Source organism: Mustela putorius, unplaced genomic scaffold (genome assembly GCF_011764305.1).
Source record: "Mustela putorius furo isolate JIRA1106 unplaced genomic scaffold, ASM1176430v1.1 tig00003903_pilon_pilon_pilon, whole genome shotgun sequence".
NCBI lineage: Eukaryota > Metazoa > Chordata > Mammalia > Carnivora > Mustelidae > Mustela > Mustela putorius.
The window spans coordinates 2,256,547-2,324,918 of NW_025422051.1; the positions used below are offsets into that span (position 1 = coordinate 2,256,547).

The window sequence follows — 68,372 nt, forward strand, 5'->3', positions numbered from 1 at the left end:
ATGACAAGTAGGCAGAGAGGCAGACAGAGAGAGAGAGGAGGAAGCAGGATCCCTGCTGAGCAGAGAGCCTGATGTGGGGCTCGATCCCAGGACCCTGGGATCATGACCTGAGCAGAAAGCAGAGGCTTTAACCCACTGAGCCACCCAGGCGCCCCTCCCCAGCATTTCTTGAATGAAGGAATTCTCACCATTCAAGGAACAGTCTCCCCAGTTTCACTCGCACCCACGTAACACTTGGCACAGAGGCAGCTTTGAAACCTGAGAACACCATTTATTTAATTTGGCTCACAATCTCCGCTCACCAGTAACCAATATGATGCTGCACATTACCAAATGCCCATCACCAAATGAAAACCTCCCGAACAGAGGGACTCATCTATCCACAGTACACCAACAGTGTCCCACACAGCTAGGTGCTGGGGGTGGGGGAAGCGGGGTGCGGGCCACTCTTCCTGACAGAGATCTTCAGGCCACAGAACAGCCGCAGCGGCACATGGCCTTCTGGTGCCGGGCCTTATCCCCACTGGCCCCTGCCATGGCCTCCTTTGCCATGGCCTCCCGGACCTTTTGGATCTCCTGGATGAGCAGGGTAAAGGCCTCCTCTACGCCTTGCCGTGTCTTGGCTGAGGTCTCCACGAAGGGGGCCCCCCAGCTCTTCGCAAGGGCTGCCGCAGCAGCCCGAGCATCTCCAGGGCTGCTCACAAGGTCACATTTGTTGCCCACAAGGACGAGGGGCTGGGTGCGATGAGGGCCCCAGGTGGCTCGCATCTGCTGCAGCTGGGCTAGAGACGAGGGGTCATCCAGGGCGAAGACCCCCAGCACGCCATCCCCAATGGCCACGCACTGGTCACGCAGGGCCCTGTGAGTGGCCTGCCCCGCTGTGTCCAGCACGTTCAGAATGCAGCCCCCGTGGCCCAGGGCCACCTCCTTCCAGTAGGAATCCTGGATCGTGGGGTCGTGGTCTTCCACAAAGCACTGGTGGTTCAACTGGATGGTGAGCGCGCTCTTGCCCACACCGCTGGCGCCCACCACAACCGCCTTGTACTCGGGCAGCTGCTTGCCGACACTTTTGGAGGGTGCCTGAGCCTTCTGGCTCTCCTCCTGAGAGCTGAGGTTCCACGTACCCAGGCCCAGATCAAACATGTTAGGGTTTCTCGGCAGCGCCATTCCTCCGGTGGGCAGCTCAGGGAAGATACGGACAGCAGGCCCTGTGAGGGAAAGAGAAAAGACAAGGGGGAGAGGCGGGGGGGGGGGAGCGGGGGTTAGGCAAGACCATTGGGGGCAAGGGGTCAGCTGGTGTCATGGAATCAACATTTAATAAGTGGCTAGGTGTGTGCAAAGCACCTTCTAGTAGGCTGTATACCTTATTTATGTTGCTTAATCTCTGTCCGTCTCATTCCCTCTATGTGAAGGCACGGGTTTTAAGAGCCCCTTTATTGAGTTGTAATTTCTATACCACAGTTAATCTAGTTAAAGTTCACGATTCAATTTTTTTTTAGCATATTCACACTGTTGTGCAACCATCACTGTAATCTAAGAAAATTTTCTTCACCCGGAAAAGAAAGCTCCTGCCCATTAGCAGCCCCTCCCCCTTGGGCCTGGGCTGGTGGGGATTTGGGCCAGTTTTGATTTTGGTTTCCGATCTTATCACTGTTGATCCCCAAGCCCGGCACCGTGTGGGTCACATATTATCTGCCGAGCGACATTCCTGTCCCCAGGGAGTTTGTATTCCAAAAGGTGGAGACAATAAATGAAATAAATGGGCAAATTATGAGGTCGGTTGGTCATTAGCATTAGAATTTAGTCTTTCTTACATATTCAGCATGTGGCTATTGAGAACCCACTGTGTGGTGAGGACAAACAACTGGGGAAAATAGTTAAAATAGTCAGCAAACCCCTGCCCCCAGGAACGTGACGTGATCAGGAGGACAGACAACAACAAAGATAAATAAGTAAAATGTCCTGTAATAATAGGTGATAAACAGGCTGGAGGTGCTCGGTTCAAGTTAGGCCTCTTTATTATTATCTAATTTTCATGCATTATTTCCAGCGTCTTCCTGCACACCGGGCATTGTGATGGGTGTGGGGAAGGAAGGTGGGAGGTGTGGGGGTGGGGAAGAGGCAGCGAACAAAATAGACTGAAATCCCTGCCCTTGGGAGGATTAGATTCTGGAAGTGAGAAGGAGACAATCAACAAAATAAGCAAGTAAATTATCATGCAGGTAGGAGAGGATGGGCACACAGCAGGTGCTCAATTAGTGCTAGCTATTAATAGCAAATTACCATTAAACTTATTCAATACACATCCTGGTCTCCTTCTGTGTGGCCTCACGAAATGCATCATAATGGCTGCGAGCCCGAGGCTTTCTGTAAACCCCGGAGGAGAATAGCGGTTTTGGGGGGCAGATGGTGGGTTCAAGGAATCCGTGGGGGGGTTCTGTTGAATTTGGGAGCTGGAGGTCAGGGTTGGGGGGTGGGGAACGTCCCAGATGGGGGTGCAACTGTAAGGTCCTCAGCCCAAAGAGACTCCTGGCAATAGTTATTAGATGCTCTGGCTTAGAAAGAAGGGCCATGGTGAAAAGAGGTAAACTGAGGACAGAGCTGGGGGGGGGAATCCTCGAATGCTTCGGGAACAGAAAGGGAGTAGATGTAGCAGCGGCGAGGAGGCTGCTGCTGTGGTCCAAGGCCCTCGATGGAGAGGTCAGAGTCTAAGGTGGAACTAACCGCCAGGATTTGCTCGGAGAGTCAAAGGCAGCGCGAGGGGTGGGGAGGGGTGAAGGCTAACTCTCGAGTTTGGGGTCCGCGCCACTGGGAATTCTTGGGTGCTCGCGCCTGAGGCCGGGGACACTTGAGACGGACTCTGCCCCCTTAGCAAAGGGCTTCGGGAACGGTAAGGCGCCACAGGAATGATTTCCCAGGACCTGGGCCTGCAGCAGGGGAGCCGCCTGACGGCCCCGCGACACTTCCCACCACCCAGGAGAGGCTGAGCCATCCCCCACCCAGGCCACGGTGTTGGCACGGAACAGCGAGGCCTTAGCAAGCGAGGTAGCGGTGGCCGTTTACCCGCCGGAGGTCAAACGGCCCGCCGGGGAACGCACCGACGGCAGTGGGGGTCTCGCCCTTCCCTAGTGACACCGAGCCACTTATTGTGGCCCGGGAGCTATGAGAGTCCCCGTAGGGCCCTTGAGACCCTGTGATCCCTTCCTGGAGCCACCCGGCCCCGGATTCGCCCAGGATCCAGGGGTGCACGTTGAGGGGAGGCAGGCGCCAGAACGTGAGACCCTACGAACGGACACCCGCGCGGGGCCACACTTCCCTTAACCGGGGGAGGTGCGGCTGGGGGACCCACAGGTTTTCCCCTAAACCTGTCCCCTGTGGTCCCGCCGGCCCAGCTCACCCGGTTTTTTCTAGGGTGCCGGGGCGCCCCAATCCCGAGGCTCGGGCCTGCTGCCCCTGATTCCCGTGCCCAGGTCTGTCTCCACCGAGGCTCCCGAGCTAGGGGCTGGGGGTGGGTGTTGGCCCCTGAGAATGGGAGGAGGTAGGGGAAGGGCCCCCTTCAAAGCCCACCTCCGTAGCTCTCCCACAGCCCACTGCGGAAAGGCCTCCCCGCTCGGGACCGGGGGCTGGAGGCCCGGTGGCCTGGCTCACCTCGGTCCTGGGAAAGGCGGGAGCGCTCGACCTGAACCCACCGCAGCTGTGACAGGACTGACAGAGGAGGAGATGCTCCCACCCCGCCCCAAACCGCTGGGGGGAGGTGAGAGGCAGGGGGCGGGAGGGGAGAGGGAGAACGCATGCGCAAAGGCCTCTCAGACCCCTCAGCAGGCACGCCCCCCCCTTCCCCAGGGGTGGGTGCGGGGTCCTGTCCCCGCCAGTAACCAGCAACAGGGCACAAAGGAGGTAGTCTTAGGGTACACGGAGCCAGTGGTGGGACCTCCCTGTGTACCCCCTGCTGCACCTCTCCCTTACCTTGCCCCCATCCGGGAGGTGATTACGTGTTTTTGGCGCGCAGAGGGTGTAGCAGTTTTGACCTGAGTGGCCAGACTTTGGCATAGGTCTCATGGGGGCCTCAAGTGGAGCCTGGGCTGCCTTAAGTAGGCTTTTTGGAAAGTAGCTTGGAGGAGAGGGTTGTGCCTGTTTCTGGAGGGAAGGAGTTGAATGGGCGGTTTATGGTGTCAGGGCCGAAGGAACCTGATTTGAGGTGGATGGGTGTCAAGTGCAAACATTTCCCAGACTCCCTTGCAGCTATGGCAGCTATCTGATACAGATCTGACCAATGAGATGGAAGGCTACGTTTGGGGTGGGGGGGTGGCATCCAGAATGCTCCTTAAAATAGTCATGACTGAGGTAGCCACAGCCCCTTCCCCTTCTTCTTAACTGGGGCAGTGCTCTGGTGGGTATCTTGGGTTCATAAGGTGACCATGAAAAAAAGTCTAAGAGACCTCAGCCTGAACTGTTCTGAGTTGCCAAAGAAATTCTCATTATATGAGAGAAATAAAATGCCCAAACTCTCCTCCAGTTCCTCACCCCTGGTCAATGATAGGAGGTTCCCCATGACCAACCAAATCTAAGCATGTGGAACCTAGACCATGCACACCCGAATCAGGACAAAAAGACAGATAAGGAGACTGAGGCCTGGGGGGGGGGCTACTTCCTGATGGCTGTCTTGCCTTCTCAGCCCAGGGTGTAGCCGGGACTGGCTGTGAGGCTATTTCTAAGGCAGGCACTCATTTGTTCCAGAATTCCACCTTTTAATCTACAGTCGAGCTGGTCGAGCTGCCTGCCCGACTGCCATTCAGTTTCCTGGACACTGGATGGGCAGGGGTTGACCTGATAAAGACCCATGCCCTCATTCCTTCATTATTCATCAGACCAGGGGTTGGCCAGGGGTGTGGGTTTCTTCACCCACTTAAGATCAAAAGGCTCTCGGGGCACCTGGGTGGCTCAGTGGGTTAAAGCCTCTGCTTTTGGCTTGGGTCATGATCCCAGGGTCCTGGGATTGAGCCCCGCATCCGGCTCTCTGCTCAGCGGGGAGCCTGCTTCCTCCTCTCTCTCTCTGCCTGCCTCTCTGCCTACTTGGGATCTCTGTCTGTCAAGTAAGTAAATAAAATCTTTAAAAATAAAGATCAAAAGGCTCTCTCCAGGTTTTGTAACAGTTTGTTCCTTTATTACAAATGGAACTCTGCCATATATTGTCAGTCGATAACCCTCCCTCCAAAGTATCAGCTTTGTGATATCAGCCCCCTCTTGGGACCACTGAACTGCCCCCCCTTTCCTTCCAGGGCAGAGTAGATGGAGTCCCTCAAACAGGCAGTGGGCAGAGGGAGATTTACAACTGATCATCACAGTCCTCTTACAAGTATTTATGCTGAAATTGGCACCCTTGGGGAGGTGAAAAGTGTCTTCAGGATGGGATGGAGTGACGCTGCCCCTCATCCAGGTCCTCAGAAGATGGAGAAGGGGAGCACATTCTGACATTTAGAGTGAGTGAGGTATGCACTCCCCAAACTTGTTCTGGTGAGCAGCATTCTTCACATCCAGGAGAGCCTGAGGAGGCAAGAGGGGGTGACTTAGAGAGAGTGAGGACCCCTGTATCTCAGCCAGGGGGCTCTCCGACACCAGGCCTTGAAAACCCTTTTCCTGGAATCTCCGATCGCCCCTTACCCCGGCCCGAAGGTGCGTGTGTGAGGGCGTGTGTGTGCGTGCATTCTTGGGGCCGCCCAGGACCCACCTGGTGGTGGACATAGGCCTCACAGTTGTAACACCAGGTAGACAGGTCGATGTAGCTGAGGACCAGCGGGTGTCCTGAGACTTCATGGTGTTGGAGCATATGGGCACCGACATAACGGCCACAGTAGACCTGAGGTTGGGGATGGAGTGTTGGGGGGGTCAGTAGCTGCCAGCAGTCAGCTACTGGGATGACCTCCGCCCCACCCCCTTCTGCTGCTGCCTACCTGATAGCAAGACAGACACACCCAGTTCTCCTGAAGGGTTCCACAGTCCTGACAAGGCTGGGTCACGTCCAGGCCCGATTCAGGGACAGGACGTACTGCCTCCAAATGGGGACACCAGGGTAGCGGTGTCACGGCATAAAGCACGACCTGAAGTGGGTGACACTGAGTCAGCTAGGAACTCCATCTCCCTGTTATGTTTCTCTACACCACATGCTCCTACCTGGAGGCACGTACGGGCAAGAGGAGGACGCCATGGTCTTCTCCCTGAGCCCTGAGCTCACCTGGTCAGCGTCAGCATGCTCCCCAAAGCTCTGAGTCAGCCTGGAAGCATCCCTGTCCTGACCTCCTGCTGCCTCTCCTAGCAACCTCTCGTCTTCTGGGATCTGAGAGTCTGCTGCCTCCTGGATGCACAGGGGTAAGAGACGCATCTGAGAGGCCAGGTTCTTGCCCCTTCTTCCCCCCCTACCTGGGTGTGGTGGGTCTTACCTGAGCCTCGCTGTTTAGGTCCAAGGTCCTGAGATTCTCTGTCAGCTTACTGGGGGATATTTGGGTTGTCGCTCCTTGCGCAGGGGAGGCTGGAGGAGTCTGGTTGTCAGTACATAAGGCTGGAGGGGTTTGGATCATCTCAGCTCCCCCCACAGCTTCCTCTGAGGGGGTCTGGTCAGGTGTGGCTCCTTCCATGGCTGCCTCTGAAGGAGTCTGGTCCACCGCAGCCTCTCCTGTGGCTGCCTCTGAAGGGGTCTGATCCGCGGTGTCTTCCCCGGTGGGAGCCTCTGAGGTTTGGTCCTGGCTGAACTCCACTACAGTGGTCTCTGACTTAGCTTGGTCTGGAGTGCATGCTGCCACGGGTGATGCTGAGGTAGGCTTCCCTGCGTCTGTATCTGGAATGTTCCTGTCTGGTGCAGTCATCCCCACACCTGACCCACGGTTGGCTGGCTGGGTCACCTTCTTGGTGATCAACTTAGAACTGGAGGGTCCCTCCTTGTCTTCAACCTCTGGAACCATGGGAGGGAGATCCTTGAGTGCGGGTGTTCTCCCCCATCCTGCCTCTGATCCCTGCCCTCTCCCAAGCTCCCCAGTGACTCCCCCCCCATTGCCCACGTGTGCTCACTCATGACCCGCAAGCTGCGCCAGTATCTGCGATGGATATGGGTGGTCTCAGTGATGGAGGCCAGGGCCCCTGAGAGTGGGGGCCGCGACAGGGTTAACAGTGGTGGCGGGTCCCCAAGGAGGGAACGGGTGCAGGCAGCCATGGACTCCGAGATGGATGTCAGGTTATAGCCACCCTTTGTTAAGAAAAAGGGGAGGAAAAGGTATGTTGGGGGGGGGTTCCTCATGGAATTTGGGAGGCAAGATGTTTTGCCTCCCAATCCCCCTTCATGGCCCTGCAAGTCTGGCAGATGAGGACAAGTGAGGAGAAGTGCCACCTGTCAGATGGGCAGCACCCACCATGTGGAGTGGCTGTTGAGGGAGAGAAATTAGGAGGTCAAGTACAAGGGAATAACTACCACAAATACAGTTAACACCGAGGGTGACGTGAGTAACAGCGGACATGCGTGGAGCCCTTGCTGTGCGCCAGACCCTGTTGTGAGCGTTTCACGTGTGTCGACTCTCTTCATCTTCACAACCACATGTGCTCTATCCGCACGAAGACCTCCTTGTCTCACACTTTTTAGAAACCCCAGTCTCTGCTCTTTCTACAGATAAAAAAACTGAGGCTCTGAATGGTTAGATCATGCGTCTGAGGCCCTAACGGCTGATGGGAGGCAGTGCTGGGCTTGGGAGCCAGGCTGTGGGATGGAAGAGTTCATGCTCTCCACCACCGCCCTGGCACCGGGACCACCGTGGGATCTGGAAGCAGCCAATTAATCTCTGCTGGCAACTGGCCTTATCTGCTCAGGGGTGAAAACAGCAGCACATAAGGTGGCCGAGAGGGTTCGAGCCATGTGCGATGCCTCACAACAATAAGAAACTACTGAGGTAGGGCCTACCACATGCCAGGCACTGCTCCATGTGTAGCCAGTTCCCTCTTACAGATGAGGAAACTGAGGCATGGGGGGGGAAGGGACACTGAGCGACTTCCAAGAGGTCCATGAGTTTGCTTTGTCTAGGGAGCTTGCTAGAGGTGGCTCAGGTAGTGGAAAAAACTTAGATGCCAGAGTTGGGCTGCTTGGGCTCAAGCCCCGGCTCCACCATTACTGAGTGTGTGACCTTGGGCAAGTCACTACAGCTCGCTGTGCTCTACAGTTCCCCTGCTCTTGAGAGAGGAGAATGCCAAGGCCAGCAGACTCTACCTTAGCAGGCTGCTTTGTCAAGTAAGTGAATTTGTAACACAATGTGCTGGGAAGAGCGAATGGCATGTACTCAGCACTCAGGGAAAGCTGTTAAGCCGGTGTTAGGATAAATGCCCAGTACGTGCCAACAGTCCCAGGCGGGCACTCTCAAAGCTGAGTTTAGGAAATTGCCCCGAGTGTCTCCTCCAGCCAGCTGAGAGGGCAGGACTTCAAGCTTTCCAAACCACCACCCCCCCACCGTAGGAAGAGGAACTGAGCAGGTTACCTCAAGGATTAAGATGATGCGGCCATTGGCAAGGCCCATCAGCAGGTGGGTGAGGTGGGCATAGCCCTCGGGTGACACCTGGCAGCCCCCCAGCGGGTCACCCCGTGCAGCGTCAAAGCCAGCTGAGACCAGCACCAATTCCGGGTTAAACTGAGGCAGGGAGAGAAGAGACACATGGGTGTGAGTGTGGAGGCCTGGGTAGCCAACATGTGAAGGCACCCCAGATGCACACAGATGCAAATCAGAGAGCTGGACACCTGCAGGCCAGGGGACACAAGACTAGAGCCACGAAGACAGCAATGGGAGGACATGGAGACAGGATAGACTCAGGGTCGCAGAGACACAGAGACACCAAGACAGATCAACAGAGACACGAACACACTGAACAGAGACTTAGAGATGTGACACAGAGACATGGAGACATTTCTAGAAATGGACAGATGGAGACATGAGGCAGAGACGGGCAATGTAGAGACTTAGATGTCAGGAGCCGGTAACATGGGACATATGTGCATTTATATAAACAGTGCCAAAGGGAGGTGCGTGCACACACTTCCATCGCAGAAGGTGACAATGCAAGTGCCACACAGAAAATGATCACATATCCATATATGATCAGACAGCAGCATACAGACTGAACCAACCTCATGTTAATCACACGCACACAAAATAGAATCTCACAGAGGGGACAGTAAGCCACAGCGACCCCTGCAAAGACACAATCCTACACGTGCCATTACCCAAGTCACAACAGTCCCTCTGTAAGTCTCTCTCTCTCTCTCTCACACACACACACACACACACACACACACACACAAACACACAGTGCACACAGTGCAGTCACCTACAGGCCCCCACGCAGCCAGGCAAGGACAGACAGGTCACTACCCGACACAGACACACACACAGCCACAGCAGACGGCCAGAGGGAGGCCTGTCACGCACACCCTCCCACACGCACAAAGCCATACACCAGCTGTTGCTGAGAGAGCAATGTGTAGTGACAGACGGTGTCCCAGCCGTCAGAGAGAGAAATGGCAGCGGCCAAGAGGCATGTGTGTGGCCTCACACACGTACTCCAACTCCTCCCCGCCTGGCATGTGCCATTCCACAGAGCCTGTAGGCACGCGGGGCCGCCTCCCCCGTGCCCGGAAGTCCCTGACGGTCGCACACAGAGAGGGCAGCCATGGAGAGCCACTCTGCAGAGGTGGGAATGGGCCAAGGCCATAGCTGAATCACAACCCCCCCCCACAGCCATCACCACAGCCACCCATGGGACACGTGCGGGCCCGCAGTCACCCACGTAGTCACTGCCATGTACAGCCTATACTTTACCTCGTAGGCAACAGGGAGCACCAGACGATGCCAAGCAGCCAGGTAGTCGGCGTCGCCCACACGGGGCCCATTCCATGCCACATTGACAGTGAAGCCAGTGCCCGCAGCCCGGCCCGTTTGGCAGCTGGCACCCTCATCCCCCATGGGGAAGAAGGTGCCGTGATCATAGCGGTGCAGGGAGATGTACAGCACGCTGCCGGGAAGGGGGACCGTGGCCAGTTAGTGGCCCCCCAGCACCCCTGAGGCTGGCTGCCCCCCTTTCCCGGACCACTCCCTGCCCCCCACCCTAGCTCACCTCGGGTCTTCCTCAAATATGTGCTGAGTGCCATTACCGTGATGGACGTCCCAGTCCACTATGAGGATCCTGGGAGAGGGAATGGCTCCTCAGTGACCTGGGACACTGGCCCACCTGGGGGGAGGGCAGGGCCTGGAGCCCTGGGGACTGTCTATGGGGGCATTTACTGCTGGTGGCAGGGACTCTGGGTCCCTGGGGAAAGCAGAGGGTGACAGGTTGGTGGGGCCTATCAGAGGAAGGGTGAAAGCCAGAGCCGGGGTCCTGAGGTCTTCACTGTGGGCCCAAGCAAGTGCTCGGACCCAGACCCCCTGTCCCCCCATGGGTAAATGTGGGGAGCCAGATACTGGGTATTCTGAAGGAAGCACTGAGGCCCTGGACCCTGAATTCTGTCACAACAGCCGTCGGAGGCCAGAAATGAAGGAGCAGGGGGACCCCGGATGTTGATTTATAACTGCCTGGTGCCACAATCTGGGGGTGCTATCTGGGTGAGCACTGCAGGGCTAGATCCTGGTTCCTCTTCTGGGGAAGTGCTGGGCAACTGTACTCTTCGGTGTTTCTGGGTAAGTCCTGGGGGAGCTGCCCCAAGGGGCCTGCTGAGTAAGCACTGGGCTGGTAGTGGTGGAGGGGGTGGCCCAGGGAGCTCTCACCGCAGCGCATGCCCACTGATGGCTTGGGCATGGCGAGCAGCCACAGCCACAGAGTTGAAAAAGCAAAAACCACATGCTGCATCCCGCTCAGCGTGGTGTCCCGGGGGCCGCACCACAGCAGCGCCATTCAAAACCTGGGGGAGGAGCAGGAAGCAAAGACTAGACCACCTGCCCTCAACGCTTTCTCTCCCCTTTCTTCTCTCCTTCCGTCCTTGCCACTGCCCACCCCTCCCCACCCCCCCACCGCTGCTAGGGGCTCCCAGCCCCCATTCCCCCACTGCACTGGCCAGTAAGCAAGGCCTCCCGGGAGCAGGGGTCCTCCTCCCCAGGCCCCTCTGGCCCAGCCCTACCCTCCCAGAGACCCCCACTCCGCCCCCCAACTTCCCCAGAGCGTCACCCCACCCCCACGGGGGAGGTACCTCTCCGGCCAGCACGGCCTCCACCAGGCGGCAGGCGGCGCCAGTGGCCAGCTGCGCACAGGCAAAGGTGCCCGGGCAGATGTAAATGGAGTCGAAGTTGGAGCCCTCGCGGTGCAGCTCCCGGGTTTTCATCTTCGCTGTGGCCCGCAGTCGACCTACGTACTCAGCACTGGAGGCACAGGTGGGGCACAGGGGTCAGGTGCTTCCAGCCCCTTCCCCCGGGGGGTGGTGGCAGGTGTGCCCTGAGGCCCCATCCCACCCCAAGCACAAGAGTTGGGGGGGGGGCGGCTTGACCTGTGGCAGGTGAGCAGTTCTGCGTCTGTGGCGGGACGAGTGGGCAATGTAAGGCAGCGCCCCGCAAGGCCCAGTTCTTCCAAACGGCGCATGATCCGAAAGACTCGCTGAGGCATCTCTGGGTGGTGGCTGGGGAAGGAGGGGGCAGGAACCAGAGGCAGGGCTTAGTGCTTGAGGAAGGGAGAGGGATCTCCCTGTCCACTTAGCCGATGGCCCTCTGACTGCATACTTGTCCCACAAGTTGTAGTGACCCATCATCCGCTGGTCATAGACCAGCCCCGTGCGAGCCTGTAGCACGGGCCACGTCGGGACTGCGAGCGCTGGAGGCTGCCACGGTCCATCTTCTTCCTTCTCCGCATTCTCTTCCTCCAGAAAGTCCTCCTCCAAGGTCTCAGCTGTAAGGGGAGGCCACATTCACCCTGTTCCCCAACCCTGGATCCCTGGAATACTCTGGAACTCCGTTTACCCCAATGTGAAAGGGGTGGGAGGCGTGAAACCAGGGTCTAGTGTGAGAGAGAGGGCCTGACCTTCCCCACCAAGGGGGCCCCAGGAAAGTGTGAGGAGGGTCTGGAAGAGTCTCTCTCCCAAGGGCTCATTCCATGCTTGACTCCCCACCTGGCCCCCTCCCTGCCTCCTACCTGATCTTACGAGGACCTCCCAGAAGGGCTCCAGGGCTTCCAGAGCACAGGACAGGGACGTCTGGGCACTAGAGGGCAGGGGAGGGGAAATGTGACCAAACTGCGCTGAGCAGCGGGGGTCCCACTTCTCTCCTCCTCCACCAGGGCTCACCTTGGGCAGGGGGCACCAGGAGACTCCAGTATGGGGCAAGGGTCTCCCAGAAGGGTGTGGAGGGAGGCGCTGACACCCTCAGCCAGGGAACGGAGGTTGTAGCCACCCTGGGAAAGGAGTGTGGGGGGGGGGTGGTCAGGGGAGAACCAGGTATTACCAGGGAAGAACAGTAATACTACTATTAATGGTGCTGACTACATATCAAGCAACGAGGAATTTGAAGGGGGACTTCCGTTTCGGTCACTGAGCAGTGCTATAAGGCCATCGCCTTGATTGCGGCAACAAGGGAAGCAGGGGCACGAGGAAGTTCAGTGACTTGGAGGAGGTTGTCCAGCTAGTGAGTAGAAATGCTGGGACAGGAACTCCTGCCTGACCTGAGAGCTTTGTTCTAACGTCCTCCTGGATCCACGGGCTGACACACAACGTGAGTCACTCACCTCCAGAGACAGGATCAGCTTGCCTCCTGCCAGACCCATGAGCAGGTGGGTTAGCTGAGCAAACCCTGCCGGAGTGGCGGCCATCTCACCCTGGGAGGGGCGGACGTGGAGGATCAGCCTGGCACCGTACAAACCCCCTTCTGTCCATCTACCACCCCCGTGAGCCTGCCTTACCTTGGGGTCCCCTTGGAGGGCATCAAATCCAGCGGCCACCAGGACCAGCTGGGGCTGGAACTGAGGGGGAAAGGGACTACATGAGGCCACTTGCCCTCACGGCCCAACCCTCAACATCGCTCCTGTCCCAACACACCCCAGACCCCCAGGACCTCAAGGGCGACTGGCAGAAGGAGGTGCAGGAAAGCAGCAATGTAGTCGGCATCTCGCATCCCCACCTGTGGACAGAGAGGCACGATGGGGATGTTCTGCCCTCTGGCTGAAGGGGAGGGGTGGGCCTCACTTCCAGGGCAAAGGAGAGGCCGACACTGACCTGGTTCCAAGGCACATTGATGGTATATCCCTGGCCTCGGCCAAAACCTACGGTGGACCAGTTAGAGGCCTTCAGGTGGGGCCAGAACCGACCCTGCTCGTAGCGGTGGATGGAAAAATAGAGGACGCTAGAGGGAGAAAGGAGAAAAAAAGAGGTGGGGGCATTGAAGAGTCAATGATCCCAGACGCCCCAAGCCACAGCTCCCAATTTACTCAACCACTCGTTCATTCTCTCATTAATCTCCCCATTAAGCCTTTATCTCCTGCATCCATTCATTCTTCTGTTTAGTCACCAACGTCTGCACCTGCCCATTCACAAATTCTCCCACTTATCCATTACTTTCCTCACTTGTTCACCTGCTCTCTCACTGGCATGCCTCCCTTGGAGAACACTCCTGCCCTCCTCCATGCCAGCTCTGAGACCCTGACAGCTATGGGGTCTGTCTATCCCAGGCCTCGAAGGTTCCTGGCCCTGTGGGGGACTCAAAATCGTATCAGCCTGCCCCCGTGCCTCCATGACCAAGGTGATGGTAGCAGGATGAATCCTGTGATGTTGGAGGCCCACCAGGGAGCACACAGCTCTTACCTGGCAGGATCTGGCTAAGGTGGCAAAGAGCAGCAGACCAGGCTGGAGAACTTAGTGCTTCCCCTGAAGGATGTGGGAAGACTCAAAGGTGGGGGGTAAGGGGGCCTGGAACATGGTTCTGTGTGTGTAGCTGAGCTGAAGTGGGGGCCAGTTCCTTCTCTCCAATACCTTACAAGGCACCTATACTACTTGTATTTTGTAGGTGAGAAACTGAGTACTCAGAGCAGTGAGGACAGATAGATGGAACAGACGCTGAAAAGACATGAAGGTCCATGTTCTGAAAGAAGGCCCAGCAGGGGGATTCCTGAGTGGCTCAGTCGGTTAAGCATCTGCCTAGGGTTCAGGTTATGATCCCGTCAGGTTACGATCCCATTGGGTTATGACTCCATCCCTGGGATGGAGTCCCACATTGGGCTCCTTGCTCAGGAGGGGAGCCCGCTTCTCCCTCTGCCTGCTGCTCCCCCTGCTTGTGAATCTGCACGCATGCACTCTCTCTCAGTCTCTCTCACAAATAAACAAATATATTTGATGGGGGCAATCAAAATGAATAATCTCTCAACCATCCATTCATCCATCTGTTCATCCACTCCCCATCTCGTTCCAGAAAGAATTATAAGGCAACAGTTTTATCTTTTTTTTTTTTTTTAGGAAAATGCAAGAAATAGTGGTAAGCAATAAATCCAGACCAACTTAGTGACATTTGAATAAATGCTGAAAATGTGGTTGTGAAATCTGATGCAAGTGATTTGGAAGATTCTTAAAATCAAAGAAAAGCATCTTGGAACCCATGTGAAAGCTCTGGTCTTGAGTAGGTGGGAGATGATGGGTTTACTTTTGACTCTGATAAATATCAGTTCTAAAATTTTTTTTTTCTTTAGTAAGTTAACTTACCAGTAGAGGAAGAGAAACGCACAGTGGAACAGAAAGATGACCATCAGGGGAAGAAAGGAATGAAGAAAATATTTGAAGAAGGCCTACCCCATGAGAGACACCAGAGCCAGTGGAAGAACAAACACTGAAGGAAACTAAGTTTATAAAGCAAAGGTAGGAGGTATTTTTGTTTGTTTGAAAGATTTTTTAATTTTTATTTTAAAGAGAGAGGGAAAGAGAAGGGCAGAGGAAGAGGGAGTGAGAGAGTCCCAAGCAGGCTCCAAGCCCAGCCCAGAGCCTGAGGAGCCTGACACAGGGCTCGATCTCATGACTCTGAGGTCATGACCTGAGCTGAAATCAAGAGTCTGATACTTAATTAACTGAGCTGCCCAGGTGCCCCAGCACAAAGTTTTAAAATAAGTTCCACTGATTTCCAGGGGAAGAATGGTGCACTGATAGTACAGGTTCACCTCCTTGCTCTCCCACAATCCCAGTCAAAAGACAGTAAGAGGAAGTTTAAACATGTATCATCCCAGAAAGATGGAGAAGGAAAGAAAGGATGTCAGGCAATTAGAAACTTCAACAAATCTCTGGGAAATAGTCTTTGAGGCTCCAGGGGTCCCATGGGACCCTGTCTCATGCTTAGCAGGTGAGGGAGGGTCCCCAAGATGAGCTGAGGTTTCCCTTCTGAGAAATCAAGGGCAGATCCAGGTCAATGCACACAAAATCAGTTCTGAATGGCCAATTCACTGAATGACCCATTCACTAGATTTCCTTGTTTCTTTTTACCACTTAGCCTTGGTTTACCTGTTTCTATCATCTTTGTAGTAGTATTTTAAGGCCTGATCAATGTCTCCACCCAGGACCCTGCTGATGGAGTTAAGAGCCCCAGGGATGGAGAGCTAGGAGATTGAAGGGCATGGATAAATGTTTTTTTTTTCCCCAATTATATATTCTTATTCTTAAGAAAGAATATATATATTCATAATTCTTCATATCCGTGCATATCGTCAATTAACATATCCACCAAAGAACACAGAGTGATAGCTTCCAATGCATTTATTAAAAGAAAAAGAATGATTCATGACATTAGGGAATTCTTGTTAATTTGCTTAGAGACGATACTATGGTTAAGCTTTTTTAATTATTATTTTTAAATTTTTATCTTTTTAAAGATTTTATTTATTTACTTGACAGACAGAGATCACAAGTAGGCAGAGAGGCAGGCAGAGAGAGAAGGAAACAGGTTCCCCGCAGAACAGAGAGCCCGATGTGGGGCTTGATCCCAGGACCCTGGGATCATGACCTGAGCCGAAGGCAGAGGCTTTAACCCATTGAGCCACCCAGGCGCCCCTGGTTATGCTTTTTTTAAAATTTAAAATGTTTCCTCTATGTTTTAGAGAGATGTTCAAGAATATTTACAGAAAAAATGATACAGTAATCTGGGATTAATTTCAAAATATAGGAGGATGGCAGTGATGGGAGGTCCAAATGAAACTAGACTGGCCACTTGAGTTGATAAATGTTGAAGCATTCAAGAAGCCAGAAATGGACAAAATAACACAGGAGCGAAAGATTAATAAGGAGAAAAAACAAAACAAAACAAATGAAGTATAAAAAAATAAACACTAGAGGCACTGCCGTCATTTGAGCATCTAACTCCTGATTTTGGCTCAGGTCATAATCGTAGGGTCATGGAATCGAGCCCAGCGTCAGGCTCCGCACTCAGCACAAAGTGGGCTTGAGTTTCTCTCAGCAATGCCCCCACCCCGCTCACTCTCTCTCTTCCTGCCCCAAAATAAATAAACAAATCTTTTTAAAAAAATAAACACTAGAGGGGCGCCTGGGTGGCTCAGTGGGTTAAAGCCTCTGCCTTCAGCTCCGGTCATGACCCCAGGGTCCTGGGATCGAGCCCCACATCGGACTCTTTGCTCAGCGGGGAGCCTGCTTCCTCCTCTCGCTCTCTCTCTGCCTGCCTCTCTGCCTACTTGTGATCTCTGCCTGTCAAATAAATAAATAAAATCTTTAAAAACAAAACAAAACAAAAACACTAGAACAGTGGAGATGGCCAAAAAGGCCAAAAGCTAGATTTGAAGAAGACAGGTAAAACTGACCAATGTTTGGTGAGGTAGAGAGTTAAAAAAAAAAAAGAGAGAGAGATACCATCTCAAGAAGAGATCCCCTGCCTTATAACTGGCATTTGACAGGACCCCATCTAATGCATGTCATCTCAACATGACAGGTTGAGACCTGTCACTGGACATTTCCTGCCCCCACCCCAGGGAAACATCTTTCAGGAAATAGACTCCTGTGCGCCCCAGCAGAGCTGGCCCAAGACAGCCACATGCAATGGCGCCATATTTGGTATGAATGCCAAGCAAGAACTGCTAGACAGCTGAGGCAAACCGAAGAAAACATCAAGATTTATTATGATTATTATTACTTATTTATCTGACAGACAGACAGAGAGAGCACAAGTAGGCAGAGTGACCAGCAGAGGGAGAGGGAGAAGCAGGCTCCCTGCTAAGGAGGAAGCCAGATGTGGGGCTCCATCCCAGGACTCTGGGATCATGACCTGAGCCGAAAGTAGATGCTTAACCACTGAACCACCCAAGCATCCCACATCAAGGAAATCTTGAAGCACTTCTAATGACTCCTCTCTAAAAACAAGCTGAGGAATGAGGGGGCATAGAAACAGACAGGGAGAAAGTGCTTTTGGAGATGAAAAGAATGTCTAAATACATAATTCAGTGGAAGGTCTTCAAGGTATAGCTGAGGAAATCCCCCAGGACACAGAGCAAAAGGGAGAAGAAAACACGAGAGAATACAACACAAGAGACCAGGCAGAATACGTACAGTAGAATACAGAGGAAGAAAGCATCAAAGAAGAATGTGTCCAGGGACTTAAGAAGGGCCCAAGTCTTCAGAGGTAAAACGTCTAACCACTGCTAAGCGGAACGAAGGGGCCAGGGTGAGAGTTCAGAACACCAGGGGTGGAAAGAAGAGACTAAAACCTTTGGAGAAGGAAACAGATTACTCAGAAAGGAATACAAAGCAGACATCTGTCAGCAACACTGAATGCTGGAAAATAACAAAGTCGTGTCTAGAGAATAGCCAACCCAGATGAAATAATGGACCGTGGGAACTCGGGATCCACCGGGAACAAGGGGATTCTATGCAGTCGGTTTGACAGAAGGCTGGATCAAACAACTACCTAGTAGTGTCCCTACTGACAAGGACTTGCTCAATTACTTTCTGCAGGAAGGGGAAGTTGGTACCACTTTTCTGGAGGAAGTCTGGTATATGCCACTAAAGACTCATTGAACATTGTATCAAAAACTGATGATGTACTATATGTTGGCTAACTGAATTTAAATTAAAAAAGAAATAAAGCATTTTGACCCCCTGACCCAGCAATCCACTATTGGAAAGCCATCCTCTACATATACTCGCAGAAGTGCAAAGTTACATATTTTTTAAACTACAGATTATAAAATACATAAAATTATATTTTTTCCCCATAGAACTGTCTGTTCTAGCAAAAACTAGAAAACGCCATCAGTGTCCCGGGGCTAAACGACCAGAGGTACGGCCATACAGTGGGACACTGGTGGGTTTTTAGAGGCACTGATGTGGAGAGGTGTCCACAAAGTGCTGTTAAATGGAAAAAGCATGCTTCCAAAGAACGTAGAGAGGACTGTCTCATTAGGCAGTGTGTTAGTGATAACATTGAATATTCAGATTCTGTCAGAATATAACCTAAACTATCAATTAGTTATTTGGAGGTGACAGGAATTACAGGAGACTCACTGCTTTAGACATTTCTGTATTGTTCAATTCTGTTTAAACAAACACTTTGCAATTGTCCTAATCAGAAAAATAGTCATTTGAAGTTCACTCCAGCTTCAAGGTCAACAGGTAAACAAGATCTCCAAGGACCTGGTGCTCCTATCTCATCTCTCCCACTTCTCTGTGTGACCTTGTGAACTGTAAGCCTTGGTTCCCCCATCTGTAAAATGGGGAACCCCAGAGACCCTGTCTCGGAATGAAATTAAGTGACAATGCAGACATGCAGGGAACAGCACAGAACCCGGTTCTGAGGTGGGCCCAATGAATCTGAATGCCTTCCCTTCCTTCCTGGGCCCCTTCTGGTTGGGCCCATAAAGGCGGGGGGTGGCTGGGAGTCTAGCATCAAAGGTGGCACTTGGAGCATACCTGGGGTCCTGGTCAAAGGCAAACTGTGTTCCTTGACCATGGTGCACGTCCCAGTCCACGATAAGGACCCTGTGAGGAGGATGGGGTGGGGGGGTAGGTACTATAGAAGAGCATCAAGGTGCATCCTTGGCGGGGGAAGGGCCCAGGCCAGGACACCCTACCCTGTGCCACCCCCATCACACCCGTCCTGTGGCTTGCTGCTGACCTCTGAACGGCGTGCTTCTTTTGAGCGTAGCGGGCAGCCACGGCCACATGGTTGAACATGCAATATCCATCCATAAGACTATGCTGGGCATGGTGTCCGGGAGGCCTGGGCAGGATACGGGAGGCCACAGATTGAGGGGGGAGGTCCTCCTCTACAGAGGCAGACTCTCCCCTGCTCTCCAATTCTAGACCACTAACGTCCCCAGTGCCGATGTCTGCCAATCGGCCAGGAACTGAGTAACGGGGACCCCAGACCTCTACCCCTGGTCTACTGCTCTCTACCCAAAGGAAATTTGGTAATGTTCATGGAAGTTATCAATGGATAGTGCTCACTTTGGCAGCACATACACTAAGATTGGAACAAAACAGGGATTAGCATGGCCCCTGCAGAAGGGCGACATGCAAATTCGTGAAGTATTCCACATTTTTGTCACTATGTGATACAAGTGAAACTAACAGAATGCCACAGGTTAACTAAGTTGGAATTGAAATTTTAAAAAAAAAGTAAAAATTATCAACACATACAGCCTCACACCCGTCCTGTTCCTGGAGACTCAGCCCACAGCCCATGTAACAAAAAGGTTGAAATGACAATGTTTCTAAATGGATAATGGTATTTACTGCGACAGGTTTTAGAAATGGCCAGTGACTTGGGGAGGGGGAGACCAAAATGCCCAGTGCTAGGGGGCTGGCTAACTTCCTGTGAATTCGCACTGTGGCATTCCACACAGGTCTAAGGTATAAGCATATACCTTTGAGAAAAGCTTAACAAGATGTAGATGTGAAAAATGCACATGTTCACTGCTACTACCACTTGTGGCTAAAAAAATGGGACGGGGGAGGCTGTATCTTCCGCAATTCACCAGTTCCGGGATGCCAACAATGCTAAGAGGTACAGTGATTTCACGTGTCAACAACAAATGAGAGAACGCTGCTAAATGATTCTAAGACACCACTGTTTGTAGGATGAATCTGGATTTCAAGATGACCCGATGTGGATCTTAGCATTGATGAAATAGGGCATTTACTCCATGAATAGGCACAGAAGGTTTCTGGGAGCACACGTGAGTCATTGGTTACAATTACAATGACTACCTCCAGGACAGGAAGCAGGGCTCTGGGGGATGGGGTGGGAGACTTTTTTGGTGCTCCCTTTTTTACCTTTCGACTCTTGACCCTGGGAACATACCACCCATACCAATACATTTTACATTTGAAGGGGGGAATTTTTTTAAATACGAAAAAAAGCAAATGCTAGTAGGTCCTACCTGATGATGGCCATGCCATTCCGGATCTCGTTCCCCAGGACCGCATCCACCAGCCTGAGGACAGAGCCTGAGGCCAGACAGGCACAGGTATATGAGTTCTGAAGAGACAGTGGGGGACAGAGAGGGAGTAAGGGAGAGAGCAGCCCTGTCCACTCCATTACTCCTCCCCAGGATGTGGTGCGCCTGGGGATGGGAAACCCCAGGACTGCCACCACCCTTCTGCTCTCACAGTTCTTATCCATACCGGATGCAGGTAAACTGAGTCATAGGTGTCTGCTAGGATGCGGAGCTCTCTCTCATTCATGTACTGGGTTGTCTCCATCAGATCGATGTATTCTAGGCTGGGGACACAGGAAAGGAGATTCAAGGGCCTGCCTCCTTCCTGGGCCCTCGTCAGGGCACGGTCTCTTCCCTATCTGAGCCCTGGTCAAATCAGACCCCCTCAACTGTCAATCTGGTTGGGGGGTGGGGGGAACAGCTGTGATACAGAACATGTTCCCTGCTTCTTCCCTAGCCAGCCTCATTTCCAGTAATATCCCTTGTCCCGTGCTGTCACCACAATAAATCCTACCCTCAGGCCGTTGGCCACACTGCTGCTATAGCTGTGTGTACTTTCCCTCAGCTCTCCTCTTCGCCTGACTTGCTCTTTCTCAGCTCAGATCGCCCCTCTGCCAAGCTAGCTTTCCTTGAATCACATCACGCTGGGGCCCTCACTCTGGGTTCCTGAAGCCCCACTGGGGGACCTCCGAGCACTCTGTCCACACACCCACCCTCTGTTTACACACTAGACTATCATAACATTAGCCTTTCACGGGCTGATGATGCGGCAGGCACCATTCTAAGCACTCAACACATCTCGAACCCTCCCGAGGAACTTCTGTTTGCTAGCTCCCATGTGATAGGCGAGGACCCTCAGATTCAGAGGCTTAGCAACTTGCCCAAGGCCACAAGGCCCAAGACATCCCTTCCCAAAGAATCTGGCCTGCCCTGGTTGGCTCAGGGCAGCCTCCTCCCCATCTCTACAAGGCTTGGAAGCCTTCACCTGTGAACCAACATCAGCTCCTCCTTTTCAGCAAAACGAGCCTGGAGAGACACAAGGAATAAAGGGCTCAGGCACTGGCCACACCCAGGCTCCGGTAGCTCCTGCCCACCACCCACCCAGGGTGTTGGCTGGGGGACTCACCTGGAAGGACACGCAGCGGTCCAGAAGGCCCTCCTGGATCAGCTGTTCCTTGATGGCATGGAGCCGCTCAGGGCCTTCAGGGAAGCTGGTTGACAAGACATCCAGACACACACACACACACGAAGGGACATGGGTGAGTGGCCCCTCTGCTCCTACACATCTTCCTCATCCACCTTTAACAGTTGGTCATGTCAGAGACTTTGGGGTCAACCATGATGCCTGTTTGGCTCTGTTCTTGCAATACGTTGAGAGCCTGCCCCTCTCCTTATCACCCCCACTGCTGCCACCAGGACCTCCTGCCTGCGATCCTGCCCTCAGCTCCTCACTGGCCTCCCTGCTTCTGCCCTCACTCCCCCAACGGCCCCTTCCTCCACACAGCAGCCAGACATTGGCTAAAACCCAAATCGGATGACATCCCTCCTCTACTTAAAACCTCCTTGTGGTTCTCATTGCCAGCAGAGGCAAAGGCCAAGCCCTCCACATGCTCTGAAGGCCTGGAACCACCAGCCCTGATGCCTCTCAGATGCTGCCTCCCAGTGCTCTCCCCTCACTCCCCCTGCTTCTCCTGCACTGGTCTCTCCCTGTTCCTCCATCCAACTGAGTACTTTTCAGCTGGCTCCTCGCCCTGCCTAGAACAATCTTCTCCCAGATGTCTCCATGGCTCACTCCCTCATTTTCCAATCCCTGCTCAAAGATCCGTGAGGCCTTTCCTGACCATCCTATTTAAAACTGAATTCCCCTCCAACACATTTTCTGCCACTCTCCCTCCTGCGTCGGTGTCTCTCCACAGCACTCACCGGCTGTCTTCCCCTTCTAAAATGCAATGCCCGTGAAGGCAGACATTCTGTTTGTCTACTGTGGTGGCCCTAACTCCTTGGGAGATGGTATGTCTATGTACTCAATGATGAAGTCTTTTGCCATCACCAGCCCTTCTATTGGGATAGGGGACAGAAACACGCAAGTGCGGTCACAAACAAATGATGACACGGACTAGGAATGTCTCAGAAAGCAGATGTGGGGGAAGGGGAGTGGCCAGAGCCCTCTCTGAGAAAGTCTCCTTGAGATGTGAATGTTAACTACGAGGGGAGAAGGTGGAAACGAGTAAGCAGAATGGCCACGGTAAAGACCCGAGCTGGCTGAGCGCCTAGCCAGGGTGGGTGAAGTGAAGCGAAGCAAGTGACTGGCTGATGAGGTCACCAAGGTGTCATGGCACCGGATCACGTGGACCCTTAGAGGCCAGAATGAGGAATGTGGACTTTACCTTGAGGGCAATGGTGTGCCCTTGAAGGATTTTGAGAAAGAGAACACAACCATAACTAATGGAATGCTCTATGTCAACTATATTTCAGTTGGAAGCTAATTTAAAAAAAAGAAGAGAACATCATCTTGTACCTATTATTATTTTTTTGGCTGCCGTGTGGAGGACAGAGGGATGAGGGTGGAGGCAGTGGGGCCAGGGAAAGGCCTCGGTAAGACTAGGTGAGTGATGGTGGTTGGAGTGGAGGCAGTGAGGCGAGGTCAGGTACTGAATACATTTCCAAAATGGAGCCAAAAGGATTTGCTGATGGATTAAAAAATGTGTGAGCAAATGGGAGGTATAGTTCTCCCACGTCTGCATGAATGTCCTTTCTTCAAGGAAGCCTTCTGTGAACCCCGGATGCTAGTCTAGGGTCCTCTATCAAACACTCTTGAATCCCCTGGTCTGAGGTCATCCTTCATTAAACACCTCCTACTGCTGCTGGCTGTTTGATGATTTGCTCTCCTAGTCAACTTATTAGCTCCTTGAGAAGGGACTCTGTCTGTCTGGCCCGACCCATCTGTATCACCAACTTCCAGAACACAGTGCATATTCAGTAAGTGTTGGCCAAATGAAAAGAATCTTTTCAAGCCTAAACCTCACCTCTCAAAATCATCTGCTTCCAGTCTCTAGGCTAGCAGAAGAATGGCTTCATTCTTGCTAACAGGCTCTAAATGGGTTTGTGTGGTCAGGGGACAGCCTGGAGAAGGCAGCCTCACCTGTCATCCCAGAGGCAGTGGAATTCATTTAGCTGCTCATCGAACACCAAGCCGGTGCCAGACAGTGTCTTGGCCTCAAGGTTCAGATCCTGCAGGGAAAAAAAAAAGGGAGACACCGATCCATTCAGGGCCCGAGTCAGAAGGAACACCCCCCCCACTGTCCAGGAGAGAAAACCTCAGGGTTTTCATTGTCACAGGAGGCTAAATCCATTGAGGCCAGGCCATTCTCACCAGCCCGTGCAGGCCCACGATTAGGTCTTGCTCTGTGGCTTGGGTGAGCTTCTTCATTCTGCCTTTCTTCTTTACCTCTGCCAGACTAGGACTGGAGTGGAGTAAGGCACCCTTCTTAACACCTCGCTTCTGCCAAACAGAGAGAAGGGTCAGATTCCAGTGCATGGCTCACTGCTCCTCCCTGCCCCCCTCTCCGGATCAGGGCAGGTCTGGGGCCTCACCGACGTGACGCTGGAGTCGTGGGGGGGCGAATGGGGGTTATGCCTACTCCTTCGCTGCCTGGTTGTGGTAGTATCCTGGCCGGTGGAGGTCATGGTCGGGGAGACTTCACCCCTGATGCCGTTCTGGGGGGTGGGGTGGAGATGACTACGAACGGGCTGGAGTGCCCTGAGGACCCCACACCCCAGACCCTACCCAGGCCCCGCCCCCTACAGAGTCTCCATCCTTTCTGATATCCTACTCCCCACCGCCTTCTAAACTCCTCCCCTTTCAAGGCCCTCTCCTTTCACTGGGGTGTCCAGTCCACCTGGTCCCGCCCATTCCATTAGGCTCCACCCCTTTAACACTATTCTTTCCCCTCGAAAAGTCTTGTCCTTTCACGGAGCAATAAATCCCCGGGCTCAGTCCGTCCTAGGGCCGGCCCCCTCTAGCTGATCACCGCCCTTTCCGCTCCCCCAAGTCCCACTGCCAGACTCTTTCGTTCCTCCAAGCCTCGCCAAGACCCCACCCCCTCACAAATCTGCCCCTTCCAGCTAATCTCCCAGGATAATCACCCACCCTTTCACTCAGCCAGACCCAGACCCAGCTCCGGCCCCGACTCCACCCTTAACGATCCACTTAACTCCACCCCTTATCGGGCCGGACCGGCACCTTCCACTTGGCCAGATCCCACCCCTAACGTTTCAACTGGCCCCGCTCCTCGGGGGACTGCCCCTTTCCTTCCACCAGATCCCACCCCCTGCTCAAACCCTACCCTCAAGCTCCACCAAATCCCTTCAGCCAGTTTCGGGCTGCCTCCCGCCAGTCCCCTCCCCTTTCCCACCCCCGTAACTCGACGCCGACCAATCCCCTTAGCGCCACTCACGGGGCTCACCCATTTTCTCAAACTCCGCCCCGGGCTCACGCCGCCAAATTCCTGGCGACCTGCGGGACGGCGGGTGCTAGAGGCCCTCTTTTCCATTGGGCCGGTCTCTCTACTGCCCGCCCCGATCCCGCCCACACTGCATGTCGCGGCACAGGGCCGCGCCCCTTGCGCACGCCACACCTCCCGCGAGCTCACAAACGCCAAGTCAGCACGTAAGCGCGTCAGCGCGCTACACTGGCCGTGCCGCGCGTGCGTAAAGTGCGCGCCGGCGGTTTGAGGCGGTGTTCGGGCTCAAGCTTGCCCCTCCCCCAACCACTGCCGCTGTCCTCGCGGCTGCAGTGGCCGCTGTCCGTCCGTCCTTATCCAGTCACCTTAGGAGTCCTCCGGACCCGCGCCAGTTGTGCCGCACGAGGACTCAAGAGAACAAGCAAGCAAGCGAGGGAATTAGGAAGGGGAGTCTCCTCTCCTCCCGGCGGCTTCCCGCGCGGCGAGCTGTGATGACGTAGCGCGGGGCGGGCTGGGGACAGGGCCCCGGAGCGGGGTTGACACTGGAGAATGGTTGGTGGTGGCCAAAATGGGAGTGGTGATGATGTTAAATACTGTGAGGATTTTCTGAGTTAGTATGCACTAAGATGGCCCACAGGAAGCACTCTCTAAATGTTAGCTGCTGCCATTCTGCTAGGGATATGGAGGGTAGGATGGAAGGAGTCTTCCTGGGGGCAAGTAATTGTAATGATAGCAAGTAATATGTGACAGGCATTGTCGTAAGCCACAGTGCTGTGTCTGTTGTTATTATTGTTATTCCTATCATTAAGGCTGCTTCGCAGATAAGGAAACTGAGGTTATGCGACTTAGCCATGTGATCTTAGGGAAGTTACTGAACATCTCTGTGTTTCGGTTTCTTCATCAGGCAAATTGTGATAGTAGTCCCCAGGGCTGGAGCAGACTCAAAGAGGGGAGTTTTACTTGGACAGCAGTTCTCCCTCCAGCCCCCTCCACTGGGTAACCTCTGTTCCCAAATTGTAATAGAAAGCGTGTGTCTGGGAAGTAGGGGGAGTTGTACCCGTGTACTCTTCCAACTCCCTCACACGCCGCCTTGTCTCCATGTCTAAATGTCAGCCCCGCACGAGGCCGGTTTTCCTTCCTAATCTCCCTCTCTCATTCTTCACCATTTCCTACCGGGCTGTAGGCTGGGGCTGAAGAGATAAGCGGTCTGGGGTTCAGCATCGCTGACTAACAAATAGATTGACAGCCCCACTGCCCAGTAGCCTGGCCCTATGTCCGTTTTAAAAACTTCATTTCCACCCTTCTCTTTCCTTCCACTCTTTTCCTACCAGAACATGTTTTGGGTTTTTTTTGTCCCAGTGGAAGAGGATCAAGCCCTAAGACTTTTAAGCTTCCATGTGCTCCAAAGAAAATGTGATACACGCTGAGGAACATTCTGGGGGTTATGATGCCTGCAGAGTAATAGAGAAAGGAGTCCTTTAAGACCCATGGCCCATTTTTCTTTATAGTCAGAAGACAGATTCCTGAAGAGCAGAGGTCAGTAAACTTGTCTATAAAGGGCGAGATAGTAAATATTTTAGGCCTTGCTGGCCACATAATGGTTTCTGTGGCATGTTCTTTCTTTTCCTTTAAAAACGAAGAAATGGGGGTGGGAGGGCAGCTGCATGGCTCAAGCAGTTAAGCATCTGCCTTCCACTCAGGTGGTGATTTCAGGGTCCTAGGATCAAACCCCGAATCAGGCTCCCTGCTCAGTGGAGATTCTGCTTCTCCCTCTCCCTCTGCAGCTCCCCGGGCTTGTGCTCTCTCTTTCTCTGTCAAATAAATAAATAAGTTCTTTTTTAAAAAAAATAGTTTATTTATTTGACAGAGACACAGTAAGAGAGGGAACACAAGCAGGGCCAGAGGGAGAAGCCCCATGTGGGACTCGATCCCACAACCCTGGCATCATGACCTGAGCCAAGGCAGACCCGTAACAACTGAGCCACCCAGGTGCCCCATAAATAAATTCTTTTTTTAAAAAATGAAGAGACCAGCTGAAGTCTGACTTTGGCCTGAAGGCTATAGTTTTCTGATCCTGCTGTAGAGTGTCAGTCTTTGGTTTCCTTTATCTGGCTGGGATTCTTTCACAGGATTGAATGCAGAGTTTCCGTGCTTCCTGAAGAGAGGTATTCCTTTTGTGTGAGGACTGCGATTCATGGACAGGATAAGGTCACTTTTGGTGTTCTACTGGGTCAGTGTTCATCGACAGAGTGAGGATAGGGATTCCTGTAGTTTCCATGCTTTTGTTGCCTCTCCTGAACCAAGCAGGGATTTCTATACAGGGCAAGACAGTTGTTTAAGGAGAGCTCCAGACTAGGGGTTCCCAAACAAGTTCAGGATGAGGCTCCTTAGACTGCATTATGAGTTTCCTACAAAGAGATCAGATGGTCCAGTTCAGGCTCAGCACAAGTATTTCTCTACAGGTTCAGAGCTATGTTAATGTAGGCCGTAGGTACAGGTGTTCACGTCTAGATTCGATCAAGGAATTGTTTTCAATTGGGCTAAATTAAAAAAATTTTAATATCTTATTTATTTATTTATTTGAGAGAGAGAGAGAGAGAGTGGGGAGAAGAGCAGAGGGAAAGGGACCAGCAGACTCCACGCTGAGTGTGGAGCCTGATGCAGGGCTTGATCTTACAACCCAGAGATCATGACCTGAGCAGAAATCAAGAGTCAGATGCTTAACGACAAAGTCACCCAGGCACACCTGAGCTAAATTTTTTTTAAAGATTTTATTTATTTGTTTGGCAGACAGAGATTACAAGTAGGCAGAGAGGCAGTCAGAGGGAGGAGGAAGCAGGCTCCCTGCTGAGCAGAGAGCCTGATGCTGAGCTTAATCCCAGGACCCTAGCATCATGACCCGAGCAGAGGCTTTAACCCACTGAGCCACCCAGGCCCCCCCCCTTTTTTTAAAGATTGAGCTAAATTTTGTTTTTTAAAGATCTCATTTATTTATTAGAGCGCATGTGTGTGAGAGAGAGCATGAGTGTGTGTGAGAGGTAGAGGGAGAAGCAGACTCCTTGCTGAGCAGAGAGCATGGGGCTTGATCCCAGGATTCCGGGATTGTGACTTGAGCCAAAGGCAGATGCTTAACTGACTGAGCCACCCAGGCATCCCAACTGGGCTAAATTATGCTAGCTGCTGTAACAAACCCAGAATATTAGACAATTACAAATAAATGTTTATTTCTTGCTCATATAAAGTCCAGTGTGAATATTACTGATCATTCAGAAACTCAGGCAACTTCCACTTTGTGGCTCTGCTGTCCTCTGAATCCTTGGAGTTCGCACTATTGAGCTGGTAGATAGGAAAAGAGAGTGAAAGATTCCATGAGAGATTTATATGGGCCGGGCTTGGAAGTGGTGTATATCACTTTGCCCACACTGCATTGGTCAGAATTCTGTCACATGTCCACATCTCACTGTAAGGGAGGTCAGAAAGGTGAGTGAGCTCAGGAGAACACAGGATTGAAAAACCTATAGCAGGGCCTACTACAGGAGTCTACAGACCCCACAGAGCTATCAGTCCCATGTGGCAGCCACTAGCCACAGTCAGAATAATGGTTCCTATAAAGGGGGGAAGGTGGGGCTTCCATGACAAGGTCAGGGCCAGGGCTGTCAGAGAGAGTCAGGTCAGAACATCCTGTTTGGGGTTAAGAGAATGTTTCCAGAAAGCAAGATTAGGAGTTCCTATAAAGGATCAGGCCAGAGGGGTGCTTGAGTGACTCAGTCAGTTAAGCATCTGCCTTCCGCTTGGATCATGATTCCGGGGTCCTGGGATCGAGTCTTGTGTGGGTTCCCTGCTCAGTGGAGAGCCTGCTTCTCTCTCTCTCCTGCCATTCGCCCTGCTCATGTTCTTTTGCTCTCTCACTGTCAAATAAATGAATAAAATCTTTTTTTTTAAAGGATCAGGCCAGAGATTCCTGTGAGTGGAGTTAAGGATTTCTGTTGAGAGGAAAAGGTTTTCTATGGAAAGTCCAGTCAAAGGGTTCTAGTACAGTTGTAGGCAAGGCTGCCTGTAGAGGGTCAGGGCTATGAAGCTAACACGTGGTAAAGATGGAAAGCCCTGTACAGTATGGCCAGGTGAGGCCATAAATAACTGTATAAGATGAGTTCTAGGCCTAAAGTAGAGGGTCAGGACAGGCATCCATTCCTACCACAAGCTTAGAAAAGGTTTTTTTTTTTTTTTTTTTTTTTTTTTTTTTTTTTTTTTTAGGAAAGGGTTGTAAGTTCAAGACTGAGGTTCATGTTAAGAATTGGATTACAATGACGGGAGTGGGGACGCCTGGATGGCACAGTTGGTTAAGTGTCCAGCTCTTGGTTTCAGCTCAGGTTGTGATCTCAGGGTCCTGGGATAGAGTCCCGCAGTAGGCTCCAAGCACAGCAAGGAGTCTGCTTAAGATTCTTTCTCTCCCTCTGCCCCTCCCCACCACCTCGCGCATGAGCGCGTGCTCTCTCGCGCTCTCTCGCTCTCTCTCTCTCTCTCTCTCTCTCTCTCTCTCTCGGCTCAGGTCATGATCTCAGGGTCCTGGGATTGAGCCTTGCTTCAGGCTCTCTGCTCAGCAGGGAGCCTGCTTCCCCCCCCCCGCCGCCCCCACCTGTCTGTCTGTCACATAAACAAAATCTTTAAAAAAAAGAGTTGGGAGGCACCTGGGTGGCTCAGTGGGTTAAGCCGCTGCCTTCGGCTCAGGTCATGATCTCAGGGTCCTGGGATCAAGTCCCGCATCGGGCTCTCTGCTCAGCAGGGAGCCTGCTTCCTCCTCTCTCTCTGCCTGCCTCTCTGCCTACTTGTAATCTCTCTCTGTCCAATAAATAAATAAAAAAAAAAATCTTAAAAAAAAAAAGAGTTGGATCATGGGTTTTATGGACTCTACAGGTTAGGGTGTGAGATCAAAGATTGTGGTGCAGAGTGACATCAAGGGTCATTATCAACAATGGAGACAAGAGATTCTGTATTCAGTTAGGAGTTCCCAAAGAGGTTGAAGAAAGTTTCTGCAGAGAGAGCTAGGTCAGTGGTTCAGAACTAAATTTTATTGTGATGCAAGTGTTTCTAAAATGCTATCTGGAGGGTTGAGCTCCAGTACAGTGTGAAGACAGAGGTGTCTTGTCCAAAGTCAAGGCAGGTTTTCTATAGAGAGATCAAGACTACCAAAGAGGGTCAGGACAGGTGTTTCTTTCTTTTTTTAATTTTTTTTAAGATTTTATTTATTTATTTGACAGAGCACAGGCAGGCAGGGGGTCAGAGGGAGAGGGAGAAACAGACTCCCTCCTGAGCAGGGAGCCCAATATGGAGCTTTATCCCAGGGCCCTGGGATCGTGACTTGAGCCAAAGGCAGCTGCTTAACCGACAGAGACACTCAGGCACCCCAGCACAAGTGTTTTCTAAAGGGTGGTGAAAGGGCTTCCTTAGAGTGTGAGCTCACAGATTCCTAACTGGCCTGAGTCCAAGGTTCCAGTGCCATGGGAGGACAGGGCTTTCTCCAAAGCAAGGTGAGGACTGATGCTTCTGTCCATGGTCAGCATGGGTTTCCTGTTGCTAATTAGACAAAGGGTTCCCTTAGAGTGTCAGGCTAGGGCAGCTGTTCTGGGAGGTAAGAGCTGGGGCTCCTGAGCAAGGGAGGGCCAGGCACATGTCCAGCACAGTTTCTGAGAGGGGTTTCTGTTCCAGATGCAACAGGGGCTCTTACAGGTTAAGAGGGCTGGGGTTCTGTGGGATGGCCAGGGAGGCAGGAGGCTTTTACAAAGACCAGGGAGGTTCTGGACAATCCCTGTAATGAACATGGACTGCCATGATTCTGCAGAGGGCCCGCGTGGCCAGTAGCTGAAGGAGAGCTGTCCTGAGAACATCTGCTTACCCCTACTATGTTCAGGACCCGCGGGCCCACGGTCTTTGCTCTGGGGCTCTGGGGGAAAGCCATAAAGAGAAGCAACCCAAAAGCAAATTCAGATGTGAGTGGATTGAGTGATGAGAGCAAGAGCAAGGGAGGGGGGTAGAGAGAGAGGCAGCCCAGTTAAGTGTGAGCAAGACTCATATGGGGGGGAAGTGGTATTCAAAATCCACTCCTTAAACTCTGTGTGGCCAGGGCAAGTAACACCAGTTATGAGCTTTACTTTTTCATTAGCAAAACAAAAATGTAAAGTGTGTAATATACTTTGCTTTCCTTGGAGTAATTTTTTTTCCAGGTGTTCAGGAACTAAAGCAACTGAAGCTTCCCAGCTATTGCCCGACCCACAGTAAATGCTCAGCAAATGGGGCTCCTTGCTATCAGGAGCTGCTGGGTGGTATGGAGACTAAACCACAGAACCTGGCTTGGCCCCCTGTCTCCAGCTATGTGGCCTCCAGTGAGCTACTTAACCTCTCTGGCTCAGGGTGTCACCTGACTCCACACAGGCTCCTATGTAAGGGTTTTCCATTTTGGAATTTCTTTTTTCTTAAGTAGGCCCAAAATGGGGCTTGAACTCGTGACCCTGAGATCAAGACCTCATCTGAAGAGTCTGAGGCTTAACTGCGTGAGCCACACTGGTGCCCCAGGGTTTTCCATTGTGGAAGAACAGATTCTACTCAGGGTGGGGAACAGCTGGCCCAGGTGAGTAGGTGTGTTGGCGTGGGAGTTGGCATGGTGGGGGGGGGCTCCCCCCTACCTATGGGGTCTAAATCTAAATATCATCCCCAGAAGTTATTTTGTCCTCCTAATCTTCCCCTCTCTTTCTCTACCATTTCCCACAGAGCTGCAGGCCGAGCTGGGCCCAAAGAGATAAGCGATGACTGACAGGGAAGGTCCCCCGGATAGCCTCATGGTCGCACACTGGCCTTCTGACCTTCTGGACAGCTCCCATTCCAGTCCCCTCTTCCCCCCGCCCCCCCTTTCCTCTCCAGCACATGTCTTGTGTCCTCTGGAAAGGGGGTCCCTGATGTAGACCCAGCTGAAACTCTGCATGTTGATACTTTCCACGAACGAGTACACACAGAACTGCTTACACCTGACAGCCACTCAAGAGACACTGTGGCCTGGCACACACCACGGGATCCGCACTCCCACACATGTAGACTTGCAGAGAAATGCTGCCGTTACCCGAGCCCCAGGGCTCACTGGATGTGCAGACCCCCGTGGTGCTGCTCTAAGACTTCACACGCCCCCACACACAGCCTGCGTTCAACGTTCCAGAAGCATCTGTCCGTCCAGGTCTGTGCCCCACACATAAGACATCACACTGTCTTAAAGATCACCCCAACGTGGCGTGTAGTCACATGGACACCATGCCATGCATTCCTCCTGCGTGTGCCAACCGCACATGCACTCCACGTCCTCTCCTGTACTCCTGGCTCCCACTGTTGCCATGTGTCATGCACCCCGTCTTGCAGAGCCTCACCCCCTCAATCACATGCCGTATCTCACCCTGTGGTGTGTGGTGACCCATGCAGTCTCGGGCCACCTAGAAGCTGCCACATGCACTTTCACAAACATTGTTCACAATTGCATGTCACAACCCACAATTGTGAAGTGTCACACAGGCGCCCACACCAGACGCTATCCTCAGAGACACCCAGACACATGACCTCCCTCCCGTCATTCTTGATTTGGTCCCACACAGACTCACATCTCCACTCTTGGGACTTTGGACTTTGGTGGTTTTATTTTACAAAAGCTTTGAAGGTCCAGGCCAAGGGGTGGCTAGGCAAGAGGGCTGGGTTGTAATAACTGCTGCCCACACAGGAGAGGGTCCCCGCCCCAGCCCCGAGGCCATGCTCTGTGTCCTCAGGAGCTCAGTGGAGCCACCACGGTGGTGGTGGTGGTGGTGGGAGGAACGGGACCTGCTGGGAAGGAGCCTGTGGGGGAACCCAGCAGGGGTCCCGGGAAAGGCACGAGGTGGCTCACGGGCCCTGACAACACCACAGGGCCCAGGCCTTGGTAGAGATGGGCAGTGCTGGGCGGGCCCAACGTCAAGCCGGAGGCCATCTCCCCACAATTCCCACTCCCGCTGCCCCCGGCCACCACCATGAAACCACCAGCTGGTCCTTCAGCTGCTCCTGTACCTCCCAGACTTGACCCTCGTTTCTTTTTCCCTTTTCCAGATGCCTTGCGGTTTCGAGTCTGGATACCATCCTTCCGCATGGTCAGTGGTCGGTTCACCTGCCAAAAGGGAGGTCCACGGTGTTTCCCAACTCCACATCTTTGCCTCTGTGTCTTGACCAGGGAGGCCATCTCCATCCCACCTTGTTAAGCATAGGGAATTATTTCAGGGACTAGGGGAGCATGACCCTGGTATGGTGCAGGGATTGACCTAAGGAATCCTAAGGAGGAAGGAGGAGGGTCAGGAGGTCATGGAAGGGTGTGAAGAGATGAAGGAATGGGAGGAGGGAGGATGAGGACCAAGGTGGAGGGGAATAGAGAAGGAAGGAGGAAGCAGAAAAGTTGGGGAGAGGGGAGGGTTATGAGGCCAAGTAGACATGGGGATGCAACAGGAGCAGGGGAGGAGGGAGGCTGGGGTGGGGGATGAGGCAAGACAAACCTGGTGTAGCTTGTAGTAGAGGCCACAGGCATTGCACACAGGGTCCCCGCTAGCATTTCTCCGCCACAGCGTCGTGGTGGTTGTCTGGCAGTTAGTGCACTGGGTACCTGCCCGTTTGCTGACAATCTGGGGGAGAGAAAATGTGAAGATCAGCCCACTGGCGGGAGGGGGGATGCTTAGGGGACCCAAGAGGTCAGGGTCGGGTTGAAGGTAGGGCTTCCGGTGCAGGGTGAGAACAGATATAACTTAACAGGACGATGACTGTGGGTGCTGTATGGGATAGGGCTTCCTGGACAGGGTTGGGGATTTTGGTATGGGGGTGATTCCCAATTTTGGCCATACATTGGAATCACCCAGGGAGTTGAAAATCATCCGAAGGCCCAGATGACTCCTTAGGCCAATGAAATCAGCACATCTAGGGGAGGGTGCCAGGCCCCTGGTGGTTCAGGTTGTCCTAAGGTGAGTCCCATGTGAGCCCAAGGAGGAAAACATTGCTGTCGTGCAGGGACAAGACAGGGTTCCTGGAAGTAGCCTATGATGGTAGGTTGAGGATAGGCATTCCTATGCAAAGCTGGGTTCCTGCATGGATGGGGAAGGGATGGGGTTGGGGGATATGAGTTCTCATAGAGCAGGAGGACGGGGATCCCTGCACAGGTCCAGAACAGTTCCTAGGGAAGGGGAGGCAGGCCTGGGGTCTTACCAGGCGCTTCTTGGGCCGGATGAGGGGCCTGTTCTGCCCATTCATCTTGTGGTAGAGGCCGCAGGCATTGCATAGGTAGTGGCCCGTCCTGTCCCGCCGCCACAGTGGAGTGGCTGTTGCTCCGCAGTTCACACACTCCCTGGCCTCTGATGGGGTGGACAGAGGGGACGAGGAAGCCCAGGCTCAGCCCAGCTTTGCCTTGGAGACCCCCCCCCCGATTTTAACCTCCCTGTCCCTTTGTGGGGACCTCACCACAGGGGGGCAGGGGCAGTGTTCCACGAAGCTTGGGGGAGGAATAGGCCGCTGGATTGAGGGGGCTCCCGGTGGGAGAAAAGAAGGTACTGGAAAAGTCAGGACCCCCGTAGGCACTGCTGGGGACGGGGATGGATGAAGGCAGCGCAGGCCCCAGCGTCAAGAGATCTGGACTTAGCCGCTCTGTCTTTAAGGTCTCCAGGAAGCTGCTGCCGCCTTTCCCATCTGGGTCTTCCGGGGCCTGGGGAGGGGAGTCCTCACGGGTGGGGCACACGGCTGCCGCAGGGTAGAGCCCCGTCTTGCTATAGGTCCAGCTGGCATACGGTGAGCCCCCTGGGATCCCCTCCATACAGTTGAGCAGTGGGTACACCTGAAAGACTATTATGGAGGGTGGGTACAGGAAGGAAGGAGGGATCAGTCCAAAGCCATGGCGGTGCCCCACAGCTCCGACTGAGTGGCCAAGTCTCCAGTCTTCCCACAGGCAACTGGAACAGCTAGCTGCTGGCCATCGGGTAATTCCTGGACATTGACCCCCATGATCACTTTGGCAGCTGTGGTAACCTCCACCCGTTTCCAAAGGGGTGTTGAGGATGCCCTTTGGGATTCAGAGCCCCATGGGTCCCTTGACAACGAGGGCCGCCACCACCCACTTCCAATGTTGCTTTCCAGTATGGCTATAGCAAGACCGCGCATGGGGAGCATTGGCATCAACTGGGGGAAATGGCTATTTTCAAGATGACCTCTTAGTGGGATTCTGCCCTAGCTAAGGGTCACCCAGACATGGATGTCCATGGCCACCCAGACAGCACGGAGCCTGTGCTAAGACAGCCACCCGGAGGAGTTTACCTGGGGAGTGCCTGTAGGCTTCAGCATCCCTGTAGTAGGCCAGAGCTGCCGCTGCAGCTGTGGCAGTGCTGGGGGCCGTGGAGGAGGCTGCTGCATCCAATCCCTCGGGCCCAGAGGAGAAGAAGACCCCCGATTCTGGTGGTGAGGATACCAAGGCCGGGTCCACAAACTGGGGCAGGGGCTCGGAGGTCCCCAGGGCCCCTAGGCCAGGGAACTCCATGGGGCCTTGGATGGGACCTGTGAGGACGGGAGGGGTCCTCAGACTCCAAACTCCTCCTCCCCTTCCCACCGCCCCCTTCTCTCCTGTCTCCCTTTCCTACTCCATTCCCTCAGTCTTCCTGTCCCTCTTTTCCTCCCCAGATGTCGCCCCTTCTTCCGCTCCATCATCCCCTCCTTCCTTCTGCCCAGCCCCCTTCCTCTCCTTCCCTTTTATTCCCTCTTCTCCCCTTTCGCTTTCCCCTTCTTCTCTCGCCCTCCTCCCATCTCTTCTTTTTCCTCCTCTCACAACTCCCCCTCTTCCCCCTCTTCTCTTCCCACTCCTCTTCTCTTCCCACTCCTCCCTCCTCTTTGGGCCCCTTATACCCTCATTCTTTCTTTCCCCTGCCCTCCTCTTCTCTCCCTCTACCTGTTGCCCCTCCTCCTCTCCCTCTTCTGTAACCAGCCACCTCTTCCACCTTCCCCCTTTCTACATCTCTTCCCCGCCTCATTTTCTCTTTCCCTCCTGCCTGTCCCCTTCCCCTTCTCCTGTGCTCCTTTTCCTTCATCCTTCTCCTCTCTCTCCCTTTCTGGTCATCTTTTTATCTTCTCATTTTCTCCCCCTCCTCCTCTTCTCTCGCTCTAGAGGAGACTGGGTGGGATGGGCTGGGGTGCAGAGCCAAAGGCCCCTGAGCCACATGTCACCCCTGGGACCTTGGGGTTCACCCTCCTGTGCTCCCCAACTTCATCCCTATCTGTTGCATCTTTTAACTTTCTCAGAAACCCATGGTTTCCGGCTTGACTCCTCCCTCCCCCCACCTCCGTTGGGTCTGCAGACAGAGGGCCCCCTCAGTTCCTCCCCACTCCATGGGGGGGGGTCAGTACCCCCCACCGCTTATCTCTGCCATCCCCGCCCAACTTTTGAAATCACCCCAAGGCTACTGGCTTCCTCTGAGGAGGGGTACAGGTCTGCCCGGGGGAGGCCTACCATAGTTCTGCTTTTGGGTTCCTTCATTTCCAGCCAGCCCCAGGCCTCAGTTTCCCCATATGCCAGATAGGAGGTAGTGACAGGGGCCCAGCTAAGACCCGTGAGATGGCGGCTTCGTCTTTGCCCCTTTGTCTCTGTCCTTCCCTGTGTGTGTATCTGTGTCCCTGTGTCTCTCTCCTGGCGACACTCTCTCTTCTCCAGCCTGGCCCTCCATATTTCTGTCCCATTGTCTTATGCTACCATGATATGTCTTGTCCTCTCTCTTTCTCTGCTTTAATGAGTGCCGAATTAACCCCCTCCCTTTCTCTGGCTTTCCATGTCTCTATCTCTGGCTGTCTCTCTCCATCTTCATCTCCATGTCTTTCACCTCTTTCTGTTTCACTTGTCCCTCCCTCTCCAGTCACGTCTCTGAATGTCTCTGCATCTCTCCCTCTCAGTCTCTTTCTGCTTGTTTGTCTCCTCTCTCTCTCTTTCTGCCCTCTGGCTTTATTTCCATGTCTGTCTTACTAGTCCCACATGCTTGGCCATACCCCACTGCACACAGCCCGGGTGAGGAGCCGGCAAACCTACTCTTGCCCCTGACTTGCCCTGTGAATCCGGAGGCCTCAGTTTTCCTGTCGTTGGGGTGGAGTAACAGAGATAGGGGAGAAGGCCATCTTCACAGCCCCAGCCTACGTGAACCACTGTGTGAACACGCTGAAGGTTGGGCTCAGGGTTGGGGCTTGTATGGGTAAAGAGAGGAGCCCATGATTGTGTGGGTAAAGAGAGGTGCCCATGGCTGGGTCCACCACCAGCCTTGCCCAGGCCCCAGGATCTCCACTCATTCTCCCCAGAGTGGGTGTCTTGCCTCCTCCTCTGTTTCCGTCTCTTTCCTCTGCGTCTCTCCATGATTTCTTCTATCTGTGAAGCTCTCTCTACATTCCTGCCTTGCTCGTTTTCTGTTCCTGGGTCTCCTTCACTTTCCTACTATCTCTGTTTCTCTTTTCTTTTTCTTCCTGTCTCTTGCTGTTTGTCACTGTCTCTTCTTCTGGCCCCCACCCCGCTCCGTTTCTCCCTTCCTTCTCTGTCTGCCTGTCTCTTGTTCTTTTTGTCTCTGTCTCCACTGTCCTTTATCCCCCTCATCCTCATCTCACTACTCCCCCGTGATCTCCCTCCAGTCCCACTGCCCCACATCCCTGTACCTAGCACCTTGGTGGCTCCAGGGCTGCCCACCCCTCCTATGGCAGGGGCCCAGCCCCCCCACCCCCAGTTATCACTCTCCGGACAGAGATAAAGTTTATCTCGAGGCTGGGGGATATGAAAGCTCCTTATCAGCTGCCCTACTAGAGTAAGTGCTGCCCCAACGGGCAGCAGGCAGCAGGCCGGCACCCTCAACTCTCCCAAGGCCCAGCCCCTCACCCCAGGTAACATCCCTATCCCAGCCATCAAGGGAGGGTCTCTTGGGACTGAAGGGAGCCGAGATGTGGGGTGGGGGCAGATGAGTCTTGGGAGGCTTTGAGGTGGAATTTGAGGGTCAGATGGGTGGAAGAGTCAGGGAGAGGTTGGAGGTAGAGCTATAGTGTTTGGGGAGAGCAGATACGGGGTTTGAGGAGCAGAGACAAATTTGAAAGGTCACAGTTTGGGATCAGAAATAGGTTGGAAAAGCAGAACTCAAGGTTGGAGATCTGAAGTGAAGTTTGAGAGCCAGAGAGAACGTTCAGAAGCTGGAGATGTAGTTCGGGGGTCAGAGACAAATTCTGAGGACCATGGAAAAGTTTGGGGGTTCTGTGGGCTTTGCTGGAGCAGAGATGGAGTTTAGGGGTCAGAGATGGGTTTGGACAGGCAGGAGTGTGTCTGATAAAGATGTGTTATGGGAGCAGAGGAGGAATTTGAGAACTGAGATGGAATTGGGGTGGAGAAAGATGGGGCCAGAGGAGATCCAGGGGGCCAGAGACACATTTAGGGGCTGAGATGGGGTTTAGGGAAGGCAGGCATGAGGAGGATTCATGTCGTAGAACAGACTTGGGATAGTAGACTTGGTGTTTAGGGTGACAGACTTTTTGGTGTGTGGGCAAGGGGCTAGAGGAGAGTAGTGGTTTGGGGGGGGGATCAGAGAGAAGTCACAGGGAACAAATAGGAGGGTTGAGAGGCACAGACAGAGATAAGAGGATGAAGCCAGGGTTTAGGGGACTAGAGAATTTAGAGCAGAAACCAGGATGGGGATCAGACAGGGGCTTGGGGAACAGAAATAGGCATGGGAGAGCAAAAGTGAGTTTTGGGGAGAAAACAGAGACAGAAACAATTCCAGGTGAGTGAAAACCAGATTCAGGGCAGAGCTAGGATTTAGGGGAGAAAGGCATGTTGTAGGGGGCAGGGATGGTGTGTGGGGAGCAGAGTTAAGTCATCAGAGGAACAGATACCTTGGAAGGAGAGGATGGAAGTCAGGGCAGAAAGAGGTCAGTTTTGGGGGTTGGTTTCTGGAGTAGAGATGGGGGCTGGAAAGACAGATGTTTTGGAGGAGCGGTAAAGGGTTTCAGGGGTGGTAGACACTTTGGGGACCAGTGGTGGGTTGGGGAGGCTAGAGAAGGCTGGAGGGGTAGCCTTGAGGTAAGGGACAGCAGGCTTGGGGTTTGCCTTGCTGGGGGCTTTTGGGGGGCTGAGACTGACCTGGGCTGGTTGGTGCAGAGGGTTCGGCCGCTTTGGGGATGTGGCGAGTTCAGTGTGATCCCAGGGGGTGTCCTGGCTGGCCTTGGCCTTTGAGGCTCCCTTCCTCCTTCCCTCCCTCCCTCCCCTCTCCCTCCTCCCTCCTCCCCAGGGAGTGGCTGGTGCCCCAGTGGGTGGGGCGGACCAGAGGAGGGGGCGGGCTCCCTGATGGTGGGGCACCTCTTGGGCAGTGGGGGCCTTCCTCTGCCCCACCTGCCCACCCCATGGATTCTTGGACCCTGTTCAACTTGGGCTCCCGTGGACTTCAGTGTCCAGCCAAACAAAATGGGCTGAAGCCAAGATAAAATGAAAATAGCAGATATGGTTTTATGACTCCACTAGGCTTTTCAGTGAGTGTTTCCAAAGTCCCTCCTGTGTGCTGGGTCAGGCTTGGGCCCTTACATATGTGAATCTTCCCGGCCAACAGGGAGAGGAGGGATGTGACTACCCATTTGCAGGCAAGAAGAATGAGACTCACAGAGGTTTGGTGGGATTTGAACCAGAGCCCATGGGACATCTTGATGACCCAGGCCCATCTTGGAGGCCTGGCCAGGCCAGGGCTGGCGGGCGGCAGGGGCACACTCACTCAGTGCCCCACTGGGGCTTACGCCAGCTCCGGCCTGCCCTGGGGCAGCAGATAAGTCTTATCAGATGGAGGAGACTGTGGCTGTTGGCTCCGCGGTAACAGGCTGTCTTGGGATGGGGGGCGGGGCTGGGGGGGCACCCAGAGACAGTGGCCTCAACTTGTTGCCCGCCATGCTGCTTTGGAGGCGGGAAACAGGTGGGACCCAGGGTTGGTTTCTCTTCGGGTCCTTGAGGAGCGGGATAGGGTGGGGGAAGGGAAGAAGAACTGAAGGGATAAAGAAGGGAGAGGGACAGAGAGCAAGAGGCAGAGACAGAGAGAGATGGGAATGGGGAGACTCAGGAAGAAAAAGGGACACAACTAGAAGGAGGCAGAGAGGGTAAGGAGAGGAGGGAGAGATGGGGAGGGAGACCCAGCGACAATGAAAGATCTACAGAGAGAGGCAAAGAAAATGAGAGGACAGAAGGGGAAAGATAGAGCCCCAGAGTGACAGAGGCCAAGAACACAGGGTGAGAACCTGGGAAAGGAGACAGAGACAGACAGAGATTCACGGACGGAGTCTTGGAGGAAGTCCATGAGACCCCAAGTGTCAAGTTGGGATAGGCTCTGGGCCGGTGGTGCTGGGGTGGAGGGGACAGGGCCATATGGGTCGATGTGGACCCATGTGATCTGTGGCTCTCTCCTCAACTGCTGAGAGGGACCTCCAGAACCCCTGCACCTCAGTCCCCACCTTTCTACCCTGTCCCGCCTCCCCCAGAGAGGAACAACAGTGATGGCAGCCAGTGTTTCATGCTGACACAGACCACAGGCCAGATCTGTCCTGAGCACTTCCTCTGTGTAAAATCAATGGACTCATGCCCACATGAGGTGTCCAACTTGGCTCCCCATAGAGCAGGGGTAAACCACCCAGTGGTGGTCCAAGGACTCCATAGGATGGAGCACTGTCCTGACCACCCATTCTACAGATGGGGAGACTGAGACCTGCCAAGGGCACAGGACACTGATGGAGCCCTGGGTCAGTGCAGCCTGCTCCCCCACCGAAGGAGCTTCCTGTCATCCTCTTGCCTCCATGGGCCTCGTCCTCATAAGCAAAATGGGAGGTTTGAGGAGGAAAAAGAGCATGGCTATGACTTTGCGTTTATTGACCTCTTGCTGTGTGCAGTGTCCTGTGCTGAGCCCTCATAAGTGAGAAGGCGGGGTGAAAACCTCTATGACTTATGGGGCAGTGTTTTTGGGACTTCCACTCTGGAGCCAACCCCCCACCCCCGTCGTTCATAGCCTGCCCTAACCACAGAGGGGCTGCATGGCCTTGGTCAAGTTACCAGCCTCCCTTGGACCTCAGTTCCTCATCTGTAGAGATGGGGTAATAACAGTGGCTACTCTGGAGGGGGATTGGGACAGTTAAATGAGATTTAATCCACTGAGTGATTTTAACTTGCTTGAATCTGAGATCTCATTAAATGTTAAGTATTCTTATTGATTTACCGAGTACCTACTGTATACAAGGGATGATACTTGATCCTTTTTTTTACTAGCACTACTAATTCTAGTAATGATGCTAATAACATGTGACACCCATACCAATTTTAATTCCTAATCTTAATTCTAATATTGATACTAATCTTAGTGCTAGTAATACTGATATTAATTCTAAATCTAATCATCATTATTCTAATTCTATCCACAACTGTACAAATAAGAATGCTAATTCTGATACGAATACTTTCTCTTTTTTTAGTACTAATATCCTAATAACAATAGCAGCACACAGTTCACTGAGCTGCCCCAGGCACTGTGCTAAGTGCTCTCCCTACTTAATTTTATCCCATTCTCACCATGGTGATATAAGTGCACATAATTGCCGGGAGTGGGCTCAGACAAATGAAGATGTCCATGTAAGAGCTTGTGCTCTTGTCTGAGCTCTGACACTGATTTGCTGCATGATTCCTGGGCAGGCCACACTCTGAGCCTCAGTTTCTTTGCCTGGGTAACAGGTACAATCATAGAACCCCCAGCAAACATTGTTGAGAAGACCACTGGACACAGGTCCTGCCTGGCAAGCCATAGAGGATGAGCTCCGTAGTGGTAACTCTCCTCATTGTTATTTTTTATTAGAAACAGCAGTTGCAATATTGGGAGCGAGGTGGGGAAATCTGTTGTCCTCAGGAAGGTCGGGCCAGAGGCATGTCTCAGACAAGAGTTTGGACACTGGACTCAGCCTATTTCTTCGTAACCAGAGCTGAAAAAAGCCTAAGGAAGGGAAGTAAAGGGTGGGGAGTGGGGGCCTCAGAACCCCGGCTCCGTCAAGAGCCAGAAACCCTGAGGCTCTGAAGCCAGGCTCACCCCATTCCCTCCCCCATCCCTGTGGAGGGGGCACAGGCCCAGAAGTCTGCGGCGACAGTTCAGCCAGGAGGGAGGCAGCTGGGAGCGGGCAGATAAGGGAATCAGCAGGGCCAGGCCAGGCTTTGGGAGAGACCCAGGGTGTGGGGGTGGGGTGTCCGGGTCAAGCGTCCCCTATGTCAGGCCTCCATTTGAGGCTCAGCCCCAACATCCTCTCTTCCTGGAAGGCTCTTCTGACTTGTTCCCTTCTCCCTGGCATCTTCTGAGGTTCTAGAGCGTATTTGTACCTCATCCAGACGAGTCCACCAAGCCAGAGGAGTCCACCAAGCCAGAGGCAGAACCTAATTCCCCTTGGTGTCCATCGCACAGAGAAGCACTTCAACCAGAGCCTGGCTGAGGAGTCCCTCCTTTGTCTCAGAACTGAGCTGTTGCATTTTTTTTTTAAGAGACAAGTATAAAGGATACTGTAACAAACTTTCACCTTTGTCAAACATTAATATTTTGCCTTATTTGCTTCAGATGCTTTTGAAAGACATATATTCAGGTCCAGCTGAAGTTCTTATACAAAGTCCATTTCCTCTCTCCTTCCACTACCTCGAGTTTGGGGTTTGTCTCCCTCGTGAGTATTTTCATTCCCTTACTATGTGTGCATGTATCGGTAAACAGCTTATGATACCGGGGGTCTTTGGCTTGGTTTTGAACTGCATATACACAGAATAACATGGCTTATGTTTCTTTTGTTCTGCATAGTGTCTGCGACATTCACCCACACGCTGTCATGTGTATTAATAGTTCTTTTTTACTGAGATGTCATTCACATACCACAAAATCCACCCTTTGAAGTGTACATTTCAGTGGTTTTTATATTCATATCATTGTACAGCTATCACCACTGCCTAATTCCAGGACATTTTCATGATCCCAAAAAGAAGGCTGTCATGTTAGCAGACATTCCCTATACTGTTATCCCTAGAAACCACTAATCCACTGTCTGTTTCATGGATTTGCCTATTCTGGACTTTTCATATGAACAGAATCATATAATATATGGCCTTTTGTGACTGGCTTCTTTCACTTTGCACAAAGTTTCCAAGGTTCTCCCACATCTTCGCATGGATTAAACTACTTCATTCCTTTCTACGACTGAATGATATATTGTATGAACATTCAACGTTACACTTGTCCATCCAATGAACTGACTTTTTTGGGGGGGGGTCATGAATAATACTGCTATGAGCATTCATATTAAGATTTTTATGCAGACATATGATTTCAGTCCTCTTGGGTACACACCTAGAAATGAAATCTTGGAGCTGTTGGGAGAGGCAGGTAGAGGGAAAAACAGGCATGGGACTTGATTCCTGGACCCTAGGATCATGACCGGGGCTGAAAGCAGGGGCCCAGCCAACTGAGCCACCCAGGGGCCCCAGTATGAGTTCTTTATATATTCTGGATCCTAATCATTTATCAGATAATGGGATTTTAAAATAGTTGCTCCTATTTTAGGGTTGTCCTTTCACTTTGTTGTGTCCCTTGAAGCACAAAAGCTTTTAGGTCTGATGAAGTGCAAGTTGACTTTGGTTGTTTATGCATTACATGTTGTCTAAGAAACATTGCCTAACCAAAGTCATGAAGATTTATGCCTGTGTTTTCTTCTAGAAGTTTAATAGTTTTAGCTCTTACATTCATGTCTTTGATTTTTTTTTTAGTTAATTTTTCTATATGGTGTGAAGCAGGGGTCCAGTTCCGTTCCTTTGCATGTGGATGTCCAGTTGTCCCAGCACCATTTTTTTATATCTTAGAATGTATGCATGTTCAACTTTAATTTTTTTAAAATATTGATTGATTGATTGATTGATTTGACAAGTAGGCAGAGAGGCAGGCAGAGAGAGACCGGGAAGCGGGCTCCCTGCTGAGCAGAGAGCCTGATGTGGGGCTCGATTCCAGGACCCTGGGATCATGACCTGAGCTGAAGACAGAGGCTTAACCCACTGAGCCACTCAGGTGCCCCCAAATTTAAGTTTTTAACATCTTAATTTAATTTTATTTTTTTTATGTTCTGAGATTCATTGTTTATGCACCACACCCAGTGCTCCATGCAATACGGGCCCGCCTTAGTACCCACTACCAGGCTCACCCAACCCCCCCAGCCCCTCCCCTCCAAAACCCTCACTTTGTTTCTCAGAGTCCATAGTCTCTTATGGTTCATCTCCCCCTCCAATTACCCCCAATTCACTTTTGCTTTCCTTCTCCTAATGTCTTCCATGTTATTCCTTATGCTCCACAAGTAAGTGAAATCATATGATAATCGACTCTCTCTGCTTGACTTATTTCACTCAGCACAATCTCCTCCAGTCCCGTCCATGCTGATACTAAAGTTGGATATTCATCCTTTGTGATGACTGCGTAATATTCCATTGTGTATATGGATCACATCTTCTTTATCCATTAGTCTGCTGAAGGACATCTTGGCTCCTTCCACAGTTTGGCAGTTGTGGATACTACTGCTGTGAACATTTTTTTTTAAAGTGGACTTTTAAAAAGATTGTATTTACTTGTTTATCAGAGAGAAAGAGAGAGAGGGACAGAGAGAGCGCAAGCAGGGGGAGCAGCAGGCAGAGGGAGAAGCAGGCTCCTGGTTGAGCAAGGAGCCTGATGTGGGGCTCGATCTCAGGAACCTGGGGCCATGACCTGAGCCGAAGGCAGATGCTTAAGTGACTGAGCCACCCAGGCAATCCCCACAGCACCATTTGTTAAAAAGACTATTCTTCCTCCATTGAATTGCCTAGGCACGCTTGTCAAAAATGAGTTGCCCATAGTGTCTAAGTTTATTTCTGGACTCTGTTCTATATCTATTCTTGTGCCAGTACCTCTTAGTCTTGACTATTATAACCATGTACTATGCTTTTAAATCGGGAAGTGCGAGCCTTCCAACTGTGTTTTTCTTTTCTTTTCTTTCCTTTTCTTTTCTTTTAAGATTTTACTTATTTTTTTGGACAGAGAAAGACACAGCGAGAGAGGGAACACAAGCAGGGGGCGTAGGAAAGGGAGAAGCAGGCTCCCCGCTGAGCAGGGAGTCCAATGTGGGGCTCAATACCAGGACCCTGTTGAGCTGAAGGCAGACACTTAACTGACTGAGCCACCCAGGTGCCCCCAGTTATGTTTTTCTTCAAAATTTTTGGAGCCATTCCTAGCATTTTCATATGAATTTTAGTATCAGTTTGTCAATTTCTGCAAAGAAACAGGCTGGGATTCTGATCGGGATTGCACCAGCCCTGTAGATCGCTTTGGGGAGTATTGCCATTTTAGCACTATAAAGTTTTCAATCCATGAATAGAATATGTGATGTCTTTTTTTAAAGATTGTATTTATTTATGAGAAAGAGAGGACAAGTAGAGAGAGCAGCAGAGGAAGAGGGAGAAACAGGCTCTCTGCTGAGCAGGGAGCCCAATATGTGACTCGATCCCAGGACTCTGGGATCATGAACTGAGCCAAAGGCAGATGCTCCACTGACTGAGCCACCCAGAAGCCTGTATTTAATTTCTCTAAATAGCATTATATAGTTTTAAGTGTATAAGTCTTACCTATCTTGTGTTAGATACATTACTAAATTTATTCTTTTTCATGCTATCATAAATGGAATTGCTTTCTTAATTTCATCTTTGGATTGTTCATTGCTAGTGTATAGAAATATGATTAAGTCTTGGGGTGCCTGGGTGGCTCAGTGGGTTAAGCCTCTGCCTTCAGCTCAGGTCATGATCTCAGGGTCCTGGGATTGAGCCCCACCTTGGGCTCTCTGCTCAGCAGGGAGCCTGCTTCTCCCTCTCTCTCTGCCTGCCTCTCTACCTACTTGTGATCTCTCCCTCTGTCAAATAAATAAATAAAATCTTTTAAAAAATGATTGAGGGGCACTTGGGTGGCTCAGTGGGTTAAAGCCTCTGCCTTCGGCTCAGGTCATAATCCCAGGGTCCTGAGATCAAGTCCCACATCAGGCACTCTGCTCAGCAGGGAGCCTGCTTCCTCATCTCTCTCTGTCTGCCAAATAAATAAATAAAATCTTTTTAAAATTTTAAAACAAAATAAAAAATTAAAGAAATGATTAAGTCTTGTCTGATCTAGTATCCGGCAACCTTGCTGAGCTCATATGTATATAATGGTTTTGTTGTGGGTTCCTTGAGATTTTCTCTGTATAAGATCATGTCATCTGCAAATAATGGTAGTTTTACTTCTTTTTTCCAATCTGGATACTTTTTCTAACCTAATTGCCCTGGCAAGAACCTCTAGTACATTGTCGAATAGAAGTGGTAAGAGGGGACATCCTTGTCTTGTTCCTGATATCCAGGAGAAAGTTTTTAGTCTTCTGTCATTAAGTATGATATTGGCTATAGGGTTTTGTAGATTCACTTTATCAGTTTGAGGAAGTCTTATCTGGTTCTAGTTTGTTGAGTGTTTTTATCATGAAAGGGTGTTGAGTTTTGTCAAATGCTTTTTCTGCCTCTGTTGAGAAGATCTTTTGGTTTTTGTCCTTCATTAATATGGTATATTACATTGATTTTCTTATGTTGAACAAATCTTGGATTCCTGGGATAAATCCCACTTGGTCATGGTGTATAGTCCTTCTTATATATTGCTGAATTCTCTTTACTAGTATTTTGTTGATGATTTTTGCATCTATATTCATAAGAGATATTGGTCTGTAGTTTTCTTGATGTGCTTGTATCTGGTTTTGGTATTAGGTTAGTGCTGGCCTTGTGAGTTTATTCCTTTTTATGGCTGAGTTGTATTCCATGGAATATGACATTCCATGGAATGGCTATACCGTAGTTTGTTTATTTTTTTTCAAGATTTTATTTACATATTTGACAGACAGAGATCACAAGTAGGCAGAGACGCAGGCAGAGGAGGAGGGGAAAGCAGGCTCCCCGCTGAGTAGAGAGCCCGATGTGGGGCTCTATCCCAAGACCCTGGAATCATGACCTGAGCCAAAGGCAGAGGCTTTAACCCACTGAGCCATCCAGGTGCCCCTACCATAGTTTGTTTAAATATTGTTAATATATATATTATATATATAATACATATTATATAATATATAATATTATTATATTAATATATCATAATATATATTGTTGATATATCATATATATTATATATATCAACAATATATATATATATATATATATATCACACAGAAAAGATTGGAAACAACCCAAATGCCCATGAGCAGATTGGGTTGTTTCCAATCTTTTCTGTGTTACAGCAGATCTGCAATTTACAAACTGATATTCCTCTCGCTATGCACACAAAAGTGAAGTTTCTCCAGGGGCAGAAGATATCAGTCCATCCATCCATCCATCCATCCATCCACCCAGCCAGCCAGCCAGCCATCTATGTACCCATTTATACATTCACCCATCTGCCATCCACTCTCCTTCCTTTCCTCCCCCTCTCTCACCTCCTCCCTCCCTTCCTTCCTTCCTTCCTTCCTCTCTCCCTCCCTTCTACTTCTTTCTTCTTTCCTTTCATAAATCATCTATCTCCAGGCATGTGACTCTGGGTCCAAGAGAAGCTGTCTTTAAAAATAGACGGGAAGTGTGGCCTGGGGGCCCTGGATGCCTGGCTGCTGGGTGGCCTCTGAGTCTAGGTGGCCTCTGTGGCCTGGGGTCAGCAGCGCTGGAGGCCAGGACCAGGGGCACCCCAGGGACACTGCGCCCTTGCCAGGCGCCACAGGAGTGGGAAGACCCCTGGGTTCTGTACCCAGAGAACAGTAGGAGCAACCACCAAACTCTGCTGTCCTATGACAGGCTCAGCCAGTACATACAGGTGCTTAGTGAGCAAATGGTGCTGATCCCTGGCAAGAGGTTATTTGAATATGCTTTGTTCTATAAGGAAAGATTGATGTTTCAGATTGAGCAAGCCACCAAGCAGTGTTCCAAGATCACCCTGACACCCCCTGGGACCCTCTAGACATTCCTCAGCAAGCCACCACTGAGGACAAGTACTCCATAGGGGCCCCAGGAGTGGATTGCTGTCTGGGAGTGGGGGGGCTGACAGAAAGCCAGCTAGCTCATATGAAACCTGGATTGGCATTTATACAGTCAGAGTGTTATCCTGTCCAGGAAACCTTCACCCAAAGTTACAGTGTAATACCATCCATACAGTTTTTCAACATACAGCTGGGCGTTAAAGACCCCTCGGTTTACCCCACCGAGTGCCTGCCAGACGGCCCGGCCAGAGAGGACAAGCAAGAGCTGGACCTGGTAAGCCTGCTAGTATACAGGTGGCAGCACTGGCCATCACCCCCGGCTCAAGAAGGACTTGAGACTTGAGAAAAAAGAGACTTGACTGGAGAGCACTATCATAATTGTAGGAAGAGAAGCATTGCTGTGGGTGTATTTGTTATGTGTACATGATTTCGCCCATTCAAGCTATGTTTGCCAAAGGTAAAGGAATGGGCTGGAGAATGTGTGGCAATCTGAACCGAAGAGATGGCCAAGGTGGAGATTTCAGAGGTCTGTGGACAGCCCGCGGGGGTGCTGGGCCTGCTGCGTGTGCAGGGATATCTAAGTGCAGGGGCATAGACTGGGTGAGCAGTGGCAGCAGCCCTTTGCCTTGGCAGGGAGGAGGGTTTCACGACCCACATTACTGGCTGTTGCTGGGTTGCTGCCATTGGTGATAACAAAATAAAGACCAGATGTAGTCAATGGCAGTATAAGTTTTTGAGTGCCCTACAGATAATGGCTCCTTCATTGCCTGCCCTGCCTCCTGCTCCCATGGCCACTGACACAGCGATTCCTTGAAGTCCCTTCTGGAGTTAGGGCATGACCTAATTCACGTGAATTTGGGGAGGAAACAAAAGGCTCTAAGACAAAGCAATCTTTCTTCAAGGAGACATTTCAAATGAGAGTTTGAAAATCTTTTTTTTTAAGATTTTATTTATTTGACAGACAGAGGTCACAAGTAGGCAGAGAGGCAGGCGGCGGGGGCGGGGTGGGGAGCAGGCTCCCAACCGAGCGGGGAGTCTGACAAGGGGCTCAATCCCAGGACCCAGGATCATGACCTGAGCCAAAGGCAGATGGTTAACTAACTGAGCCACCCAGGTACCCACAGGTTATATTATTTTAATAAACATTTAATTGTAAAACTAAGCCAATAATAAAAAAATTAAAGTAGGAGACCTGCTACAGCTTTTGGCAGAGCTTTTCACATGCTGGAACTCTCACCCTGATATATCCTCTCTTCCCAGCCTTTTTGGGGCTCTTTGGGGGTTCACTCATAGGGTCTGGCTGAACTACCAGCTGGGGGCCGTTTCAAAACCAGAGTCCATAAGACTAGGGGCTCACTCACCTCAGGAGACCCTCAGACATGGCTCCTTCCTCCGTCACTCATTCATTCAGGAAACCGTACACTTCCCCTGCCTTTCTGCCTGCCTCGCTTGCTGGTTCATCCTCGTTTCAGAACTCTAAATGTCCTTGGACCTCTTCTCCAATTGACATTTTCTCTCTTGGCGAACTCGTCTCTGTCTCTGTCTTCAGAATTTCTCCGTAATCTAACCACTTTTTATCACCTCCCCTGCGAGCACCGGCATCGCTCGCTCAGGCCATTGCAGTTGCCTCCCCATCACGGTTCCACTGCTTCCGCCTTCCTCCCTAGAGCCACTGTCCTCACAGCAGCCAAAGGGCGCCTGTTAAATCCTGAGTCAGATCGTGGCCCTCCTCCACTCACAACCCTTCCTTCTGAGGCTACATGATCTGTCCCCCACCTGCCGTCTGACCTCACCTCCTGCTCCCATCACCCTCGGCCCCACACACTCACCGCTGCCTCTGCACTGGCCTCCTCACTGTTTCCCACACACTGCCACACTTCAGGGCCTTGGCCCTGGTGCCCTCTGCCTGTTCTGCTCTTCCTTCAGCTCTTGGAGCCACTCCCCTCCCTCATCTCCTCGGATCCGCGCTCAAATGGCTCCTCAGTGAAGATGGTCCCCAGACCGTCCCCTTACACATCAGAAACTGCCCCAGCAATTTTTAGCCGCGTTTCCTCTTTTCCATGTTTTCTTTTTCTCCGAAAGCCTTTCTCATTCTCTAACATACTTCATATTTTCCTTACTTAATTTTATTTATTCTCTCTCTGCCACTAGAACAGCAGCTCCCCGAACATGAATGTGCTTATCTCTTCTGTTCAACACTGTCTCCCCAGTGTCTGGAACAGGGCCAAGCACACAGTAGGTGCTCAATATGTGTTTATTAGTTGACTGAATGGATGGTGTTGGTTGCGGGGGAGGACAGACACAGATGAGATTTGTCCTTGTCTGTCTGCTCTGTCAAGAGCTGAGCCTCAATTGAAACGAGTCTGGACCTAACTGATCCAAAGGTAGAAAGGACTGCATACCCTATGGGTGTGGTCAGAGGAGACACTCCAGGAAGAGGTAGTGTCATCTGGGGCACTCCTTGAAGCTTCCATGGGACTCACAGAGATCTTGAAGTTCAGCGAGGCCTCTGGGCTGGAGAACACAGCAGGCAGCACTTGGAAGGGGTGAAGTGAATTCCAAACGGATGAAAAATGTTGGGCTCACTAACAAGGAGAAATCTGTCAGGACCCTGAATCCCAAGGGGATGACCCTGGATTTGGTCTCCAGAGATGTTGTACACTGGTCACTGGCCCCCAGACAGAGACCTCACACCCTAGACAAACATCCCTCTGTAACCCTGAAACAATAGTAATGAAGAGGTTGTACTCATTGAGAGGTTATTAATTTATTAGGGGGACCGTGGATGGGGGATATTCAGGCAGGTAGTTTTGGTTCCCAACCCAAATCAGCAACCCACCCCCCTAGAGTAGGAAGAGTGAAATGCCCAGGTCCTTGGAGATTTCTGGGCTTAGGTGAGAGTTTGTAGGAAGGAAGGGAGAGGGAGACATGGCAGGGAACAGAATGAAGGAGGGCCAGCCCTGAATCATGGGGAGATATAGTTAGACACCTCAATTAGGTTTCCATCAGGGTCTCGGAAGTAGATGGACATAATGGGTCCTTTTGCCCCTGTTCTGGGGACCGGACCTTCCTCAATGGGAACTTCACAAGCCTGAAGTGGGAGGAGAATGCAAAAGTGATTCATCATAGTACATAGGTGCGACCAAAATTTAATCCCCAGAAAGTCCCTGATGTCTTTCTGTCTTCAACTCCTGCCATTCGCCCCTCCCTCCCTCTGCTCCAGCCACAGACCAGCCGCAAGGCCTGGGGCATAGTACCTAACTGCTCTGTGCCTCACTTTCCTCATCTGTAAAGTGGAATGACAATAGTACCTAGTATTATGTAGTAAGTGGCAGTCAGAATTCAATCCAGGCAGTCTGGACCAAAATCCATGCTCTTAATCCCTAGGCTTTCTCCACTTTACTTCCAAATTAGCCTTTTTCACTGATACTTTCCGAAGGAAGATTATATACAAGATCTTAATCTGTGTTCCCCAAAAGGAGAAGTCATGCTTCCTTTACATGAAATCATTTTGAGTGTTAGAGGGACACAAAATTAAATATTCCCTTTTAAATCCTATTTCAATCCTTTTTTAAAAAATCCATTTTGTTGGGGCGCCTGGGTGGCTCAGTGGGTTAAAGCCTCTGCCTTCGGCTCAGGTCATAATCCCAGAGCCCTGGAATCGAGTTCCGCATCGGGCTCTCTGCTCAGCGGAGAGCCTGCTTCCCTCTCTCTGCCTGCCTCTCTGCCTGCTTGTGATCTCTGTCTGTCAAATTTTTTTTTAAAAATCCGTTCTTTTTTTGTTTTTTGTTTTAAACAAAGTGATCTCTACACCCAGTGTGAGGCTCAAACTCACAACCCCGAGATCAAGAGCTGCATATTCTTCTGACGAGCCAGTCAGGTGCCCCACATTTCAAACCTTCTGATTATACCAAGAAGAAAACCTCTGGTGGATGCTAACAAGTCCTTAGCACCTCCTCAACTGCCAAATCTTCCTTTGTAATGTCAGGCCCAGAGAGTTCAGAGAAAGGAAGTGGATAAAATCTAACAACTGTTGGGGGTTTTTTGTTATTGTTTTTTAAGATTTTATTTACTTATTTGAGAGCATGTGCACTTGCAAGATAGAGAGAGAGAATATTAGCAGTGGGAGGGGCAGAGGGAGAGGAAGAAGCAGGCTCCCCGCTGAGCAGAGGGTCCCAACTCAGGGCTCTATCCCAGGACCCTGGGATCATGACCTGAGCTGAAGGCAGGTGGTTAACTGACTGAGCCCCACGACTGGTGTTTTTATAGCTGTTTGTTTGTTTGTTTGTTTGTTTGTTTTCACAAGTTAACTTCCCTTTGTGCCAAGATATAATGGGCTTTTCATGTACTGGGTCAAACTTTTTGCCTTTTACAGAAATGCGTTTCTGTAAAAAGAATTTAAGTTTATAGCTTTTTTTTTTTTTTTTTTTACAAGAATGATGTAATGTGGGGCGCCTGGGTGGCTCAGATGGTTAAGCATCTGCCTTTGGCTCAGATGTCCTGGGATCAAGACCCACATCAGGCAACCTGCTCAGCAGAGAGACTGCTTCTCCTCCTCTCTCTGCCTCTCTCCCTGTTCATGCTCTCTCTGTCTCAAATGAATAAATAAAATCTTTTTTTTAAGGATATAATGTTTCCCTTTATAATAGATTTGTTTACATGAAACAATGATGTCAACAGAAATAATGAGCAAACAGTTGTGTACAAGCATTATCTGGAAATGAGGAAACTTGTTCTGTCTGAAATTTGAGGAAGACCTGACGGGGTCATGCTTCTGTTTCCTCAGGACCAGACACAGCTTTCTAGAAAAGAACGGATGTCCAGCTCACCTTAAGGTGCTGGACCATTTCCTCCAAAGGTGTCTCTGTGATCAGACATATATCCAGGGAGCCAGGAACTGGGTGAGCAGCTTTGGGTTCAAATTCCTTTCCCACCTCATGGAGGTTCAATTTCTGTTCTCCAAAGCACAATGCTTTCCGGTCACCCTATTTTTTAAAAAAAAAGATTTTATTTATTTATTTAACAGCGAGAAAGAGAGAGAGAGCGCACAAGAAGGGAGAACAGAAGGCAGAAGGAGAAGCAGGCTCCCCACTAAGTAGGGAGCCTGATGTGGGCCTTGATCCCAGGACCCTGGGATCGTGGTCCTATCCAAAGGCAGATGCTTAACCATCAGGTCACCCTATTTGGGGAGGAAGAACAACCAAGAAGTAAACCCCCAAGGTGAGCATGAGACAAAGCCACCTCCCTACCCCAACAAGGTTAAAACAAAGTACAATGGGGCTTCTTTTTTAATATTTTATTTATTTGAAACAGAGAGTGAGAGAGAGAGAGCACAAGACAGGGGAGGGTCAGAGGGAGAACCAGACTCCCTGCTGAGCAGGGACCCCGATGCAGGACTCAATCTCAGGACCCTGAGATCATGACCTGAACTGAAGGCGGACAGTTAAATGACTGAGCTACCCAGGAGCCCCTACAAAGGGGCTTTTAATGAAAAACAACAGCCCTTTGCCCCATCCCAGTCCAGTCTCATTCCCTAGAAGCAACTGCTTTCAGCGTGTGTGTGTGTGTGTGTGTGTGTGTGTGTGTATTTCTTCTGGAAATTATTTGCATTATCTTCAAATAATATGTAAATGCTGCCCATGGCAGAGACAGCAATTTTTCTTAACATACATTTACTTAGTGTACAATAAAATGTGTATTTCTCCCTTTTTTCTTACAAAAAACCCAAATTTCAATGGGGTCAGTTGTGTGCGCAGCTTAAAAAGTTACATTTTCCCAGCATTCCTTGGCGGGGGTCAGCCATGTAAGATGGACTGGACAGTGAGATGGCAGCAGAGGTTGTGGGTGGAGCTTCTGGAAACCTCCCAGTCCCCCTGAGCTGGCAGTTCTCTGCCATTCACGTCCTCCTCCTTCCCAGCCTCTGCATGAACCCCAACTTTCTACAGAAGTTGTTAAATGAGAAAAAAAAAGAAAACTCAATCTTCTTTCACCCACTGTTCATTGAGTTTTCTCCTATGTACCTCCAGACACAGTCGGTGACTGATAATGGGCAACTTCAGACATTTTCTTGATTTAGCAAATTGATTTAGGAATTTTCACTCCTCTCCCTGCTCTGATAAACAAGAATTTAGCTCATCCATATTACTACCCTTCCCAATAGAATTCTGTCATCACTTGTAGTTCCTCTTTTAGTTCCTTTATAATTTTTAAAAGACATACATACATCTTTATGTTTTGATAGATGTACTGCAGCTGATGTCTCACTGGCCCTCCTATCCTCTTCATGTGCCTTCCCTCTCCACCTCTTCCCTTCCTTTTATCATTTTCCTGTTTCTTTCTCTTCTATCATCATGGCTGATGCCACATCCATTCTATCATAAAATGACCTTATTTCACTTTTTTTCCTTGGCTCGCTCGCTCTCTTGGGACCTCCCCCGCACCACTTGTTCCAAACCAGACTGAGGCATCTTTCTAGGTATCTTTCTGGGATCTTCCTCTTGGGACCTGCTGTGCCCTGACTTTTATGTCTTCCCTATTCCTGGCTTAATCACTTGCTTTGATGTGGCATGCTCTTGAGTAATTTTCAAAACAAGTGGGCAAAGTTTTAGACTCTATATCTATGATTTTTTAAAGGAAACTGTAAGTCCAACATGGGACTCGAACTCACAACCCTGAGATCAAGAGACACATACTCTACAGACTGAGCCAGCCAGGTGCCCCCATATTTCTAAGAATGTTTTATTCTATACTCACCTTGGTTAGTAGTTTGGCTGGACATAGAATTTCCCCTCAAAATCTTGAAATTGTTCTATTATCTTCTGGTCTCTGACTCTTAGGCAATTTGGTATCTGCTTATTTCTTTTCCCTATTTCATTGAACTACTTTTCTTTTTTCTTTCTTTCTTTCTTTCTTTCTTTCTTTCTTTCTTTCTTTCTTTCTTTTTTTAAAGTAGGCTCCATGTGCAGTGTGGGGCTTGAACTCATAACCCTGAAATCAAGAGTGGCATGCTCTATTGACTGAGCTACTTTTCTTTTTAACCTCTTTGAAAGATCTGAGGATTTGGATATTCATTTCCACTTTGATGTTCTATAATTTCATAAGAACATATCTAATGTGCTGGATACTTAGTTAACCCTTTCTGGCTAAAGACTGGAAAATTCTCTTGCATTATTTTTATGGCACTTACCTCCCCTTCTTTTTCTCAATTCTCTCTCTGGAAGTTTTGCCTTCAGAGTTTGGAATCTCTACATTGATCCTTTCAATTTGCCTCACAGATTTCCTGCGGGGTGTTTTTAGGGGGAGGAATTAAGTGTATTATAACCAAATTCTACTTCACTTGCAGTTTGTACTTGAGAAAGTGAGTACCTTGAAAGTTGTGACTTCCATGCCCAGGATCTTGGAATAAAACATGGTGGTGTCTTTGATACTCTTTACTGTCATCACAATGTGGTCAATTCTTTGGATAAGGCATGGTGAAAGAGTCTGACTGCTGTTCCTCCATGACTTAAAAAAGAAAACAGTTCAAAAGAGTTCACATTGCCACTGGTCACACCCGTGTTTCCCGTTTCCTTCTCTTCCCCTCCCCTCATCTCCACGAGGACCATACTTCCTCCTCAAGCCCATTTCTAAGGGAAAGTCCTGGGAGGAAACTGAGTAGAGTCTTTAAAAAAAAAAAAAAAGATTTTTATTTATTTGAGAGAGGGGGCGAGAGCACAACCAGGAGAAGCAGCAAAGGGAGAGGGAGAAGCAGACTCCCCACTCAGCAGGGAGCCTGATGTAGGCCCGATCGCAGGTCTCTGGGATCATGACCTGAGCCAAAGGCAGATGCTTAACTGACTGACCCACCCGAGCGCCCACTTGAGTTAAAACTTACCACCCATGTATGGATTCATAAGAGTCTGCCATGACTACTCTGTACTGTTTTCTTGTTCTCTTTCCCCTTGTAGAGAGATAGAGATGAAGTTAAGGGATAAGATGAAGACCAAGACCAAACCCTCTCTTGTTGTCCCCAAGCTGGATTTCTTCTCTTTTGCAAGGAATGACAAGACACAGAGGAGGCCCAACCTTATGATTACAAGCCCTCTGTTGGCCAGTTTAACCCAGTCCCCTTTATCTCACTCCTTAGCTATGCCAGGACAGGAAGGGAGCATCTCAGATGATATAAATGTTTCTAGGCATGTGTGTTTACAGATCCACCTTGAAGCCCAGTAGGAAGACAACACCTCCCCCATTCTTACTTCCTCCCCTCAGCACACTTCCCATCTGATCTTTCTCTTGATTTGCACTCTTTTTTTAAAAAAAGATTTTATTTATTTGACAGACAGAGATCACAAGTAGGCAGAGAGGCAGGCAGAGAGAGAGGAGAAGGAAGCAGGCTCCCTGCCAAGCAGAGAGCCTGATGTGGGACTCGATCCCAGTACCCTGAGATCATGACATGAGCTGAAGGCAGATGCTTGATTTGCATTCGTTAGTAATTTATATATTTATACGACATTGGCTACAGAAATATAAGGTGCCTGTGGTCTGGCACTGTAGCAGAATATTATGGTTAAAAGAAGAGACCCTGGGACCCAGACTGATGTTTAATTAATCTCTCTATGCCTTGGTTTCCCCTTCTGTAAAATGTGCATGATTTTAGACATAGAAGATTATCCTGACCACTTAAAAAAACAGTTGGATTTTTAAGGGCTTAGAACAATGCCTGGCACATAGCAAGTGGTATAAGAGTTCACGGTGATGATTATGGTGTTGTTGGGGTCATCTTGTTGAATTTCAGACTCCCTAGCATGGTCCCTAGTCTCTACAGCCTCATCCATCTCAAGCTACATTGCCTCTTTGCCTGTTCCTCATAAGGACCATCTTTGTATCTTTGGCCACAGAGCCTTATGCATATCTAACGCAATGCTAATATCTGTCTCTCCAACTAGAGATAAGGTACATAAGGGCAGAGATTTCTCTCTGTTTTGTTCTCCACTGTGTCCCAAACAACTAGCAGATGTTCAATAATATTTTTTCAATTAGTAGAGATCTACTACAACAATTAGGTCCAGTGCCTAGCAAAAGTCTGACTTCTGTTCTCTCCTATCCTATCCTATCCTATCCTATCCTATCCTATTTTGTGCTACCCTATACTATTTTATTCCTTTCATTCCACTGTGTTCAATTCCATTCAAACCATGACATTTTGAACAATTGATTGCACTGAGGCCCAGCTTAAAAAAAAAAAAAAAACACTGTGCAGTTCTAGTCTTATCAGTGGAGGAAGCATTAGCAAAGTTGCTGAGCTCTGCTGTCCTCATGGATACAGAGGATCCGTGGGAACACACAAGCAGTAGAATGAGAAATTGACCTTTGGACTCCATTGAAAATAAAGTTATATATTAAAAACCTTTTAATGTCTGTAGGATCTGTCACAGTATCCCCTTTTCAGTCCTGATATTGGTGCTTTATTTTTTTTCTCTTAATTGCTTGAGAGAAAAGAGAAATCACTAATATTTTATTAATGTGTTCAAAGGGCCAAGTTATGACCTTGTTACCATAGCCAATGGACGCTTGCTTTCTGTTTCACCGGTTTCGGCTCTTATCTTTGTAATTCCTTCCTTCCACTTTCTCGGGGTTCAATTTGCTGTTCCTTTTCCACCTTCCTGATATGGAAGCTTAACTCATTGGTTTTCAACTTTCCTGATCTATGCATTTAGAACTATAGATTTCCCCTTACGCAGTGCTTTAGCTGCAACCCGCCACCCCCGCAATTTTGGAAATCAACTCAATCCATTCCTCCCATTTTTCAATGCCCTGCAAGCTTAGACTCACTCCCCAGATCCTGTTTTGCAGGCAAAACGCTCCATCCTTACAAATTCAAGGATGAGCAGGGCTGGTTCTCTTAAAGAACCAGAAGAAGGCCAATGTGGTTCAAAATCCAAGAGTGAGTGAGGGATGAACAGACGGGGAAGACAAGGGACAGATAGTTCGGGGTTGTTGACGTAACATTAGGGAGGCTGGTTTATAAAAGGATCCTCAGGACATAGGAATCATGTAAGACTTACTCTGTGCCAAGCCCTGTTCTAAGCACTACACAAAATACATTTTATTCCTCACAGTGACTCTATATAATAGATTGCCCAGACACGAGGCCCTCCTATTCAACTTTCCTATTCAAGGTTTCCTTCAGGGTGAACCTCAAGATCGGTGCCCAGTTTCCTGGTCCCTTCCCGCACTGCCCCGTCAGGACATTCCTGGCGTCACCCTGAGGGAGCAGAGCGGTCAGTCTGCAGCCCAAGCCCGTTCTTGCAGACATGTTGCTGTCTGAGCGTGTTACAACAGGGCCTTTCCGTGTCCCTCTGCTGCCCTCTGCTTGTATTTGAAAGAGAAAGAGACAGGAGGTTGGGAAATTGAATGTCAGCACCCCAGGATAGCCCACAGAGGAGGGAAGCAGGTTACCAGGCCTGGGCTGGGGGCTGCCCAGCCTTGGTGTGAACACCCATACCCCAGCCCCTGAGACCCAGCTACTCACCTGCTTCTGGAAAGTTCGACCCCACATCCTGGCTGGCAGCATGGCAGGCAAGGTGTCCTTGCCCTGGAGCCTCCGGACAACCCTCTGGCTCCATGCCCAGAGACCAAGGGGCAGGAATGGGAGAGCCACAGGCTGAGGAATGCTGGTGGTGACAGAGGCAGACAGTACAAGTACAAGGACTCTGACAACTCAGGGCCCCGAAAGTAAAAGCTTGAGGTCTGACTTCGTTAGCTCAGGCCACCATAACAAAGTACCACAGACTGGGGGGCTTTAACAACAGAAATGAACTCTCTCACAGTTCTAGGGGCAGAAGTCTGAGATAGGAGTGCCAGCAGGGTCACAGGGTCATGCGGCTGGTGACGTCTCTCTTCCTGGCTTGAGGATGACCACTTTTTCTCTGTGTCCTCATGCAGTGGAATGAAAGAGCAGGCTCTCTGGTCTCTTCTTGTAAGGGCACTCACCCCATCATGAGGACCCCACTCTCCTGACCTCATCCAAACCCTGATCACCCCCACCCCACAGAGGCTTCACCTCCTAATACCATCACTTTGGGGGCTGAGACTTCAACATATGAGTTTGGGGGGACACAAACATTCAGTCTATTACAAGGTGTATATGTAAGGGGTTACTTTGTAATAACACAGAAAAACCACCCATCCCGAGTATGGTGGGGAGATCTTTACTCTACCATAGCCTCTGGTCTATGGAAGTTTGTGTCCCCAGAGTGTGAGAGCTCTGCTCTGTTTGGGAGTCAGAGTTTGTGTCCAGGGTGTGAAGTTAAAAACTGTCTGAGTTAGGGTGTGACCACTGCTTTGGGGATCTGTTTCTGAGCCAGGATCTCTCTCTCTCTTTTTTAAATTTCTTTTCAGTGTTCCAGAATTCATTGTTTACGCGCCACACCCAGTGCTCCATGCAATCCGTGCCCTCCATCATACCCACCACCAGACTCACCCAACTTCCCACTCCCCGCCTCTCCAAAACCCTCAGATTGTTCTCAGAGTCCACAGTCTCTCATGGTTCATCTCCCCCTCCAATTTCCCCCAACTCCCTTCTCCTCTCCATCTCCCCATGCACTCCGTGTTATCCCTTATTGAGTCGGGATCTCTTAAGCTATTAAGTGTTCTGTGTCACAGGGTGCAATGTTTCTGAGTTCTTTGGGGGGTGTGAACTTTGAGGTTTTCCCCATTCCCACCCACCCCTTACCATACCCTCTCCTTCCACTGCTAAGAGTCAGGGACCATTCATCGGTCCCACTGCTGCTTACCTTACCCTAAACTGAGTGCCCTCTCTCCTGGGAGCCCCCTGGGACATGTGAGTTTGAGATTCTTGTTCCTAGGCACACCCCAAGTACCTCCCCATACTTACAAGTCCTCTATGCTGTGCATATTGATTTTAGCTTGTGATTTTCCCTTAATAATACATGAATATGGGTTTGTATAAAAGGTTTCAGCAGCAGCAGCCTATGGACTACAAGGTCATTCCCCCCTCCATACTCCAAAAATTACCACTGAGGTCGGTTTCTGGTGTTTCCTTACACACACACACATCAACGTGACCAGCTCCCACCTGCTTTTCCTTGTCAACAGCCTGTCCTTCAGAAGGCACCCCCACTCCCGCAGGCACCCCCACGTCCCACCCAGCCAGCCTCATGTACAGTGGGTACCCCATGGTAGAACACTAACCTCTGGCATTCCTTTCGCTCTGCTGTATGTGCAGATTTGCAAGGTTGTCCCAACTGCCGGGTCCTATCAGCCTTGTGCCCACAGCTCAGAAAATGTGTGTACATGCTAGATGGAGTTAGACGTGGAATTGCCGGGTCAGAGGGTTCATTCATGTGCCCAAAACCCAAGGAGCGTGTTCTGTGTGCCTAGTGCTCTTCTAGGTGCTGGAGAGGCATCGAAGAACTGGATGGGACAAATGTCCTTGCCCACTTGAGCCGACACTCTATTTGGGGAGGAAAAGGGTGTAAAAAGTTGATTTCCGTCCATGTTTCACAAGCTCCTGGAAAGTTTCCTTCCCATCAGCGATGCCTCTACTGGTTTCCTCTCTGCTCTTCTCTGTGGGGTGGAGTCTGTGGCAGGGGGCTGGCTGGCACTGGCCTTTGCTCTCTCTGAGATCCACAGGGTCTCGGGCCAGGACGGTGTCTTTGGGGATGTGGATGTATGTGTGTGTGGTCGGGGAGGAGGATACAGGTCTTCAGTGGTCCCCTGGAGAGAGTGGAGAGGAAATAGGACTAGAAGAGGCCACTTAATGGTGTGTACGGGAGCTAAGGACAATGGTCCGCTGAATTAGGCATCAAGAGCTCCTCAAAGGTCACCCGGACAGAGGGTGGGCCAGACAAGCAGCCCTGGGTAATCCAGTACCATCTTGGAATACACCATTGTGAAACTATGGGCACCCTTGCAGGCCACAGAGATGGGGGTGTGGCCACCTCAGGAGGAAGCATACACTAGGGGCTGGACAGCCTTGGGTTACTTAGATGAGGGTCTGGGCAATCCGGAAGTCACACACACTAGGGAGGGGACACTCCCTGAATCATACACACTGGAGACTGCCCACTCTTGGGGTCCCACAGAGCAGGTTGTAGACGTTTCTGGGGTCAGATTGACTAGTGTGTTGACACTATTGTAGTCAGACAAACTAGGATGTGGATGGTCCTAGGGTCCAACAGGTTTGCATGTGGACACTTCTGGAGTCACACATGTTAAGGAGACACTCTTGAGTCACCCAGACATTCACAGGGTCCCACATATCACGGTATGGACATCCCAGGGGTTAGGTCATAGATTGGACTGTGGAGCTTTTTTGGGGGTCACTCAGACTGGGATGTGGGCACTCCTGGGCTCAGCTTAAGGTATAGACAACTATGGGGTAAGAATGGGTGGGTGTGGGGCGCCTGGGTGGCTCAGTGGGTTAAGCCGCTGCCTTCGGCTCAGGTCATGATCTCAGGGTCCTGGGATCGAGTCCCACATCGGGCTCTCTGCTCAGCAGGGAGCCTGCTTCCTCCTCTCTCTCTCTGCCTGCCTCTCTGCCTACTTGTGATCTCTCTCTGTCAAATAAATAAATAAAATCTCTAAAAAAAAAAAAAAAAAAGAATGGGTGGGTGTGGACAGACATGGGGTCACCAAGATGGAGGTTTGGAGAGACACAGGGTCACTCAGAGGTTTGAACACTCCAAGGTGTGTATCACACTGGAGAGTGGAAATCTCTGGGGCCACATAGAGGGACTTTGGGACACTCTTGACATTACACTGGGGAGTGGAGGCTCCTGAAACCACACCCACTGTGGACTGGGCACTCCTTGTGTCGCACAGATTGAGATGTGAACGTCTGTGGTGTTATACAGACTGAGGAGAAGACACTCCTGGGATTGTGGTGACTGAGGTGGGGACAGCTCCTTGGTCCAATAAATGATGCGTTGGCACCGCTCAGGTCAGAAACTGAGGTGTAGACACTCCTGTGGTCACACGGGATAGTTGCAGGACATGGAGTGGACACTGCTGAGGTCACAGACTGTGGTGTGGATGGCCTTGGGGTCAAACAAATGGCCACACAAATTCTCTTGGGTGTGGACACCCCTGCAGTCACACAAATGGGTATTTGGACACTACTGGGGTCACACACATTGAACACTCACTATCACAGTCTCGGGTGTGGAGACTGTTGGTGGCATGCACTTGGGGGGTGGGCACTCCCGGGGTTACACACTGGGATGGGGACACTTCTGGCATCACACACAGGGGTGTGCCCGTTCATGATGTCACACAGAACACGGACAGAATGATGCTAGAGGTGTCCATTTGGTGACCCTGATTAAGAGGGCAAAGTTTGAATACCACCCATTAAAGGTACTCAGACAAGGAGGCCCTGAGACCGAGGTGGCTCTGATGCCTTAGTAAGCAAACCAAAACCTAAGCCCGAGCAATGCACTTGTATCCAAGAAATCAAAATGTCAGAACCGCCATCACAATCAGCCAACTAGGCTTTCTCAGGTGAAGGCCACTGGTTCAGCCGTAGCCAATCAAATAACCTCCTCCCTTTGCTTTCCTCCTGCCCTAGGGAAGACGTAGCCCCAGCTCCTGTCGGGAGCACTCTTTCACCACTTCCGGCTTGGTGGTGCCCAGTTCCGATTGCCTTAGGCTCCAAGAAACTGAAAATTTAAATGTGCCTCGGTTTATCTTTTAACATACCTGTGCTGCCATGCACATGACAGGCTCTCATATGCGGGGCTCACTTTGTGCTGGCAAAGCAAATGCTGGGCTTCACTTCCAATTGCCAGGTAAGACCCTACAGACTGACTCTTTTCATGGGGGACTGGGGATACCTGAGGAAGGAGAACGTCGATCATCTGTTGCTTGGAAGGTCTGCGGTGGTGCTTTCTCCACTTGCTCTTTGTCCATCTTTTGGGGGTCGAGAGCTCCAGTGGAGTACGAAGCTACAGTGGACAAGGAGCCAGGGGTCCTCAGCTACCACCAGGACTTCCACACACCAACCTAGAGCAGCCACAGTAGTCTGTGATGAGAGCCAAAAAATAAATGTTTATTATTAGGTGAAAGCACTGACATTATGGGCTTGGTTTGTGGTTGCAGAATTAATTCCGGAATACACAGTGTTGTTGGGCCGATGGCATCCTCTGTGGAAATGGACTCTGCAAGCTGAGAAGCTCATGGAAGGGGTGGGAAGAGTCTTCTTCCAAGACGGCCTCCTGGCTGCTAGGAGCTATTCATCCTTGCTTTACAGCCGGCAGAGCTCTGGCCAGCGTGAGGGGGCTGGGAGGGCATCTGCCTCTCCAATCTGGACACTGGCTCCTCTGCAGGGGGGTCCTGGATGTGGAGCCTTGTTCTTCAGAGATCTACAGGGGAATGAGGCTCTGGTGTCCTGTGGCTTGGCAAGACTTTCATAACGGGCTTCAGGGCACATCAAGCTACTTTCTATAGACGGATTAAAGATAGCTTTAACTTCACCAAATGTCTCCAAAGGCAGATTTCTTTTTCTCCTTAGAATGGAGACACCTGCTGTGGAGGGGCTGAGACCCAACATTCTCCCTCCCTGCTCACCACTTCTCCCAGAACAAAGCCCTGGATGAACCCGTGGGGCAACAGTTGGAAGCAGAGCTCCCCCAGTCATGGCCACCTTCAGGGTCATGTGATGTTCCTACAAACAGACCCATGCAATGTGCTGGGATGCCGTTTGTTTAGGGAGTAGATTTCTACCCCAAAGAGAATGCCTTCCTTTCCACCAGACCCAGTGTTTGTTTGTGAGGATTTGAGGGAAGATGTTTAAACCACATGGGCTCTGTGGCCCAGTTTCCTTGTATAAAAAGCATGTGCTAGGACTTAGTCTGGCTGTCCCAAAGGGTAGTTAAGAGATTATATGAAAAGGGTTTTCTTAGGCATTCTTCCCCCTGTAACAGAAAGCTCTGCTACAGTGCCTTCTAGTAAGAGAGGTTTATTTCCTTCCCATTACCAGAAAGTTTGAGATTGACAGTCTCAGGTTCAATGATATCGTAAGCAGAGTCAAATTCTCCTTCCCTCCTCATCTCGATGGTCTTTAAGCATGCTGACTTTTTTCTTCCTCGTTCTTGCCTCATGGTTCCAAGAAGGCTGCTGTACTTCCAGACCTCATATCTATATCCAAAGCAGGAACAAGGGATCAGGACAAAGGCTTTCTCCTAATGAGGCATTGTCTTCTTATTTGGGCTGAACAGCCTTCACTATAGATTATCCCTTATATCTCTTTGGCCAAAACTGCACCAAATGCCCTCGCCTGGCATTTGTCACAATAGTGACTCTCTCTCTCTCTCTCTCTCTCTGACAAATAAATAAATAAAACCTTAAAAAAAAAACAAAAACAAGAAGAAGAACAGGAGGGGCACCTGGTTGGCTCAGTCATTAAACGTCTGCCTTCAGCTCCGGTCATGATCTCAGCATTCTGGAATTGAGCCCATCAGGCTCCCTGCTTGGTGGGAAGCCTGCTTCTCCCTCTCCCACTCCCCCTGCTTGTGTTCCCTCAGTCGTTGTGTCTCTCTCTCTGTCAAACAAATAAATAAAATCTTAAGAAGAAAAAAAACCAGGGGACCTCCACCTACCATCTGAAGGGAGTGGGGATGGAGTAGTGGAGAAGGAGGACATGGGGGCAAGGACTGTAGAACCAAACACTGCTTATAGAACCAAAGCATGGAGGCAAGGTGAGTTGACTTCTAGCCCTTTTTCTGCATTGGAGCGGCTGTGTGGTTTGGGTTCTGTCCCTTGCCCTCTCTGGGCCTCTGTTTCCTCTTCTGTACAGAAGGAGTTGAGCTCAGTGGTCTCAAAAGACACTCTGTATGCTGGTGGTCTTGACCCGGAAATGGGGGCTGGGCTATGGAATTCACCAGATGACAGAGAAGGGCCACTGAGTCTTAAGTGGGAAAGGTCTAGAGGCTACTTGGCTCCTGTCTCCTACCACCTGGCCGGGGCAAGAATCTCTCTTCCCTCTGTGATCAAGGTCATTATGGTTGTCCTTGAAGAGATCACTCAGAGTGTTTATAAGGGACTCCTGGGACAGAGCAGGGGCCCACATCCGGGTCCAGTTTCTAACCTTAGCTCTGTTGCTAATGTCGTGCTGGGTGAGTCTGAACAGGTCCCTGGCACTCTCTGTGCCTCAGTTTCCCCATTTGTTCAGTGAGGAGGTTAGACAAGATGGTCTCTGCCAGACTTTATAGTCCTAAACTGCTGAGGCTGAGTGGATTCGAGGACAGGAGGGAAAGGTTGAGGTCTGCTGCTAGAAGCTGCCAGCATCACTTGTCTTATGGCTGCATCGGTCCAATCACCACCTCTGTGATCACACTGACACCACCCCTATGCGTGTGTGTTCTCTTCTTTTTCAAAAAGATTTTATTTATTTATTTGGCAGAGAGAGAGAGAGAACAAGCAGGGTGAGCAGCAGGCAGAGGGAAAGGGAGAAGCAGGCTCCCCACTGAGCAGGGAGCCTGATGAGGGGCTCCGATCCGAGGACCCTGGGATCACGACCTGAGCCAACCAGGCACCCCTGACTTCTCTTCTCTCCCAAATCCCACTTGGCTACGCTGTTAAAAAGACATTCGTGGTTACATTTCGGGCCTATCTGGATAATCAAGGTAATCTCCCCATCATGGACCCTTAACTTTTCTGGGGGGAGAGGAGCCCAAGGAGAGGCGGAGGGAGAATTTTAAGCCTGATGGCCTGATGGGCATGATCCCACAACTCTGAGATCACGACCTGAGCCAAAATAAAGAGCTGGATCTTTGACCGACTAAGCACCCCAGGCATCCCCAGACCCTTAATCACACCAGCTAAATCCCCCCCCCTTTTTTTTGCCACCTAAGTGAACATTCACAGTTTCCAGGGATTAGGAGCTGGCTAACTTCCTTTTGGAGAGCTATCCTTCAGCCCACCAGGGTGGGGTAAGTCCACAGGTGGGAACCAGTCCTCAGGGTGGAGACATCAGTTGAAATCTGAAGGATGGGGGCTAACTGAGCAGAAGAAAAAGACACAGACTGTGCCAGCGGGAGGGAGGAACAACATGTATAGAGGCATCTGGAGATGAGAACGCACAAGAGCTATGTGACAGCAGCCGAGCTGTGGGGAATAGTGGTCCCGACATTAGAGGGCAGGTTGTTCAGGACACTGAACTGAACTGTGGGATGCAAGCTGTCTCTTCCCAGCTCCTCTCCGACCCTGGGCCTGGTGAGGTTCCAGGTTGAGCCCTGGCTTCCAGAGGCCCAGGCTACCCCTGCCAGGCAGAGGGGAGGGAAGGTAAAAAGCACCCTGACCTTGAGCCCACGGTGGGCAGGCCATGCGACGCCCTAGTTGTGCAGAATGGACAGGCCAAGGGCGGGCTGGTGCCTGGGAAATGCAGCCTTTGGCCAGACCTGGAGATGTGGATGACCAACTCACATTCCCTCACTCAGGAAGGCAGGCCTCTGGGTCAGAGTGCTCCCAGCAGCACAGGTGGGCATGGGCTGACAAGGGTTAAGAGCCTGCTGGGGTAATGGACAGCCTGGCCTGTGATGGCCACTCCTTGCTGGCGGGATGTCCTTTGGCAGTGACTCCGTGTCCCTGGAACTCGCCCACCCCATCCCATCCCCATCCCACCTTTATCCTCCACTCAAGGTAGTAGGTTAGTTATTAGAGGCATCGAGAAGCACCGGGAGCCTCAGGATCCTGCAGCCGGAGGGGGTAGGAGGCATCTGGGGTTTCTGAGACAGCACTGAGCCAAACTGAAACCACTTCCTCTTTTTGTGAGTTCATCTATTCTCTCTCTTTTAAAGATTTTACTTGTTTATCTGACAGAGAGAGAGAGTACAAGCAGGGGGAGCAGCAGAGGCAAAGGGAGAAGCTGGCTCCCTGCGGAGCAGGTAGCCCAATATGGGACTCAGTCCCAGGAACCTGGGACCATACATGACCTGAGCCAAAGGCAGACGCTTAACCTACTGAGCCACCCAGGCAATCCCCATGTAGTTTCTTAATTGGTCAAGCTGGTTCAAGTTGGTTTCCGTGACTTGCAGACAAAAGCATCTTAACTGATAAAGGTTTTTCATAATCTTTTTTTTCTGGCATGGAGAACTAAGAAAAATTGAAATGTAGAAGATGTTGTGATGACAACTTTAGTGGAGGTTTGGTAGCTTATTTTACATTGTGCATGTGTAGCCGGCAGAATAATACTTCTACCCCAAAAATGATCATGCCCTAATTTCTGAGACCTGTGAATGTTAGGTTACACAGTGAAAGAGAATTAAAGTTGCTCATCAGCTGACCTTAAGATAAGGCAATTATCCTGGGCTATCTGGTAGAGCCAATATACTCATAAGGGTCCTAAAACCGGAGGACGGAGGCAGGAGTGATGTGATGTGAGAAGAGCCTAACAGAAGTTACTACCTTTGAAGAGGGAGGAAGAAGGCCATGGGCCAAGGGATGCAGGGGTCTTTCAAAGCTGGAAGAGGCAAACAAACAAACAAACAAACAGTTTCCCCTGAAGCCTCTAGAAGGGAACCTAGACCTGCTAACACCCTGACTGGAGCCCAGTGAGACCCGTGCCAGACTTCTGACTTCCAGAACGAGAAGATAGTGAATTTGTGTTGTTTTGAGTCACTGTGTTTGCTGTAATTTGTTATAGCAGCAAAAAGAAACGAACAGAGCATCCATTTATTTTTCTTCTATTAATTTTTTTAAAAATATTGTATTTATTTGAGAGAGAGAGAGAAAGACTTGCAAGCGAGCTGAGAGAGAGGCAGAGGGAGAAGCAGGCTCCCTGTGGAACAGGGAGCCGGATGTGGGGCTCGATCCCAGGACCCCTGAGACCATGATCTGAGCCAAAGATACGTGCTTAACTGACTGAGCTACCCAGGTGCCACTTTTTCTGTTAATTTAATGGAAGAGACGCTCGACACCTTTTACTTTAACATGTATAGTGCCAGCCCCTTCCAGAAGTTGCTTTTTTGCTTTCCCTTTTGCTGATACTCTCTACCCAGCAATCTGCTTCCTTGTACATGTGCAAAAGGAACACGGTAAGAAAAAATGGTTATTTGGTTATTTCTGGGTATTAGGATTTAGAGGAGTTTTTTATTTGTAAAAAATTTATGTGAGAGAGCGAGAGAGAGCGGGGGAGGGGCAGAGGGAAGAGGGAAAGAATCTGGAGCAGACTCCCCACTGAGCAGGGAGCCCCACACAGGGCTTGATCCCAGGACCCTGGGATTATGACCTGAGCTGAAGGCAGATGCTTAACTGACTGAGCCACCCAGGTGCTCCTAGAGGGAGTTTTGTTTTGTTTTGTTTCATTTACATTTTCATCTTTTTGCTTTTCTGCACTTCCTACCCCCTCCCATTTTTGGTAATGAACAGGCATTATTT

General features: G+C 50.7%; 4 protein-coding genes, 2 long non-coding RNA genes, 1 other non-coding gene and 1 pseudogene across 14 annotated transcripts; 4 read left to right on the forward strand and 4 right to left on the reverse strand.

The window, feature by feature from the left end:
- Positions 1 to 250: 250 nt before the first annotated feature.
- Positions 251 to 1,167, reverse strand: ERAS (ES cell expressed Ras). The gene has a single exon (XM_004755040.2). It carries the CDS (start codon positions 1,165 to 1,167, stop codon positions 466 to 468), a length of 702 nt encoding a protein of 233 aa, XP_004755097.1. The 3' UTR covers positions 251 to 465.
- Positions 1,168 to 5,142: 3,975 nt separating this feature from the next.
- HDAC6 (histone deacetylase 6) lies at positions 5,143 to 25,375 on the reverse strand. Of its 8 annotated transcripts, none has more exons than XM_004755032.3 (29): positions 25,241 to 25,375; positions 24,007 to 24,129; positions 23,786 to 23,914; positions 23,555 to 23,643; positions 21,539 to 21,623; positions 21,398 to 21,438; positions 20,600 to 20,696; positions 20,356 to 20,453; positions 19,089 to 19,193; positions 18,884 to 18,952; positions 13,214 to 13,340; positions 13,053 to 13,118; positions 12,901 to 12,960; positions 12,727 to 12,816; positions 12,290 to 12,396; positions 12,139 to 12,206; positions 11,730 to 11,895; positions 11,501 to 11,629; positions 11,207 to 11,375; positions 10,788 to 10,921; positions 10,141 to 10,209; positions 9,846 to 10,038; positions 8,511 to 8,660; positions 7,063 to 7,237; positions 6,438 to 6,946; positions 6,233 to 6,352; positions 5,952 to 6,098; positions 5,729 to 5,857; positions 5,143 to 5,544 (listed from the first exon to the last, which is right to left on the reverse strand). In XM_004755032.3, the coding sequence occupies exons 2-29, from the start codon at positions 24,097 to 24,099 to the stop codon at positions 5,476 to 5,478; spliced, it is 3,483 nt and encodes a 1,160-aa protein (XP_004755089.1). In that variant the 5' UTR covers positions 24,100 to 24,129; positions 25,241 to 25,375; the 3' UTR covers positions 5,143 to 5,475. The 8 variants fall into 8 exon arrangements, with proteins under 8 accessions (XP_004755089.1, XP_004755088.1, XP_004755087.1 ...); XM_004755031.3 differs by lacking the exon at positions 25,241 to 25,375 and adding an exon at positions 24,879 to 25,041 and having other exon boundaries at positions 23,786 to 23,911; XM_004755030.3 differs by lacking the exon at positions 25,241 to 25,375 and adding an exon at positions 24,879 to 25,040.
- Positions 19,413 to 19,516, forward strand: LOC123388605. The gene has a single exon (XR_006603073.1). It is a non-coding gene; the product is annotated as a U6 spliceosomal RNA (small nuclear RNA).
- A 4,834-nt stretch (positions 25,376 to 30,209) lies between the features above and the next one.
- Positions 30,210 to 33,438, forward strand: LOC123388588. Its single transcript, XR_006603061.1, has 3 exons — positions 30,210 to 31,500; positions 31,641 to 32,097; positions 32,988 to 33,438. It is a non-coding gene; the product is annotated as an uncharacterized LOC123388588 (long non-coding RNA).
- GATA1 (GATA binding protein 1) lies at positions 32,530 to 35,442 on the reverse strand. Its single transcript, XM_004755027.3, has 5 exons — positions 35,223 to 35,442; positions 34,377 to 34,754; positions 34,125 to 34,270; positions 33,425 to 33,550; positions 32,530 to 33,045 (listed from the first exon to the last, which is right to left on the reverse strand). Exons 1-5 carry the CDS (start codon positions 35,440 to 35,442, stop codon positions 32,671 to 32,673), a joined length of 1,245 nt encoding a protein of 414 aa, XP_004755084.1. The 3' UTR covers positions 32,530 to 32,670.
- A 336-nt stretch (positions 35,443 to 35,778) lies between these two features.
- Positions 35,779 to 42,490, forward strand: LOC106006068. Its single transcript, XR_006603060.1, has 2 exons — positions 35,779 to 37,808; positions 41,665 to 42,490. It is a non-coding gene; the product is annotated as an uncharacterized LOC106006068 (long non-coding RNA).
- A 5,077-nt stretch (positions 42,491 to 47,567) lies between these two features.
- LOC101682786 lies at positions 47,568 to 48,352 on the forward strand (annotated as a pseudogene).
- A 2,392-nt stretch (positions 48,353 to 50,744) lies between these two features.
- Positions 50,745 to 58,727, reverse strand: GLOD5 (glyoxalase domain containing 5). Its single transcript, XM_004755028.3, has 4 exons — positions 58,507 to 58,727; positions 55,359 to 55,496; positions 52,823 to 52,978; positions 50,745 to 51,084 (listed from the first exon to the last, which is right to left on the reverse strand). Exons 1-4 carry the CDS (start codon positions 58,546 to 58,548, stop codon positions 50,959 to 50,961), a joined length of 462 nt encoding a protein of 153 aa, XP_004755085.1. The 5' UTR covers positions 58,549 to 58,727; the 3' UTR covers positions 50,745 to 50,958.
- Positions 58,728 to 68,372: the final 9,645 nt, after the last annotated feature.

Bases quoted from the DNA above. Each gene is read 5' to 3' on its own strand.
- ERAS (XM_004755040.2), bottom strand. From the start codon at position 1,167: ATGGCGCTGCCGAGAAACCCTAACATGTTTGATCTGGGCCTGGGTACG.
- HDAC6 (XM_004755030.3), bottom strand. From the start codon at position 24,965: ATGGAAAAGAGGGCCTCTAGCACCCGCCGTCCCGCAGGTCGCCAGGAA. The intron at 12,397-12,726 runs GTGAGTGACTCA...CTCCTTTCCCAG, and splicing joins AGCTGATCCTGTCTCTGGAG to GGTGGCTACAACCTCCGTTC. The intron at 10,922-11,206 runs GTACCTCCCCCG...CTCCTCCCCCAG, and splicing joins AGGCCGTGCTGGCCGGAGAG to GTTTTGAATGGCGCTGCTGT.
- GATA1 (XM_004755027.3), bottom strand. From the start codon at position 35,442: ATGGAGTTCCCTGGCCTAGGGGCCCTGGGGACCTCCGAGCCCCTGCCC. The intron at 34,271-34,376 runs GTGAGGTCCCCA...CCACCCCATCAG, and splicing joins ACTGCCCCTGCCCCCCTGTG to AGGCCAGGGAGTGTGTGAAC. The intron at 33,551-34,124 runs GTAAGACCCCAG...TCTCTCCCCCAG, and splicing joins TCCGGCCCAAGAAGCGCCTG to ATTGTCAGCAAACGGGCAGG.
- GLOD5 (XM_004755028.3), bottom strand. From the start codon at position 58,548: ATGCTGCCAGCCAGGATGTGGGGTCGAACTTTCCAGAAGCAG. The intron at 55,497-58,506 runs GTGAGTAGCTGG...TTCTTTTTTAAG, and splicing joins GTCGAACTTTCCAGAAGCAG to TCATGGAGGAACAGCAGTCA. The intron at 51,085-52,822 runs GTGAGCTGGACA...CTCCCACTTCAG, and splicing joins AAATGGTCCAGCACCTTAAG to GCTTGTGAAGTTCCCATTGA.